Source organism: Ruditapes philippinarum, unplaced genomic scaffold (genome assembly GCF_026571515.1).
Source record: "Ruditapes philippinarum isolate M1 unplaced genomic scaffold, ASM2657151v2 ctg3817_1_1_1_1, whole genome shotgun sequence".
Taxonomy (NCBI): Eukaryota; Metazoa; Mollusca; class Bivalvia; order Venerida; family Veneridae; genus Ruditapes; species Ruditapes philippinarum.
Genome location: NW_026862407.1, coordinates 37,621 through 109,709, shown reverse-complemented (window position 1 = coordinate 109,709; position 72,089 = coordinate 37,621). Strand labels below are relative to the sequence as shown.

General features: G+C 30.9%; 2 protein-coding genes and 1 long non-coding RNA gene across 3 annotated transcripts; 1 reads left to right on the top strand and 2 right to left on the bottom strand.

Annotated features, from left to right (window-relative positions):
* Positions 1-13,325: 13,325 nt before the first annotated feature.
* On the top strand, positions 13,326-15,308 carry LOC132719005 (uncharacterized). The gene is made up of 2 exons (XR_009624158.1): positions 13,326-14,095; positions 14,259-15,308. It is a non-coding gene; the product is annotated as an uncharacterized LOC132719005 (long non-coding RNA).
* Positions 15,309-41,980: 26,672 nt separating this feature from the next.
* Positions 41,981-50,349, bottom strand: LOC132719004 (neuropeptide receptor 15-like). The gene is made up of 2 exons (XM_060702738.1): positions 49,811-50,349; positions 41,981-43,229 (listed from the first exon to the last, which is right to left on the bottom strand). Exons 1-2 carry the CDS (start codon positions 50,218-50,220, stop codon positions 42,497-42,499), a joined length of 1,143 nt encoding a protein of 380 aa, XP_060558721.1. The 5' UTR covers positions 50,221-50,349; the 3' UTR covers positions 41,981-42,496.
* Positions 50,350-56,402: 6,053 nt separating this feature from the next.
* LOC132719006 (histone-lysine N-methyltransferase SETMAR-like) lies at positions 56,403-59,312 on the bottom strand. The gene is made up of 2 exons (XM_060702739.1): positions 58,337-59,312; positions 56,403-56,461 (listed from the first exon to the last, which is right to left on the bottom strand). The coding sequence occupies exons 1-2, from the start codon at positions 59,310-59,312 to the stop codon at positions 56,403-56,405; spliced, it is 1,035 nt and encodes a 344-aa protein (XP_060558722.1).
* Positions 59,313-72,089: the final 12,777 nt, after the last annotated feature.

The window sequence follows — 72,089 nt, the reverse complement described above, 5'->3', positions numbered from 1 at the left end:
TTTTTCCGAATACAAAATTAAAGTATATTTGTTTCTTTTATGTGTAGACAGGAGTTCACAAGTGTTCGTTTGGCTTTAATTATCTTTATTCTAAAACTTTATATGTAAAGGCTAATTCATAATAACGAAAAACGTTTCGATTTTCATTACTGAATCTTATTTATCATTTAAAAGTACTTTAATTTTTTTTTTAAATCAAACAATATTGTCGCCTAATTGTTTGATTCTTAGTATCCCTTCGTGCATTATTTCAGGCAGAAACGGGCACCAGAATAGAACCACCGACATCTCATAAGCTATCTGGATAGTTTTCACAAATAATAACGAAAATCGTCGAGAAGCAAGTGATTTGAAATAGAGAAAATAAGAATCCCTAAAGAAAGCCCAACACGGCATAATTGGTTTAAACAATAAGTTAGCAAATAGTTTTTATTTTATTTTATGGAAAAAAAAGAAAAAAAGGGGGAATAATAAAATCGGTATAGAATTAGTTAGAAAGGGAAAGGGAGGGGGAGAGAAAGAGAGAAAGAGATAGAGAGAGACAGAGAGAGCTTGAGGTTGCTTACGGTATTGGATTGTGTGGGCCTCTTTATGAGAATCTCTTTGTCTGTTGTATATAATAGTGAACATATTCAAAGACAAATTTGTTAATTTGTGGGTTGTCACTATCACCATATAAGACAAGAGAAAGTGTAGGGGTTGCATTTTCAAGTGCATTGATATTGTCAATTAGCTGTGTTCTTTGTGTTTCAAATAGTAAACATTTAAAAAAGTAGTGATATGTAGTTTCGATTTCACCACATGTGCAAACTTAAGGGGACTATTTATGATGTTTTTTGAGAATAGGTGCTCGTTTAATGAACTGCAGTGATTTCTAAGGCGTGTGTGGTGGATTTGTAATTTTCTATCTCCATAGTAAAAATGAACTGGAACCTTCTTTATATCCTCTTAACAATTTTTAAATCCAAACTTCACAAGGATATAACACGGCATAATTGAAGTCAACGACCTTAACAGCTTGGTCACGGACGCTTCAACACTTTGAGAGTTTGATTTATTAATAATAAAATGCCAGCAATGTATAAACTGTATATTACTTTTATTTATATATGCAAATACTTAAATGTAGAAGACAAATTCGGTATGTCATTTGTCATTTCCAGTAAAGAACTTGTTTGTCTCCTAGACAGAAAGTCATAATTAAAAAAGAGACAGGTCTCCAGTATGTTTCGGGTAATTTTTAAGGTGCTAAACATATGTGTATTATCTCAAAATGTCATATAATGTTGAAAAGTTAAGCTTGAAAGAATTATCTATGAATTGTATTGGTAATTAGAAATTTCTCTTTACGATTAGTGTCAATTAATGACTTGTCAGTCAAACGTAATGAAAAACAAATTACTTACATGAGGTTTCAAATAAGAAAAACAGCACAAAGAACGTTATATTTGAGTTATATAATTTGAAAAAAGAGTTTCATCAGGTAAGAGGAAACATAGATCTCTTAAGAATACCTTTGTGCATTTGTGCAATCAAAAGAAGGAAGTATCAGAAATTTTAAAGGACGTAATAATATCTAGTTAAAGATTAAAATTTAAAAGAAAAAAAAAAACACGAAAAACTAGAAATGTGTCTATAGGACACGGATGCCCCAAAACTACACTGATTTGTCAATCTTATGACTCTTGGTCAAATATTTTTGGCTACATATGCCACAAGTTGAAAACTAAAAATTTTACTACGTAAAGGGCAAGAACTTTACAAATACTGAATAAATCCACAAGCAAACCCCAAGATGCATAAGTTCACGTGCTGTCCAACATTCTTGTAAACTTTTAGGCCTACATGTCGAATACTTTTTGAGCTATGCATAAACAAAATTGAAAATAAATTTTTTTGACTAAGTCAAGGGCAATAACTCTTACAAAAATGAAAAAAAATCCATATGCGAAACCCCAGGTGCATAGCCTCACAGTGATGTTGATCATTATTCCTGTAAAGTTGGTAAATTCTAACTCATGCACTCAAGGAACAAATCACTTAACATAGTGGAACGGTTTACTAAATTAAGGGCAATAACTCTAGAAAGACTGGATAAATTCACAAGAGAAACCCCAGGTGCACAACTACACATGCTGACCAACATTCAAATCAAGTTTTATGCTTTTTTGAGCTACGTACGACACAAATTGAAAATTGCAAAAAAAAAAAAAAAACAGCAACAAAAATCATAGCAATATCATTATCTATAAGCATATACAGTATTGATGCCATGGGATTTATTCATGCTCGTATGATCTTTACGAGATATATCACAAGTACTTACTATCACAATAATAGCAAAAAACGACAGGAACACCCGATTTCCCTTGTGAAACATCCATTAATGTAATTGAATCATTTTAAGTGTACTTAGAACTTATTTTTCAGCGATCTTCTATCATAGTATAGGTTTTAAATTGTTTCAATAAATATTATTCAATCTTTGTTATGATAATGTCAATAGATAAATCTTTAAACATACTTTATATTTATATTAAAAACAGAACACTTGAATCCTATATTATGACCATATGGCGGTTTTGACGGGATTATTTTCCATTTGCGAGCACTACACTGTTTTAAGCACAGTATGTTACGCCGTTTATGTAACCTTTATGATCTTAATAACACGATCCGAAGGTAAGTTTGGGTACATAACTATATCAATATCAAATTTGATTCAATTCTTATTAATAAAAGTCGTAATTACTTTTAATTACAAAACCTCATTATAAATATTTAAATACAAACTTAAGACATTTCAAATTTTTATACATTTCATTTGTGTGACATTCTGAACAATAAAGTTATTGTCCATCGATGTCTATATATTTTACATAGTACACATACAAATATGTATCATCTTGATACAAATATAGTACCATGTTAAAAGTATTTTTCATCAGCATGTACTCTATTAACCAATCAGATCATAACATCTCCCCATGTTTAAACAATATTATAACACCAAAATCGATATCTTTGTGTGAATATTCTGAGGCAATAAACTTTTCAATTAACCCTATATGGAAAGTTCCACGACAATAATGAAGAAATATGACAATTGGATTAAGACATTAATTTAGATAATTTGCAACGCTTTTAAAACAATGATACAAAGCAGAAAGAGTTCTCCATAACTCCGAACGTTATAAATCGTATTCCAGGGATTGAAAAAGACTTGTAAAAAGCAAATACCACTGTGAAAACACTTATAAACCTAAGTTGAAGCCCAAGCCAAGATTTTCCATATTAATAGAAGAGGAAGGAGCAAAATCCCAAAGATAAAGTGATGTTTGCAGTTAATTAAAATTAACTTTTGAAAACACAAACTTTTTTAAACAGAATAAAATCTAAGTTGATTGGCATAGTATCACTTATACAATGTTCATTCAAATGGAGCAAACAATGGCGGCATGGCTGAGTAGTTAACGCGTCGGACTAGTCATATAATGACCGGAAGCCGCTTTAGTTGAAACCCCGCCAGTGGCACGTCGTTATTTCCTTCAGCAAGACACGTTTCACTCATTGCACATTACTAGTCGGTTTAGGAATGAATTCAAAAGTGTGTCTATAAGCTTTCAGTTTCCTTCAAAATAGAACTTTTTAAAAATAAATTTTGTATAAACCAATAAGAAAGTATTGTTCATAAATTATATTAAAATAATAAGACCTTGAAGTAGTAATTCAAAGTCACTTCTGATCTCAGTCATAAGCCAAACAAGTATAATCAGCTGAACCGCATTCTAAGACTGAATATATATATTTTTTTTATTTATTTATTATATTATTATATATCAAATGCAAGCGTCAATTCCTATCCAAAAAACTATTTCATTTCAAGAACTGATCTTGTTAAGTAGTTTATTTGTTCCTTTTTAATTTGAACGCGTGTTTAATTAAATCAGCGTAAATTAAATCAATTGCGATACTTCTTACAGCTGAAATATTCTAATTAGAAAAGTAAACCAGTCTTAAAGTGTGTGTTAATTTCTCATTTGCGCTCGTAAACATCAGTGTTAATTTAGACTAATTTAAAGGTCCAAAACAAGTATTATTCAATTACAGGTGCTGTACTGTGATTTATGTATTTGTAAATTTTTTAAAACTAACCAATTTGTCCTAATACTTAAGTTCTTTGCGGCTATAAAGTTAACTAAATTAGACAAATTTGCATTGATTCGCCTTTCACGTGCTTATTTTTTTTCTTTACGAAAGATAATTTATCTAATTTAAAATGCATTTATAAAGTAATTACTGGAAAATGATTATTTGCGTAAAGTATGAATAATATATGTAGCAACTATGGCATTGAATTGTATCTTTTATAAAGGGTAACAAGTAAGCTTTGAATTTATGAAGTTTATAACATTTAGATGTTTGAAAACATGTGCATTGTAATTTAAGAAGCTTTATGAAACTGTTGTTGTTGTTTTTTGTCTATATGAAACATTGAAAACATTACCATTGTTGCAACATCGATTATTTTGCACAAGCTTCAAAAAGTTTAACTCAATAACACTGTTTCCTTTGGATAGCACACTCTTTATAACATTTGATGTAGTAATTAACAGTAGAAAGCAACTGAAAGGTTCTCTTCTGGTATCTATTGTAATAAGCGGGTAAAGATAATGATTAACTAAGCAAGTGTAAAACAATAGCTCAATTTGACTTCAAAGAACAATAACGCACTTATTTAATCACAAAGTACATGTACTCCTTATAATCGTCTGGACAAATAACTCGGCAGCTGCATGAAATACAAAAAAAAACAAAAAACAAAAAACAATATAAATTTTATATTGACTATAAATGATCAATTGTCGAAGAAGGTGGAAGTGTATTACTGAATTTCATGTGTATCTATTGCTAAAAATAACTTTCTGTCGGAAGTCAATTGAATTCCTAATAAATGATAAAGCTACTCGTTTGTATGTTTTAATGCTCACGCCCGTGTTCCGTGCGGCGGCCTTAAAACTTATCTGTCCATGTACATGAAATCAATGTCCATATATTTGTATCAATTTTTGGGATTGTTTGACGTCTTTGTTCCCATCCTTCATGCCCTGTCTCGGTTTCACGTTACAGGTTTTCATTTTTTGTTTGTCGCCCTACTTTGAAATTTGTTTTCATGTTTTAATACAACATGATTAGTTATATAATACTCGTATGGTATTTGTTTTGTAATACATGTAAGTGGGTATACATCTGGGGTGTCCACGCAAAACAATAACACACGTATTCAATCTAAATGAAAATTGAACGGTAACTTGCACTTTCCAGTACCGTCCATGAACAGGCTCAATCTAACCAAGCCTGCAACATTTTCAATTTTGTTGTGTTGGACTTTCTTTAGGGATTCTGTTTTTCTCTATTTTATTTTATGATAATAATTTAATAAATTAAGGCGAATAAATTACTCAGCCGCATGCATCAACAACAGCAGTTGTCTATTAGACAGTTCGCTAGCCTTTCCTCGGTGCTTGACATTATAAAAAGGGGCATAAATTTGCACAAAGGTAATTCAAAGTTATAGGAGCCGTGTCGATCATGTTGGATAATCACAGAGAACAAGTTCGTGAAGTTTTAGCCCATTCCATTCAGTAGTTTAAAGAAACCAACTTGCAAGCAAAATAAAAAAGTGAGATACCGACGCTGACCCCGGGATGAGTAGAATTTATTATAGTTTTTCCCGCTTTTCGAATTATAATACTCAAAACAATTCCTATAAGAACGTTCTCTAAAGTGCGTTTTTTGTCACACTACAAATCGCCGGAACAAAAAACGACCAAGCCACGCGGAGCGGAAAACTTACGGAAATATTAATTGGATTAGGGCTTGGGCCTTATATTGTGCAAAGAAAACCCTCTAAACTTGTAAATAATCAAATTTGTATTTTTTCAAATATTTATACATCAAAATAACAGGTCGTCGATGGCCTTCGTCACAGTAAAGCAAATAATTTGGCATTAACAGTATCAAATTAACATCTTTCAAGGAATTCTTTTTGTTATGATTCAAAACATTGAAACGCGTCGTGTATTTCCCCCAGTGAGCAAAATCTGATCAAGTCGTTGATTACTATTCTTGTCACGAAAAGTCCATGCATGGTGTTGCAGTAAACCGATTTATCATCTGCTTCACAATAATAAGGGTAATTTAACAGTCATAAATTATGCTAAAAAACAAAGATAATGATGAATTGTGAGTATCAAACGGATTCATATAAATGCTCTTTTTATATGCCAATGTAAGGTTTGGTGCAGTGAATTTATTTGACATTCTGTCTCGGGAAAAGTGTCACCAGACTTTGTTGTAATTACTTTTTTCTCGTTGAAATACTGATCGATATCAGTTATATATTTCTGTTTCAACCATTTAACCTTCATTCTACGCAAGTAATTTGAACATAAGAGGTTTTGTGAAGCCTCTTTCCTTTGAATGAGATAATTCATATGAACTATTCTTCGACCACCTGCGTTTTCAGCAATTCGTAGTTATTTACTCATTTTGGTTTAATATTCAAGTATTTTTGTTTGTTATACGTGAAAAAATCGGTTATTTAATTTTCCTAACAATGTCCCCTTAGAAGACTGCATTGATTTGGTACTACAATTTCTTCAGTGACATTTAATTTCCTTACTAAATGGCAGATCTTTGGGATTCAGACGTTAGAACATTAAAAATGTTTAAAATAAAAAAAGATAAGTCAAAATCGTATATTAAACTTTAATTAATTGAAATTTTAATCCCATTTATGTTTGCATAAGTTTTTGAAAAGGGAATATAATTGATTGTAAACGGCATTCACTACTTGGACTTTTTTGTATAACTAGAAAAACAATTATGTCTTACAGTAGGAATCCAATTCAATTTATATTAAATTATATAAATTATATATTCAAATTAAAAACAATTGGGGAGTCTTTACAGGTTTTTCTGTTTAAAATTTCATTTTTACCTTTAAAGCATCTGAATACTTTAAACTGCAAATGACAGTATTTTCAATCCCCTCTGTGTCTTGAATACAATTACAGTTCTAGAACTCGAATAGTGAAAATGAATCTTATGCCAACTCTTAAAATATAATTATTCAATTAATCTAGATGTATGATTCTTATAAAGAAATCAAATTTTGAAGAAGATTATTTGTATCATTTTGTTAAATATTTGCTAAACGGATGGTCGATGGAATATCTAATAAATGAAAATAACTTGTAACTTTTAAGTCAAATGTCTTTCATTGTCGTCTGCGAAATAAAGTTTTAACTTAAAACGAAACAATTATACCAAATAACTATGCATATCTTTTTTATTAAAAACAAAAATACAACAAAATATTATTTTCTAATCTTTGAATAGAGCAATGAATATTTATGTTTAAAGTAGAGGATGTCGTATTTATCGCAAAATTGTAATATATTAATGAGTTTAAACGTAACCGAACATTGTTTCACAGATAAAAAACCCCATACTCTTTAGACAATTGATACTTAGCGAAGTTAAACACACAAGAAATAAAAAAAATGGATCACCTTAAAAGTACTTTCTCATCTTTTAAAGAATGTAATCTCTTGTAAAACCCAGTGGACAAACTCAAGTTGTTGATAACTATTCTTGTCACGAAATTTACATGCATAGTGTTGCAGCAAACCGATTTATCATCACAATAATTTGAAGTATTTGAAGAAAAACAACGAAAACAAATTGCTGATTCAATTGTATAAAACGGATTAAAGTGTGTGCCCTTTGTATAAGTAAATTACTTTAGTATATCCAGTTATTTAAGGCTGGGTCAATGAATTGTTTTGACATTCTGTCACGTGAAAAATTGTCACCAGACTTTGGCGTAATTACTTAATAGTTTCTCGTTAAAATATTGATCGATATCAATTATATATTTCTGTTTCAACCATTTAGCTTGCAGACTACGCTGAATTAATGATCACAGTCCATAAGCTGGCACTAACAAATTGCGTCTTTTCCCCTCCTTTCGTGATATGTTCCTTAACATTTTGTAGGGTGTTTAAAAATCAGAAAAGTCGATGTAAACAACAAAAGTACATTTAACATAAGAGTTGTTTATAAAGCTTGATTATTCAAATTTTATCTGAAATGATTAAGATAATTCATATGAACCATTCTTTCTAGCAATACGCAAATATATACTCGTTTTGGTTTAATATTCGAGTATTTTGTTTGTTATACGTGATAAGTTCGGTTACAAATGTGACCACTAAAGTGTTAACGAACAAATGTGGACGGACGACGGACATTCAACGATCGTTAAAGCTCACCCTGAGCAAGTTCAGGTGAGCTAAAAAAGCAATAGTAAAATTCTTACATTAAACTTTTATAAATTGAAAATTGAAAAAAGCTTTTGATATTTGAAGATAATTTATTTTAGACGGCTTTGCCTACTTGGTCTCGTTTATGTATCTAGATAAAAATTACATGATAAAGTAGGAGTTTCCAAAATTCAATTAATATGCTTGTTTAAAAACAATTCGGCAGAATATACAGATTTGTCTGTTAAACAATCAATTCTAGCCTAATGGCATTGAATTCTTTAAGCTGCAAATCCCCTCTGTGTCTGGAATACAATGACAATTCTAGAACTCGAATAGTGAAAATGATTCTTAATGCCAAATCTTAAAATACATTCAATTAATTACGTTTATCATCAAGGAATGACATTTTGAAGTATATTATTTGTATCATTTGGCTGATTTCATATGGACATTTATGTTGTCTCTTCATTCCGTAAATTCGGGGTGTCTACAATAATTAAATATTATTATGAACGACGTCATGAAATGTACCAAATTAAAATACATACACATTTACAACAATGTTTATAAATGTACGCTATTGTTTAAACGTTTGGTCTAAATTGTACTTTAAACGTACGAGATAACCTTGAAATAACACGCTGAAAGTATTTCTCTGTGGCGTGGAAATATGAGTTCAATTATGCAACCGTGTCATGTTACAGAAGTTTAATTGAAACATGTTTTTATATTGCTTGTTGTTCCTTTTTGTTGTTTTGATAAATTAGATACTGTTCAGATAATCAATTGTGTACATCTCCCATGTGAATAATCTCTGCATCCGTGTTAAACATCAATCAATTTGAATAGTTATACCCTGCCTTAAAACATCACGAATATGTTTCAGGTTTCAAAGTTATCGTGTACTTAAATGCGTTGTTAGGCACGCGCGTTTCATAAAGATAATTGTATATTTGTTATGTATTTCATCGATGTGTAATAAAAACTATACTTTTCAAGATTTTGGTTATTTTTTTATAAACTTTTATTATTTTAAGTATACAAAATTGTGTCACTCGGTGCCAAATTATATAACTGTAACCTTACCTAAATAATTAATAATTGATCAAATAGTTTAACTGTTTTTTATATCGGCATACGTTCTCTTCTAGATATGAACATATTTAAAATAGTATATTTTGATAAAAAATTATCAGTTATTATCTTAATTGAAAAGGTAATGCGATAGAGCAAATTCTATGAATAATATATTGAGATGTAATTACGTTTTTCTGCGGTACAATATTAGTTATAAAAATGTTGATTTATTTTGTCATAGTCATAGATAAAATTTCCCCATATAATTAACACAATTGATAATAAGCGAAGTCAAACACACAAGAAATAAAATAAATGGATCACCTAAAATGTACTATCCCATCTTTCAAGGAATGTATTTGTTATTACTCATGCTCTTGTAAAACCCAGTTGGCAAAATCTGATCAAATGGTGTCACGAAATTTCCATGCATAGTGTTGCAGCAAACCCATTTGTCACCATAATATTTGAAACAGTTTGACAGAAACAATTATTACAACTAATTGACATATCGTGAGTATAAAACGGATTCAAATAAATGTCCTTTGTATATTAAGTAAAAGTACTTTGGTATATCCGGTTATTTAAGGGTAGTGCAGTGAATTTATTTGACATTCTGTCGCTTGTAACGTGTCATCAGACTTTGGTGTAATTACTTTTTTCTCATTTATTGATATCAATTATATATTTCTGTCTCAACCAGATAGCCTGCAGACTACGCTGAAGTAATGATCACAATCCATAAATAGGCACAAATAATTGCGTTTTTTTGTCCTTTTATTGTGATATGTTTCTCATAATTTTATAATTTCCTCTTACTTGTAAAAATGCTCTTGTTCTTTGTTCGTTACTTTATTATATATCTATTAATGCTTTACAAACTAGTTCCAACATTAGTTTCCGCTGCATTATCTTATGAAATATATATAGCATCAACATTTATAGGACCATGATTGCCTTCTGGTATTGAAGCAAAATTATTCAAACATAATAAACAGATTAGCTTAAGGAGATTAAATAGGAACTTTTACTTTTAGCCAAGCTTGTTATGTGAAACCTAATGGAGATTACTTTAAAGAATGAGTTTTTCTTATGCGAGTTGTTTGGGAGTGGGACATTTCTCACTATTCGTTGTCTTTCATTAACAGACTAAATGTATGATGTCATTCGTCTTGTCGTTCCATTTTGATTTTAATTTTAGATAGTTTTAATTATGATATCATAAACGATACCGATGTAGCAGTGGTATTCACACAGAAATATAAGCTTATTATAAGGATAATATCAAAAGAATAATTATAGTTATTATGGTAAGGTCGAGAAAAGGCAAAGTCTCATTAATGTAGTTGGCTCAAGAATCTAAAAGTACTCAGTCAGTTAATTTATTGTTTCCGAGTAATGATTGTTAATCTCCCTTAAATATTTTACAAACTTTTTTCATTTGAATGGCAATCAAATTGGGACACACAGTCCTTAAATAAAAGTCTCGATTTATCAACATCTATATCACTTTTAAACCGTCACAATCAATTATTTCTTTTCTGGAATAGATAGAAGCATTCTTAAAATTTAATCTCAAAAAACGTTGCAAACGTCTTTGATTTTTTTTGCTAAGAACTTTGACTACTGTGACCAGTTTATGTAATTATATACAATTACGTCATACAGTAGGAATTCCCACAATATAATTAATATGCTTGTAAAAGTACAGTTGGATGGGGGTGGAGGTGCAATACAGATTTGTCTGGTCTTTTGATAGTCGTTTACTTCAAACTGCAAATGCCATTATTTTCAATCATCTCTGTTGTTAGAATACAATTTGGCATTCGTAGGAATAGAATGGTGAAAAACTGTCTAAGTGTCAAATCTTAACATATATCAAATTAATTTAACTTTTATGATTCTTATCAAGAAATTAAATGTTGAAGAAGGTTATTTGTATTATATTGCTTAATTCATATGGATATTAACACATTTTCATTTCGCAGGAATTTTTATATATCATCATCAGCGTTGCATGAAATCCACAACATTTAAATGCTTAACAATTATATATACAAATCAACATTATGTAGTCTTTTTATAAAATTTGTCATTTGTTTTAAATTGTACTTTAAATGTACGAGTTTACCGTAAAATAACACGCCGAAAACAAATAATTCGTAATGGCGTGGTAAGAATTTTTTTTTCAATTATGTGCACCGTGTTGTGTTGCAGGAAATTCAATGACAAACAGATTTTGCTTTATTTGATGTCTCTTTATGTTGTTTTTGATGAACTAGATATTGTTGTTTAGATAATCAATTTTGTACTTCTCCCACGAGAATAATCTCTTCCAATTTTTTGCTTAACATCTATCAATTTGAATAATGAAAATACGCCTTAAAACATCACGGATATGTTTTAAGTTTCAAGGTTATCGTGTTCTTTAAAGTAATTTTCAGGTAATCGCGTATTGTTTGTTGTATCATAGTTTGGGGAACTTTCTGTTGAAAATGTGTCCGAGTTAAATCGTATACATATACATGCACCGTGCGTTAACTGGAATGCAGGACTATTGGTTACCCGCACTCCAGAGTATGCCCATTGATTGGCTCATTTTTGCTGGGGTTTTACTAATTGTGACGGCAGAGAAAGGGATAGCGACAGAAATATCATATTTAGATGCTCGTTCATTGGTTACTTTTCTCCGAGGTTACATATTGTGATAACAGGGAATGTGTTTTTATGTTTGACTATGATACAAAAGAGAAAGAACATCAAAACAATCGGCAATCTGATTAATACTCGGGTGGGGGGTAACGCCCCCTCGTTCAAATCAGATAGCCTCGTGTATTGATGCTCTTTCTATTACAATGTATGTTTTTGTTATGTATTAAATTGCTGGGTATTTAAAGAAGTTCTTCTCTGCATTTGTGATAATTTATAAATACTTTTTAATAAACTAATCTGACGTACAATATTGTTATATGACTGACTGTACAAATAAACATATTTTAAAGCCAACTAAAGACATTTTCTTTTTGGATTAATCTAAAGTCACACCAACACTCTATGTTTTCTGGGTTTTAACGCCTGCTGAAACAGTCACGTGTTTTCATCATATTTCGACATTCGATCCACTTAACTGACTTTTTTTAAGTCACACAAACACTCAATGTTTCCTGGACTTTAACGCCTGCTTAAACAGTCACGTGTTTTCATCAAATTAGACATTCGATCCAATTAACTGGCTTTTCTGGATAACTAACCAGTAGTTAGTTAGTTAGTTAGTTAATCATCCTACATGATGTCTGTATCATCGTTGAGAGAGAAATGATCATTAAACTAAAAGTCCCAGATCAACTGTCAGGGAGAAATTACGCCTCGGCCGAGAATCTAACCAGCAACCACTTGTTTACTTAACAACGCTGTAATGGCATATCTTCTAGCAACAATCTTATGGTCATACCTTCTTGATTCACTGATAACAGAAGACATCAGCAACTATTTCGAGCATTATTTCAGGCGCTAGTTGGCACCTGAACAGTACTATTCAAATATATCAATGACCTCATAGTATACATGTCATATTACGCATCAATTTCTCTTACTATATTAGTAACACGGCAGACCTTTGAACATTTGTAATATTTTGCATAAAACATCCGAAATTCAACCTTATTTGTAAATATATGATTCCATATTAACTACAGTTTATATTAGCATGATTAATACGTAACTTAAGTCCTCATATTTTCCGAATTGTTGCTATCCTTGATTATTTTTTCAATCAGCAATTATAACTTATAAATGCCGGTTCGATTAAAGGTATTACCATTCTAATGCATTACTTCCGCTTTGAAGGGTATTCAAATAGGCTAGAACTACTGTTAACTACATTGAAAATGAGGGCCGTGGGTTCAATCTCCTGGGCAGCGTCTTACTAACATTGCGTAAGTTTTTCGTAAGTATTTTCGTAACTTTACGCTTACGTTTAAACTTACGTAAATCGTTAGTGTGTTTCACAAAACGTTCGTAAGTTTTTTCTTAAACTTACGTTAAAACAGTGCGTAACTCTTCAAAGAAGGTTTTCAGAATTAGTCGATAAGGAGGCGTTTTAGTAATATTTATAATGACCGCAAACATTTTTGAAAAAGGCTAAACTGGTATTTCGTAGTCATCTACGACACTAGTAACTACAGACACTCATGAATGTTGCTGAGCAATTCTTATTTTTAAGTTCATATTGTGCCACACACAGGGGTTTCTCCCGATTTTAAATTAATGCATTTATAGAGTAGAAAGGAAAACCCCATATGATCCATCATGGAAGATATTGAAAGGGTTTTTGTTTGTTCTGAGAAGTGAAAAAACTGTTATGTCCGCAAGTAAAAATGTGGATTTTTTAAAATATTTTTATATGAAATATTTAGCTTATTCACATAACCCACATTTATAAAAAAATATTTTTGTTTCTATTTATTTATTTATTTATTTTATGTCTATAAAGTAAAGAAAACCCTTTGATTTTTAGCTCGACTATTCGAAGAATATGAGAGATATTGTAGTCGCCCCGGCGTCGGCGTCGGCGTCAGCGTCGGCGTCGGCGTCTGCGTTGGTTAAAGTTTTTTGTAAAGTCAAATATCTCAATTATTACTTGAGATATTCAATTGAAACTTACAATACTTATTTATAGTAACAAGGTACATCAGAATGACAAGTTGGATAACTCTGCCTACAATATTGACAGAATTATGCCCCTTTTTAACTTAGAAATTTTGGTTAAAGTTTTTTGTAAAGTCAAATATCTCAATTATTGCTTGAGATATTCAATTGAAACTTACAATACTTATTTATAGTAACAAGGTACATCAGATTGACAAGTTGGATAACTCTGCCTACAATATTGACAGAATTATGCCCCTTTTTAACTTAGAAATTTTGGTTAAAGTTTTTTGTAAAGTCAAATATCTCAATTATTGCTTGAGATATTCAATTGAAACTTACAATACTTATTTATAGTAACAAGGTACATCAGATTGACAAGTTGGATAACTCTGCCTACAATATTGACAGAAAATGTAAAGTTTTGCTTGTAAGCTGTTATCTCAATAACTACTGAAGGGTTTGTGCCTTTTTTGGGACAATTTTATGCATTCATAATAATAAAGCAGTGATTTACTTGATAAAACATCTTAATAACAAGCCTTTGTACCTTTTCTGTCAAATTTATGTATTCATAGGTAATTAGTATTATTATACTCAATAAAACACCCTTGTGACATTACCTTCCGAATAGTCAAGCCAATACTGTATAATTAGACTCTCTCTAAGGCCTATAACATGAATTTATAAAAAAAAATTAGCCCTTTTGTGAACTTAAAAAATTTAACATTATCAAGGCTCTTTTACTATCAAGCACTTAGAATAGTCGAGCGTGCTGTCCTACCGACATCTCTTGTTAAAGATTTTACGCTAAAACATGCGTAAAAAGATGACACAAAAACGCTACATGCAAACAAAAGATATTCACGATTTTATCTTATGGACGTAATGCTATCTGAATATTTGCAAATAAAAAACAACTGCAACAGATATTTTTATGTACATTTGCGAATCATACTATTTAATGAACATATATATAGAGGGTATTCAAGTTTTAACTATAAATTCAGGATTTATTTTCATCGATTTGTATGAAAATAAATATTTCATGGGCGACGGTATCTACGAGTGATATATGCTATTTTTATACCAAAAGATGAAAATAAATCCTGTATTTATATTAAAAACATGAATTTTCTGTTTATTATATACATTTTTTACATTTAAAAAGACTTTCCCTAAAATTTTGTATTTTGGCTGAATTAAACCCATCAAGACACCTGTGAAAATATGGAAAATTTGTTTCACTTCTGAAATCAATAAAAATACGAAAATATGTTTCACAGCAGTGAACATACGGAAAATGAAAATCATCAACATTTCTCAATACATGTTTTTCATTTAAAAGTCTATAATGAAAGACTTTACTGAGTTTCAGTCAATATTATATGTCATTTATAAAATTCTCAATACATTTTGATGTAAATCAGCATCAAAAGCTCGTGAAAGTAAAATAATATAAAACACTTAATAACTGATTTATAATAAAATGAACTTGGGGTCGAGGTCAACGACGATTAAGGGCGGTATGGAATAAAAGTTTATTTTTAGAGAAGAAGATAAAAGACTTTAAGCTGATAGGACGATTTCCATATTCGTATATGTTTTTTGCTTAATATAATTAAAGTCCGTAAAGCTACATTATCCTTTCCTTACTTAGACTTTACTTTTCTAGAGCCGCGTTCACCATTAAAATATATTACCAATCACATCCGTCTCTAAAATTCTCGCTTTCCTGCTCTACAATTATTCATAGATGATGTCAGTCTTACTTACGTAAGTTTTAAGTCAACAAATTTTAAGCGTAACTTTACGTAAAAACTTTCGAAATTCTTACCTACGCAAATTTTTAGTAAAACGCTTTTACGTAAAAAATCAGACGTAAGTTATAACTTACGAATATCTTAGGCGTAAGTACGTTAGTAAAACGCTGCCCAGAAGAGTAAACTTTTTTTCTTTCCTTTTTTCTTTTGAAATTATTTATGTATCTCTCATGTCCCTTTTGGAAAGAAAAGGATGTTTAATTTTGATTTTTGTAATGTATATAGGTATTAATTGGCTAAATTATGCTAAATCTAGTAATAAATATGGTACCTGATATTTTCAAAGTGTAATAAAATCAAAACTAGACAGTCAAAGTATTTCATATTATGGAAACTTTGAAAACAGCCACTCATTTGGGTAAATTTTAAGGTATTTTTAATATTATTAGGTTCCCTTATGGTCAGACACATGGATAAATGGGGGGGGGGGGTAGGGAACATTTTATACAGATCTCATAAATTTTAAGTAGAAACCATAATTTTGCTTAAGGTGGATTATTAGCTAAATGGTATTATTTGTTTCTTACCAAACGTTAATGGCAAAACATTTTTCATTAGAATTTTATTGCAGATTATTTAAAGGTTCCTCATTTCTAAAAAAGGGCCCTCGTAACATTTTAGCTTGAGTTCAGAAAAGTTACAATAACATGATTTTCGTACGGTAAACTTTGTTTAAATTTTGCATACAGATGAACTTTAAGGTATATATCTGACCTATGATGTCAATTTTTAGGTTCCTTATAGTGCCCATTAGGGTGAAAATACCTTAAAACTCAACCCATGGTAAATCAAATATTTGTTTCTGGAAAATCCCAGAGTTTTCCAACCTTCGCCTTTCGTGCAGTAGTTCTTAACAAATTTGAACGATTTTGTTTCTTTAAGATAAATCATAAAATAAAAGCTATTATTTACATATTCAATTTAATTAACAATTGTTAGTTTTGCCGTTTCTTCATTTTCTTTATATGTAATTCTAACATTTTAGTTTATGATTGTTTTTTTGTTCGGCATTTTAGAATTTTGCTTTCAAATTTCATATTAAATTTTTTAATGCATTTCAAATGAAGCAGCCTTTCAAAATTACCTTTGGCGGCTAAAAACTAATAAAAAGGGATATATGAGAATATGTGTAATTTATTGCAAATATTCCTAAATTATGAAAAGAAAAAAAGAAAAAAAAGATATTAAAACATCGTGAGCAGGTGCACTTCTTATATTCTCAAATGTTGAACAATATAAAACTCCAGTTTCGCCAAGATCTTTTATATTGAACAAGATTTTGTTTTAGTTTTTTTTATTTCGTGTTTTTTAAATATACGTCGGATAGAATCTCTGTAACATCGTCTAAAAGGTTATTTGAATAGTAGTATCATTATTATTATTATTATTTTTATTATTATCATTATTATTATTGTTATTTATTATTATTTCATTACATACTTTTCGGTGGTTTATTGAAATATATGTTTGAAACAGTGAAATTATCAATTTGATAAATTCACTGTTTTGAATTTAAGCCCATTACGTTGTTTCAGTGAAGTACCAGCGTGCACAGTACTGGAAACCAACTTAATAACGTGACGTCGTAATTATTGGCGCGTTATTCACTTAGTATTAGGTAAAAATGTCCTTTTTAACGTTTGATTGCATATAATTAAAAGAAAATTTGTTTAGTTTAAGGTAAGATCGAGATATATTTCACCTCGTGAACACCAAAAGTTCACATTTCACTCGCGGCTGCGCCACTCGTGAAATATATCTTTTGGTGCTCACTCGGTGAAATATATTCCGATCTTACACTGTACTTAACAAATATCCTCTATATTATTATTATTTTTTATTATTATTATTATGTCGTCGTCATTATTATTATTATTATTATTTGAAAAAAACATCAAGTTTTTACAAGGGATACAAGTGATTTAAAAGCAATAAGTTATAGAACATTATAAATGATATACCTTGTTTTTTTGTTTGTTGAGGTGGGGTTTTCTTTTGTTTGTTTGTTTGTTGTTGTTGTTTTTGTTGTTTTGTGTGTGTGTGTGTGTGCTTTAATTCATTTGCAACGGAAATATAACTGTCAACATCTAACTAGTATTCGTTACAGTTGTATATCGAGGTTACCTTGTCGAACATTCACAAATGGGAGTCCGGCAACCGAGCCATTTTTACAATGTAGCTATGTATAAGAGTAAGAAAGTTAAAACAAAATACAGAGACCCCTATTTGAACACTAAAGAATCATTTTCAAAATCACTAGACACTGAGTTTAAATCAACGCAATACCTCAAGTGGTTAAAACATCAGCCTACTAGCAATTATCTAAGGTTTTTGTATTTGTGCTTTCGAATCCCGTTACTGGCAAGCCATTGATAGCTTGAGCAAAAACACTTACATGTATTACTCAATGCTTTGTAATTGGTGACAGGAAGCAGTGTATGCCTTTTAGTTTTTAGCTTTAATAACAATAAAAAAACAATCTGTATAAATTTAGTAAAAAGGTTGAAGTTTGAAACTTTACACAGGTAAGTGATGTATCGCTTTCCGTCAATAGAACTGGCCCGTACATTTGTTGCACGGGTACTTTTTGTCTGCCTGGCCAGCTTTTCTGTTTTGAAAATGTTTGTTTTTTCTTCAAAGGTTTGTGTCTAAAACTGTTAGAATCTGAGTATTTGTACATGCAAGACACAAAACAAGCAATATTGTGAAAAATGCCACCGGATGTCTTTAATTCAAATTTTTACATTTTTCACGTTAAACATTAGTCGGTGCTAATGGGCGTGGACGGTAGTTTGCACTTGACATTATTGTCCATGAACAGGCTCAAACAAACAATGCCTGTAACATTTTCAATTTGGCCGTTTTGGGCTTTCTGTAGGGATTCTTGTTTTATCTACTTTAAATAAGTAATGGTCAGGTCAAATGAAACTGATTGATGTTGCGCTGTAGGTATGTCGAAAGCTGAGTACGTCATACTATGTTGCCAGGCTACCTAATTTGTCTTTGTGAACGAACTTGAACTGCGTTTTTGACAGCTAGAACTATTCCTTGCCTTATATGAATTAATACTCAAACGTAACTTAATTGAATGCAACGTTCAGCCTTTTGTACTGTCCTCCAGCAACGCCATTGTACAGCACAGTCTGCGAGGTGTACACGACATAAACATTTTACGATGCAGGATTGGGCTTTTTCTTAATGTGCAACTTCGACTGTCGTTCTGGAGTAAACCGTGTTGTTTGCGAACGTTACCATGGTAGTTGTTTTATTTAATGACAGACATCTCCTCAAAAGAAAGCCGTTGAGGTAACCTGACCTGTCACGTGCTCTAGTGAGAATATTGAATGTTGTTCTCCTCGAAATTTTCAGTTCTCTTTTTGGCTCAATGAAAGATCATTGCCAACTAAGCATCGATTACAAATGACGGACATAATGGTATTGATTACAGAAATGTTACAAGAACGTCTAATAGTATGAAAATTGATCACTCCGCTCTCGAAGACGCTGCTTATTTACGAACAATGCAAATATACCTGCTGTTAACCTTCTACCTCATATAGGCTTGTTTTTACGGCATTTCAGCCTCAACTAGTGAAAAAAATGACCTATTTAGGCCCTAAACCCTGTTTTTCGATTGAGAAATGTTATTCAAAAAGTAATCACTTTTCCGGCACCGCAGTCCTATCAAAATGTGTCCCCTTCTGTTTTGGGGTTTGAGGAAAATTTTTGATTTGTGAGGGGCTAAAAAAGGACTCGGGTCAATCTTAAGTAACGTGTAACCAACGCTGAAAAGCCTTTAACTCTATCTTAATCCATTGAGAAGTTGCGGCAAAAAAATAGTTTTGATGGAAAACAAACAACGCAAAATTGTGATTTTCAGCTATTTTGAGACGTCCCCCGTTGCCATGGTAACAGGAAATTTAAGATTGAGCATGCTGTTACAAAGGCTATGGTCCAGTCAACAATTGTGCCAAGTTTGATTAGTATTTAAGCATTTTTATAGTTTCGTAGCAGTTTGAAGGAGGCTTTTCAATGAAAACAGTCATTTTTTGCAATATAATCATGCGGTAAAACGTTCGATTAAAGAGAAAACCATTTTCCTTTTTACTTTGGAAATTTCTTATGTATCTTATAGAATATTTTACTTTTGCACTGTTTCTTTTTTCATATAGTATACAGTGTAGTATGTTTTGTGCATAAGCGCATATCCTGTTTCATTGTTTTATAAGACAGTGTTATAATTTATAAAAAGGCATTTAATCAGAAATGAAACACATCGCAACATAGATACCGTTAAATCAGATATTTTATCCGAATCTAAGATTTCGTAAATTTTTGGATTCGTGAAAGTATCTGATTGTACTGAAATATGCATATTATCTTCACTTTAAAATACTGCACGATACCTGCTCAACTGGGCCGTCATACAACTATTCAAAGTGATGTGTAGTGTGTTATTATCAGATTCAAATAGGTAGTTCCAATGCAAAGCAATAAATTGAATTGAATTTCTTAATATACATAAAAAAATCCATATTAAAAGCATTTCACACGTCGCGGTATCAACATTCAATACACTCATTTTCCTATATCTGTTCATTTTCAGTTCATATATATATAATTAGCTCATCATTCAAATGAAAGTCCGCCTTTGTAACAAATATCAGTTAAAATATCTGTCCCAAAACCAAAGTGTCGCGATGAAAGTCATTGAAAGGCATGGACATAACTTTGGACTTAACGACATTTGATAGCCAATGTATTTGTCACAGCACACAAAAGCCGACACATTGACCTCTTTAGTCCACAAAAGTTCCCTTCTTCGTGGGTGATACTTCTTTACATGTTTAACTTCGTGTGTAAGAAGTTTTACTTTGGAACAGATTTGGTCACGCTCAGTAGGAAAGGATAGACATCTTGTTATCGTTCCCACTTGCAAAATTACCTTCATATTAGGAGACAGAATTATAGCTCTTGCATTGCCAGTGTCTCGAGAAGCCGTATATTCGACGACTGTGTTGTTAACTGCCAAATTCAAAACCAACGGTAGTTTTGTCTCGACCGACATAAAATATGACAAAATATTGTCAATCTTGCATCGGGTTGTTGGAGTAAAGGCAAATAAAAAATACATCTCCTGCAAAAACATACTAGAACTGTCCTTTCCGACAAATATGTAAACGAAACACAATCCACATTTTTTGAAACCGAGTATCTCTTGAATGCTGATGTAATGGTTTTGGAGGTCATTTTCACCCAAGTCTGTTTCTTTAATATTTTGTGTTGGTACCAATTTAAGTAAAAGTTCAAATCCCTTATCATTGTCAAGAAACGGTACACATTTGCCATTAAAGGGAATCAAACCCTGAAAGCAAAACAAAGGCCGACATTTACCCTGAAAATAAAACACAACAGATTGTTACAATTAAGTTTTAATGTAATGTCGACAAAACCGCAGTTGCAAATGAGATGCTGATTCTAATTCTCTGTAATGTCTCATACACAATTAAATAATAAATTGTTAACATCGTCTATTGTCGTATACATACATGTAATGATATATTCAATTTGTTACAGTAATGCTGATTATGTTTGTTTGTTTGTTTTGGGTTTTTACGTCACATCGGCGCAGTATAGGTCATATCGCGACGTTCCAGCTTTACTGGTGGAGGAAGACCTGAGGTGCCCTTCCGTGCATTATTTCAGGCAGAATGGTAATGCTGATTAAATCGTTGATATACTGACAGAAGTTATGTATAAAACATTTTATGATTCCTTACAGCCATTTAAGGATAAAGTAACGTTTTCATAACGCAAATGAATTTTAACAATTTAACTTAAGGACCGAATGGTCTAATAATATTAATTTTTTAACACTTACAAAGAAAGTATCGAGTATTTCGCCTTTTCCACATCGCTTTGATTTCCTTTCGGAAATATCTTGACTGAACAGTTTGTTTAAATTGAGCAGGGCATACATTGAAGAGTACGAATGTCTTCCTAATCTGTTCAGGCAGAAAGTAGAAGGACCTTGTGAAAGATTATTGCATAGATAGCAATATAAGTTGTGATACACCTTGCCCATTTCATCGAATATAAAGTAACCGGCGTCTGGAAGGAGGAAAAGTATAAAAGGTTTAGAAAGGTTCTAAAGACTGTTTACTTAAGTTATGTGTTTCAATAAATTCAACAAAAAATAGCCCGGTGGTTAATGTGTATGCCTAATAGAAAAAGAAAATTCAGAAAAGTTCAAATAAGTTTTAGGCCAAATAAATTATGATTATAAATAGTGTAAGCATTTAACAATCTCAAAAAAAGTATAATAAAAAACACATCCTGTATGTTTTACCACGCGTTTTTATTAAAAGTGAATGTTCCTCGTTAGATTATATATACATCAGTTATGACAATTCAAGTTTTTATATAGAAAAGAAAAGTTGATCGTTACCTGTTTGGTTAAGACAGAAGCTGTTTAGTTCGTTATCAATGGTTTCCAATTTCCCCGTCACGTTACACTGTTTAATATTTTTAGAGTCTTCAAAGCACATAACTTTCCAAAACTTGATGTTTGTCGGCGGGATAAAAAGTAAAATGCAGTTTGACAGTATTTTTGAAGATATTGTATCAATGTCTAGCGTCTCTGATTCTAAAACTTTACGACAACTTGAAGATGAACCTTTGTGAACAGAAACACCCCAAGCCAAAGTCATTTGTTCACCATGACAGTAACCGCAGTATTTATTCTTATAAACTATATTGCCATCACGAGAAGAAACGGGTCTTATTTCTGGTATTGATTTAGGCCTAACATTTTCACATTTTACTTTGATATTAGTATCCTTATAATATTTTGGACAATTTGTTCTCGTGTAGTATGAGATTAAGTTTATTAACACATTGGTACCATTTGGTTTATATGCAGAAGGTAAGCATTTCTGTGTAATATTATTATCCATAGTTGTAGGTTCCTCTTTGTCCTGGCAGCATGTTCCCTTCTCTATACAAATATCATCACATTCACATGGTCTACAACAAAACTCCCATTCAGACGCATGCATGGTCATGTTTCTGGAACATGTCTGTTCAAATCCACAAAATCTTACTTCTAGTTTTGTAGCGTCGTGATACGATGGCCATGGTATTAAAAGTATTAATATCAGAATACAACGGCTTTCATTTATGAAAAACATCACTGCGGAAAACTGCAATCGTCGTCTTGCAAAGATTGACCGGTAATTATATAAGGATTACAATATCACGTGCTAAATAAGGGTGGTACTTAATTTGTTGCTAGGCAACAAATTAAAATACGTATTTTTAAAAAAGCACCATCTGTCCTATTGTATGGTCTAGTATTGTTTAGAAGTTGGGAAAAAATATGTGTCTTTTCCGACGATAAATTTTAAGAAATGCCTTTTTTGAATTTTTTTTAGCTACAACCGTTTTATGGAAAGCAGTCTACTTATGTGATTTTTATCTATTTATGTGTTTTGCAAATTATTATAACGACTTACAACACTGTAAAAAAGAAGTGCTTTAAATAATCAAAGTATATATTTTTTTATTTGAATGGGTTTGATGAGTTAAAAACTTTATCAGAACTTTAAAAGAGTCAGGTTTCTTTTTGTGTTGACTTTCCAATATATTGTTACACAATCCAAAACGTCTTTCCTGATTTGGCGCCATACGGCCTATACTGTGTTTGTGCGCAACAAACAAAGTAAATGACAATCAAAACGGAAAAAAACTTTTCACACAATAATATTTATATTATTCTTTTTGTGTTAGAATGTATTGAACAAAAGTTTGACCCTCAATAGTGCGCACATTTTTTATCGTTTTTATTTATTTGTTTATTTATTTATTTTAAGTTAAAGAATGGCGCATTTAAATAACGCCAAACACTGCAAAAATGCTACAGGTAGGAATGCAATGAGGAACATTTAAATTTTTGCCTCCTTCCCGCCTTTTTCTAGCGCTATATTATCTTAATTAATACCCTTATCTTTATGTTGACCGTATTATTAATTGTCGTTTTAATATCCTTGTTTGTGTCTAAAATTTCCTATGTTGAATTATTTATAATAACATCCCGTCCGTTCAAGGCCTGTGTTCTTGGCCTGCCGTTCTCCTTATTAAGCTTTGTTTCCATATTTCATGCAGCAAAATACATGATGTTTGCAAAATATATAACTCTGTCATTCATTGCTTTAACAGTCTCTAGGTAATTGACCTATTTTGTTCATATTTGAGAGGAACATCGCTTGGGTGATCCCTAACCTTTTGATTGTGTTAGGGGATGCAAAGTCAAAGACATCAGTACGCAATATATATATTACAATTAATGCTCATATAATCGTCTTGAATGACCGATGTCATTGTTGGTAGTTAGTAGTTAGATTCCATGGATAGTGTTCTTATTTGCGGTGAAGTTTAGGGTCAAATGGTATATGCATATTTAATTAACTTGAATAGTTTAATCTTTTTTAAATAGTTACGATATGTCGATATACTTTTTTACAAAGTTATACAAAGTTGTTTCTTCAACAAGCCCCCTATTTAAAGCGAATTGTAAAATTCTTGCTAATTGAAAATGTTGTAGTTATTAAGAGGAAGCATACTTGTTTATCAAACACAAACTCTTTTTTTCACTTTTAATATGTTTAAGTCTTTAATTATGCTAACGATGGTACCAGGAAACGCGCGCTGTACCTTGCACTAACCATTACTGCCAATAAGCAAGGTCAATGAAATCATTGTATGGATTCTTTCTTTAACTCTATTTTATCATTTTCAGAAGAAATTAATTAAAAAAAAATATTATTTCATTATAAACTAAAGCAATTCTTAATGTACAACGCAATCAATCAAAAGAGAGATTTTTCTTGCTTCAATCGTCTATTTATTCATTTTTTAAGTCTGTACACTAAAAATGATAGTGATGAGTGATTTAATGCCTAGACATTTATAATTCAACGTATTAGTTGTTTTTGCTGAGCTGATTTCTTGTATAATATTCTCAATATAAAGAATCTTTCTTTTTTTCTAATAAGCGTTATTCTTGAAAAATGTTAGCAGGTGCCTTGCTTAAATGCTCAGATGTTGAACAATATATTTTCTATTCTTGTATTGAACAAAATAAAACGAACTGCATACGTGTATTCAATATTTTTATTTCATAAAAAAACTTTAGATTGAAAATCTTGATAGTGAAAACACTCGAGGGCGATGTAAAAAGTTACAAATCGCTGAGTTTGTTTTATCGATTAAATGGGATATCATTAAATGTGCAAAATTGTAAACAGACCTCGATTTCATAGTCCTGGGATGAAAGACCCCGAAGAAATCAGAAAACAGAGATAAACAGAATCTCTAAAGAAAGTCCAACACGACAAAATGGACAATGTTGCAGGCTTTGTTTAATTGAGTCCGTTCATGGACGGTAGTGGTTAAGTCTTATACACAACTCTGAGTCTAGCTAATATGTCAAGATATATATATATATAATTATATTCGAGCGTTTCGTTTCCTATTCATTTCTTTATTTGTTAAAAGTGTTAAGGTTTGTGCAAACAAATGTGTGCAAAGTACTAGTTTTTTGTTAAAAGTTTCGAATTTTCTGCAAACAAATGTGTACAAAGTACTAGGAGAGCGTTCGTACGTATACGCAACTTATTTTAAAGGACGGTGTATCGCGAGGTTCAGATTGTGTAGCATTTTCGAGACGGGACAAAGTTTGGTTAAACGTTTAAACCAGTTGTAGCTAGTTTAAGCAGGAAGGGAAGTTAAACTTACTTTGTTAACATCCCTAAAGAAAGTCCAAAAAGACAAAATTGAAATACTGCAAAACCATTACATTTCATTACATCTTGATTTATTTTACCTTTTCTTAAAACCTAGTTTGTTTTCAAATTTGATTTTCGTTAACTATTTTGACTCATCTGGAGGTATGCTGCTTAAAATTCCCGACCAAGGTTTATCAGGGAGGTAATTGCTGCAGGTAGGTTTCCCTTGAGTTTCCAACTGTATTCAACTAAGGAGAGATTTAAGGAGGTCCACTCCTAATACAATACCTCCACTTTGAAGTGTATTCAAATAGGTTCAACTGCTTTGATACTGAAGGGCGTGGGTTCAAACCCCACAATGGGAAACATTTTTTTTCTTTCTTTTTTCTTTTTTACATTATTTATATATCTCTCTGATCCCTTATGGAAGGAAATAGTGTTTGCTTTTAATTATATGATTATTGTAGGTATTTTTTTGCTAAATTATGCCAAATTTAATAGCAAATATGATACCAGATATTTTCAAAGTTTTATAAAATAAAAAAACTAAGTAAAAGTATATTATATTTTGAAAGATAAACAAATACTTTTTTGAGAAAATTTAGGCAAACTTTGATAACAGACCCTCATTGTTATAAATTTTAGGGATATTTTGAATAAGGCTTCTTTATAGGGAAATGGTCAAATAAGTGTTTAAAGCGGTTGGGGTAGGGTAACATTTTTATACATATATTAAAAGAAATATTTTGTTCAGAAACAATCATTTTGCTCGTGTAATTTGTTACCTGACTTAACAATGAGTTAAAGGAAAACATTTTTCATAATGATGATATTATAGATTATAAAGAGTTTTCTCATTTCTGAACAAGAGGGCCATGATGGCCCTGAGGTCGCTCACCTGTATATAGCCCCCCCAACCCCCACCCCCCCCCAACGTTGCAGAGCCAATTTAACCCAAGGGCTTTTATTTGCACAAACTTGGTAGACACCCATAAGAAGATGTTTCATGCTAAACATTTAAGCTCTAGCTCATTGGGCTTTTTAAAAAAATATTTTTTTTAAAGTTTTACTATACACATATAGTTAAAAACAATGACACCCCTGGGGCCGGGCCAGTTTTGACCCCAGGGCTTTTATTTGAACAAACTTTGTAGACACTTACTAGAAGATTTTTCATGCTTAATATCTAAACTCTAGCTATTTGGGTTTTTTCAAAGAAGATTTAAAGTTTTTGCTAAACACATATAAAGAAAATCAATGACCCCCGGGGCGGGGCCAATTTTGACCCCTGTGCTTGTATTTGAACAAACTTGGTAGACACCTATTAGAACATGTTTGATGCTCAATATCTTAGCCATAGCTCTTTGAGTTCTTTAAAAGAAGATTTTTTAAGTTTTTACTATATGCATATAGGGAAAATCAATGACCCCCCGGGGCGGGGCCAATTTTCAGCCCAGGGCTTTTATTTGAACAAACTTGGTAGACACCCATTAGAACATGTTTCATGCTAAATATCTTAGCTCTAGCTCTTTGGGTTCTTTAAAAGAAGATTTTTTAAGTTTTTACTATATGCATATAGGGGAAATCAATGACCCCCCGGGGCGGGGCCAATTTTGACCCCAGGGCTTTTATTTGAACAAACTTGGTAGACACACACTAGAAGATGTTTCATGCCAAATATCTAAGCTCTAGCTCTTTGAGTTCTTTAAAAGAAGATTTTTTAAGTTTTTACTATATGCATATAGGGAAAATCAATGACCCCCGGGGCGGGGCCAATTTTTACCCCAGGGCTTTTATTTGAACAAACTTGGTAGACACCCATTAGAACATGTTTCATGCTAAATATCTTAGCTCTAGCTCTTTTGGTTTTTTAAAAGAAGATTTTTAAAGTTTTTACTATATGTATATAGGGAAAATCAATGACCCCCCGGGGGCGGGGCCAATTTTGACCCCAGGGCTTTTATTTGAACAAACTTGGTAGACACTCACTAGAAGAAGTTTCATGCCAAATATCTAAGCTCTAGCTCTTTGAGTTCTTTAAAAGAAGATTTTTTAAGTTTTTACTATATGCATATAGCGAAAATCAATGACCCCCCGGGGCGGGGCCAATTTTGACCCCAGGGCTTTTATTTGAACAAACTTGGTAGACACTCACTAGAAGATGTTTCATGCCAAATATCTAAGCTCTAGCTCTTTGAGTTCTTTAAAAGAAGATTTTTTAAGTTTTTACTATATGCATATAGCGAAAATCAATGACCCCCGGGGCGGGGCCAATTTTCACCCCAGGGCTTTTATTTGAACAAACTTGGTAGACACCCATTAGGACATGTTTCATGCTAAATATCTTAGCTCTAGCTCTTTGGGTTCTTTAAAAGAAGATTTTTTTAGTTTTTACTATATGCATATAGGGAAAATCAATGACCCCCCGGGGCGGGGCCAATTTTGACCCCAGGGCTTTTATTTGAACAAACTTGGTAGACACTCACTAGAAGATGTTTCATGCCAAATATCTAAGCTCTAGCTCTTATGGTTTTTTAAAAGAAGATATTTAAAGTTTTTTCTTTCGGTTGCCATGGCAACCAGAGTTTTGCATGGAATTAAATTCTTTGAACAATTTTTAAAGGTGACCACCAAAGGAACATTCCTGTGAAGTTTGGATGAAATTGGCTTAGTGGTTTATGAGGAGATGTCATTTAAAGTAAAAGTTTACGGACGGACGGACGGACGACGGACGGACGGACGCCGGACGAAAAGCGATCACAAAAGCTCACCCTGTCACTTTGTGACAGGTGAGCTAAAAAAGCCCTTCATTCATTTATTTTCTTTTTTCTTTTTCTTTTCTTTCTTATATTCAAGTTTGTCAGTTTTTGAACTATTTTTATAATCAAATTCTATTTCTCAAATGATATTATATTGATTGCTGAAATATGCATTTTTTAAAATTCTAATTACCAAAGAATCTATGCACATATTTTTACTACCAAACAGACAATGTGGAAGGGCCAATTATTTAATGTTTTTAAAACTTTTGGCCGGAACCTTTTGCTTTTTATAAATAACTATAATATCCATATAATAACTGTGAATTTATTCGTTACTGTTTTGTCGTTTGTTTGCATTTTTCACTGTATCTGTTTTTGTATAAAATGAAAAAGGAACAAAATATGATTAAACTAAACTTTAAAAAGCCCTACTTATAGCAAAGTTTTAGTTAGAAAAATCAGTTACTCATAAATCACACGGTAAAATTTATTAAAAATTTTGCATACTGTTGACTTTTAAGGCATTAAACTGTCTTACAGTTCCTTAAAGTGCCCATTAGGAGTGGTCTTCCTAAGAAAAGTATATGTACAATCATATTTTTACCAATGAAACCATTCCTAAATGAAGCTAAATAATTATAAATGTATCAGTCTAGATATGCTTTAAAATATATAATAAAGAAAATGTTTAATACCTTCTTATAATTCAAAGACAATTTATTTTAACTTCGGTTAGGAGTTTGTAATTTAAATAAAAATGTGACCATATTGTTGGTACACATAGCCATGTTATCACAATGCAACTGATGCATACGCAGTATGGACATTTATGCATTACTTACTTGAAATGACTGTTTTCTTTCTACCTATGCATATAAATAATTGTATTTCAAAATAATTAAGAGTATAAGTTAATACATCTAGAATATTTTACAATAAAAACGATTCGAAATGACAATACTCTTGTTTTTGTATTTCTTACTCTTGTAAGTTTATCAATTTTTCACACACATTATATCTAATTAAAGAATAGCAATTCTCCATTTTATTGACAAAGGTCAATTTTTTCTTTTAAAGATCCTGTTACTCAAATTTTATGGTTTTATATAATAAAAATAAATGCTCAAATGAAGATTTATCTATATTGTAAGTTTCGAAAAGCATTATTTGTAAAGATATTACCGAATTTACACTTCATGTTAATAAAGGGGGTTTATTAGAAATTTATTTTGCATAAAGTCTAAATCAAATGTTTCAAAAAGAAAGATATTTAATGATTAAATAAAATATGAACAAATATTTGCAGTACATATTTTACATATTCTTCGATGTTTGAAAATTGCTTTAGAAGCATAATGATATACAAATAAAAAATTTCACTTAAGTGTGGTCACACCTTGATTACAACATACAGGATTTTTAAATGACGTTAATTTGTATAGTGTAGTAGAATTATCGCACTTCTTTCTGTTTACCACTATAATAGTGTTCGTTTAAACAACATTATCGGATAAACAATGATTGCTTACCGATGTGTATTTTACACAGATGAATTAGGACGATTTAGTATAATTGATACCTCTGAATTCCCATAAATGCAATTTAAAAGGTTTAGAGAAACAAATTTTCAAAAGATAACGCTTATGAAAATAAAAACACTTTGAAACATGGTGGGCAAGATGTGACAGTGCTGGTACAGTATGCGAGAGGACAATGGTTAAGTATGTATTATATTATTAGATGTTCAATTCTTTTTCTTATCAATGGTGTTATGCTTTTAACACATTGTTAGTTTCTTAATCATATCACACTGCACTTATTTTTTTAATGCTAAATCTTTTTCTTTCTTTTTTTCTGAAATATGAACAAATTTTCTGCACAAACATTTATTTGCTGTGAAACAATTTATTCAATGAATGGTATGTGTTTTATTCCTAAACATTGCAAATTGTTAGTTTTGTGTGAAATTGTTATTTTAGAAACATGGTATCTCCAAATAATTTCAAATCCTTCGTAAGATTGGTCTGTAAGATATGAGGTTTAGACATGCTTTACATGAAAATATCGATTGTTGATAATGCAAAACTATTGTAAGTCTAAATTTGTCCTAAAGATACATAATATTGCATAACTCTTCCTGACGTTGTTTTCATTTCAGGAAATCCCAAAGCCTTATCAGCCTTATAGGTATACATTTGTGTATATGTTTTCTCTATGTTTTCGTCTACTATAAAGTTGGAAAATATCAATGTCATCAAAGAGCTTTATCGAAAAAAAAGAGGCATAATCTGTGTAGTTCTTCAAGCAAATATTGTTGGAAATTCATCTATCCTGATGACGTCATATATGACAACCGAATGATTGAAACAAACAAAAATGATACAAACACGTATTATATTGAACAACACTAATTTCTGCTGCTTTTTACGCAATTAAACAAGCATTTTCTTTAACTGAATTAATTAAAACTCGGAATTGTTTATTAAATAATTATTTTTTACATATTTGTTTTTTAATAAATGTACTTGACAAACTAGATGTCAAATAGTATTTAATCTTATTTAATAAGTAATAAAAAGCAACGGTAAGCATACCTTTAACAGTCCGGTGTTGCAGTTATTCATATCGGCATATTATTTCTAACATATCTAAATGTTTAAACATTGATTGAAAATTATAAGCTAACATCTTAATTGAAAATGTGATAGAACAATATTACTTTGAATAATATATTGGAGTATAATTACGTTTCTCTGTGATGCATTTTATTACAAAAGTGCTCATGTAATCATTCACATGATTGTCTTACATGTTTTAGACAATGTCTTATCAAGTTTTTAACGGACTGAGTGTGTTTATTTATCATTGGCAAATTTCAGATAAGTTTCGTTTGAAAAGAAAATAGAGTAACAGAGATTCCTTAAAAACGAAAAGTATTAAAAGCATGTATACATGTATATATGTATTGCCCAATAGGGCCTACAATAAAAGCATTTTAAAGGCCAATTTTGCTTCAGACATGCTATCAATTTTATTTCTCAAAAAGTTTATATTTTTTGGTATCTTGTTATAATTTTTTTCTTCAAAATTATACTAAATTTCTATATACATTAACTATCTTGTGCTTTTGTTCTATCACCAATTGGTATAATTATAGTGAAAAATATTTTTATATGCAAGTCAAAATACTAATTTGTTTACATTTGTGACACATACTGCACGTTCAGCGCTACTTGCTCCAGTACGTATACAATCATGTAACATACTCTTAATTTATTAGTGAATCATTATTAAACACATGTTTGACATTTCTAAAGAATTAAAAAAAATATGGATTTCTAATAAAGACACGTGTTCTTATCACTGTCGAGTATAAAATTAAAGCTCTTATATAACTTCCGTGAATATTTTAAACTCAAGTAGATCTTTTTTCGCTTTGTAGAATTATATAACCTTGCTCTGTGTCAGGAGAGAATAATGATGCAAATGGCACATTTTAAGAGGGACGAACAAATATCTAGAAACAATTCACGACAACAGGGAGAAATAACGCAATTTGAGTGTGTCTGTTCATGGATTGTGAGTATTTATTCAACATTGACTGTAGGCTGCAAGATTAAAAACAGAATTATGTAACTGATATCGTAAGACCAGAAAGAAGATTATACCACAGTCTGCGACAGAATGCCAAATAAAATCACTGCACCAAATCTTATTGTTTGATACAATGTACTGATACGGCTTTTTAATGTAGATACAGTTGATAATAAATGTAACAGTTTCGAACTTCAATACATTTAACTTTATGTTATCTATATAAGCAGGGAAATAACGTCAGAACGTTTTTAATTATCACAGTGTACACCGTCTATGTCCCTTTGCGTTTTGAAGATAAAGCAATAAAACATTTTGGCTTGCACATTACGCCTCGTCAAATATAAGTTAATTTAAATCAAATATGTACCAAGTGTAAAATTTCAAAGGTCTTACTTAGAGCACATTTACTATAACAGCAAATGATATGTTTTTGTTTGTTCGGTATCTGCTTACTCGTTTATCTGAATCTATGTGCATGCACGATGTTGATATTTAGTTGTCATTTAAACAGCCCCGACACATTTTAATTCATTAAGGAAATACATTTTCAAGTGTTTTCTTGTAAATCAAGCATCAACAAAACACGTTAAAATGTCATGCGTTGAGTTTGTGTACGAATTGACTTTTGGAACTAAATATATTGCAATGAATGAACATAATGTACACTTGTAAAATGAAGTGTGAATCTTTATTAAGCGGTGTTGGTGGTGTTGGTAGTTTACCATCCGGATCACAGCCAGCAGTAAGCCATTTTGAATTCACCTGAGTTCGAACATCGCATTGTTTCTCGGCAGGTAGTCAAGACGTTAACCAGTACTTGTTGCCATTACTAACATAAGGAACTGACGAATTAGAGAAAAAACAGACTCCTATAGAAAGCCCAACACGGCAAAATTGAAAATGTTGCAGGCTCTGTTCGATTGAGTCTGTTCATGGACGGTAGTGGTAATTGCAAACTACCGTTCACGCCCGATAGCACCAGCTTAAGCTGAATTACACATTTAACAAGAACTGGTACAGGAGAGAGTTTCATATAAGATCAAAGCTTTCTACTCAATCCTGAATGTAATTTATATATTTAATTTTGTCTATAAATATTGATGAAGAAATAAATATAATTTAAACCAACAAGAGCTGGTAAATATTTTTTGAATTATGAAACATCCGCAGATGTGTTTGTTCTATATATAGACTTCTGTACATGCCAGAGCAGAGGTACAATGCACAATGTTAATTGCCGTAGAAAGTACGATTCATATTCCAACTGTCAATCTATTGAGCTTACCTGACGGTTGCTAATGTGTTAAGTTGCAATTCCCTTTGAATTAACTGTTTAAAGTTGAATTACATGTACCAATGAGTATAACACTTTATAAACAGAGAAACCGAACAGATGCTCGCCTTGCAGTCCTAATTTAAAATAATGTAATATGTTAAAGAAAAGACTGGATTTATCTGAAAGCGTAAAGTAATCAGAAATAGTGAAAAGTAATGTCAAGGTTAACTTAAGAAATGCAATAAACATTTTTAAATAATATTATAAATGAAAAATTGATAACACCCTAATGCAATAAAAATCAGGTGCTTTAGATATATTGTAAAGTTTCGAGAGAGAAAAAAGGAGTTGAAACCAAACTTATTCAGCTTGAAAACCATTACATTAATTTTGAAACGATAATTATAGAGATAAATATACCTCCCGAATTTACAAACAAATCACAAATTGAAAAAAATGACCATAACACTTTTCATATATTGTAAGACTTAGAAATGTTTCTTATTTGCATCTCGCAACAAGACATTCTAACAGTCAAGTGTTTTTCTTTACATCAAATCTATGGTATACACATGTAATATCCTTCCAACAAAAAATGCGTTTATTTTAATTCGGTATACACACAATTAGTTACCAAGTATTTTCATTAGTTTTTTCTGTCACATCATTCAAATCATTGTCATAATAAATCGGTTTGCTGCAATCCCCTGCATGGAAGTTTCGTGACATAAATAATAATCAACAACTTGATCAGATCGTGTCCACTGGGTAAACAGATGGCGTTTTACAAGTGCATAAATGATTACAAATTCATTTCGTGAAGGATGTGAAACCATGTTTAAGGTGATCCATTTAGGACATTTCCCTTGTGTATGACATGGCTAATTATCAATCATTTTACAAAAGACTAATATGCCTTTGTCGGTTTGACAAAGATATCCTTTACTTGTGAAATGTATAAAGGTATAATTGCTAAATGAAGTTAACAAAGTTTTAGTGTGAAGAGTTTGAATTTTGAAAATTAATAAATCTAAAATACATGGTTGCAAGAATTATGTTGACGTTATATTTCCTTACGGGCGAATGGCGCATGCATAAAATCATTGCTAAAAGATAATATATCCTACAAAAAAGCAGCATATTTTGTTCTGTGTAAAGCTGACAGTATTCATGTTAAAAAACAGACATTTTGTGTTGTTGTTGTTGTTGTTTTTCATTTGTTTATATAGTTATTATTTTTTATTTACTTTTTATAATCTATCATAAGATGCGTTTACCTTTTTTTTCAAATATTAGGCAAAAAAAGTTCAGAAATATACATTTCAGCCGTTCAAAAGAAAACTAAATCGGCCATTAAAGTTACCTTGATATTTTGATCGGGTTGTACGTCACACCGACACAGAATTGGTCATATGGCGACGTTCCAGCTTTACTGGTGTGGTGGAGAAAGACCTAAGGTGCCCTTCCGTGCATTATTTCAGGCACGAAATGACACCTGAATAGAACCACCGACGTTCCGTAAGCTAGCTGGATAGCTTCCTCACATAAAATAATACAATTCTAACCCACAGCGGTGAGGGGCAAGTGCTTTGAAGTCAACGACCTTAACCGCTCGGCCACGGACGCCCCATCTTTTTCTCTTGTTGCTTTTGGCAATAAGTACTCTTTTAGTGAATAAGTATTTTGTATGGAAGTCAAAATACTACTTTGTTTACATTTTGCTAATTTTCATTACCCATCTTCTCATATTTATCATTTACTTCCGTCATCTAACATTCTCTTAATCAATTATTTCATCATCATACAATCCATGTTTGCCCTTTCTTAAGAAGTAAATAAGTTATTTGTTTCTGAGGCATAATGAGCCTTTAAAGTTTGGTTTTGAAGTAACTTATGTTCTATTCAATTCAATTTAGGTCATATTTCGATGTTCGTGCTTTACTGTGGGTGAAGGACAATTGATCTGCCAATAGAATAGACGGTTTTGATTTGCAATAGCTACATGCTTACATTTAATTAAATATACCTCTACCGACCAGGTCAATAAGGAAAACTAAATGATGAAAAATATATGTCGCAATAGCATCTATCCAAAATATAATTTCATTTTAGGAATTCCATTTCCGGGATTGTCATGTTCCATTCAATTAATGTTATTATCAATGTTTTTGCTTAAGTGTGGGTGAAGGACAATAAATCTGCCAATAGAACATAAAGTTTTGCTTTGCAAAAACTATACATTGAACTCAACATACCTCTATCGCCCTGTTTAATGATTGATCATTTACAGTCGATATAATTATTGTAATTGTATTGATGCAGTTGTTGATTTATTTGTCTAGGCGATCATAAGGACTATTTAGAGAGTAAATAAGTGCATTCCTGATCTGTGGGGACATATTAAGCTATTGTTTTACGCTTGAATACTTTATCATTCATTTATAACCGCTTATTACAATAAATGCCGCAAGTGAACTTTTCACCGGACAACTACTGTTGAATGGTATCTTAATTTAAATGTCACATTCAGTGTTCTGTTCAAACTAAAACCTTGTATTGAATAGGACGTTTTACAAATCTAGTTTACAAATCTAGTTTTCGGAAATTGACTCAATTTCTACTGCACATGACTGATTTGAATTCGAAAATGTATAAACTATGATCAAGCTTATATTTAAGAAATGCAATTTCTGATGTCATTCAGTATTCTTTCTGAGTTAAACTATAGTTTGCACAGTTTAAGACGTTTTGTTTGTTTGTTTGGGTTTTACGTCATACTGACACAGTATAGGACATATGACGACGTTTTACTGGTGGAGGAATACCTCAGGTGCCTTTCCGTGCATTATGTCAAGCATGAACGGGCACCTGAGTAGAACCACCGACGTCCCGTAAGCTAGCTGGATAGCTTTCTCACATGAAAGAATCCAGAAGTCCCCGTCGGGATTCGAACCCACAGCGGTGAGGGGCAAGTGGTTTGAAATGCGACATTAACCACTCGGCCACGGACGCCCAAGTTTAAGACATTACATATCTTCTCTGTGTGTACTAAAACAATTTTTATTTTACATTTCAAAAGAGACTGTATAGCGAGTATTAGCATTTTCAAAATTAATATCAAATTCTAGCATCATATTTCTTGTACGACAATAACAAGCACAGATTATTTATTGTTTTTCTTTAGAACTGCTAACAAACGAAATGAAAAGATCTAGAAATATTTGTAAGCAAAATAAATTGTATTTTCAGACGTAAATTTAATGAAAATTTAATTTTGTATTTTTACATAAAAATACTGTTATTTATGGTCACGTGGGTTTCGACATTATTATACTTATATATGGCTATAGTGGTGATCCAGTCGCAATAACCATTTTATGTCGCATGTACATTTACGTCTTTCTATTTTGTGATATTTTGTGTTGATGTTATAATAAAAACATATATAATTTGCATATGATAAAATACGATTGCTTTGTATTAATTGCATAAATCTCTTGTTTCATTACACAAAAAAGGAGATTTATTATTAAAAGCTGACAAACAAAAATGTTATGACGCTCCATGGTATTATCCTATTTAGCCACATAGGTAGATTGCTGATTTGCTTAATAATGAAATTTGTCGACACTAGTCTTATTGATGCATTTGTTTTCTACATTTCAATATCAGAACGTATTATAAAGATGGTTCATTGATTTAAGAAGCAATTCAGAGAAAGAGGATGGCTAATAAATGAAAACTTAATATGAAATTATGAAAATCTCATTTATTATGGTTATGTCTTTTGTCTAAAATCTCATTAAGTCACAAATAAGGAAGATTAGATTTTCGTATTCTTTGTAACCCAAGTTTGAATCATCTTGAAATTTCTAAACAATCGAAATTTACGAGATAATAGAAATACCAATATTATTGGAATTCTTAGAAATTACTTGTTCTAACGTGCTTAGAATAATTTTTAGATAAAGTATAAATGAATCAATTACGAAACTAATTTACAAACATATAATTAATGAAAGAAATTTAAACAAACAAACAAACAGAGTCGATATTCGACGGGAAATATTTATGCAGAAATTTAATATGTATGTTGATTTAAACATAAATAAAACTGGATTGCAGTACAAACGTGTTTTACATATCGCTAATCAAAAAATGTAAGTGAGTCATGTCATTTTACTAGAACAGTTTAACTTCAGTCTATGACTATCGTTTTACCTGGGGGCGTTCGTGGTAGTTGTTTTTAAATCGCTTTTTTTTGCTGGTTCGAATCCCGACAGGATCTTTACGCAAAAAAGCCTTGTATTTAGTTTACAGAACGTCGGTGCTTTTACTCAGTTTGGTGCCTGAATTAAATAAATGCACGAAGAATCATCTGAGGGTTTTCTCCATAAAACCTAAAAATAAGTAAATCAAGCAATTGTAATTTAACCCAACATTTTGCCTTAACAGGCGCTGCCTCTACAGTTTTAACAGGACACGATATACTGTATGACTACCAATTGTCCCGTGTTACGAATGACAGTCAATAAAGGATATTGATGATCAAAACAAAATATGTAATAACGTCAAAAAGAGTGGCGCCAAATGACTTTAACTGTCTATTTTTAGAAACCAATCGTTAATGATATTACGATTTCTAGAGTACTAGTCGACTAATCAAAAATAATATTACATTAACAGAAACATTATGTGTTATTTATAGATTCAGACACAGTTTTATTCTGTGAAAATACATTGATAAACTAAAAACGTTTCGTGAACCTTTACCAGCTTTAAAATGGTCGCGGGTGCCTAAAATATAAATACAACTTCTACCCTTTCTGTCTACTTACGTAGGGCTTTTTTGTCGTGGAAAAGGAATCTGACAACTTAAAAAAGTTACCAAATGATACATTTTATTTAGGTCATTTAATAAAACAGTTATTGTATGAAGATTTCCGTGAATATCCAAGTATATGGGTATTCACCTCATCGTCATACAAAAATTTAATACAATCATTATAGCAGCATGCAATATATCGTGTTTCGCCAGAAATTGTCATTTAATATTATTATATAATAGTGAAATAAAACATTATTTACACTTTCTTGACAGTAATTTTGTACAATAAAAATCAGAGAAATTAAAAAAAGTTGCAATTGCAATAAAATAAAATTAAAAAACTCATTGTTTCCTGCTATTCACAAAAAATAGGATAGAATAGTTTAACACTTTCCCAGTTTGCATATAAAAGCTCTATTTTGTTTCGATTTAGATTTGTAAAACAATAACATAAAAATAATAATAAATTTCTAAACCAAACCTTTTTATGTGAATATATTAATTTAGTACAAAGTGAATTTTAAACTTAAAGTGAAAAAAGACAACACAAATTTCAATATCAATACATGTTTTGCTTTATTAGCTTAAAGTGTGTAAGAATATATATCTGCTGCAAAAATATTGTTTCATTTAAAAAAGAATACTTCAAAAATAAGGGTATGAAATAAATATACATGTACTAGTATATTTCTTCTAATGCCGAATGGCGCATGCACAAAATCATTGCTAACCGGTTAAAAAAACATCTTAAAATAGCAGCATACAATTTTGTTTCCATTATTTTATTCTGTTTACGAACAGTATTCATGTCTGTTAAATAACTGAGATATTTTATGATAAAACTTTTTCAAGAAACGATAATTAGATTAGAAAAACAATATAATGTGTACTGTAAAAAGATTTATAAAAAAACATTCTTAAGATATAGGTTATATCCTTTAAGATACAGAAGAAACGCTTAAAAATATTTGATGACTTTTCAAACATTACAAAGGAAACAGCTTACATAAATCAAATGAAATGTTATGATGTTTTACAAAACATAGCATTCCGAACGCAGTGACCCGATGTATATTAAGTTTATATATTGCCTGATATATTACAGTCAATAACTTCAAAGGAACAATTTCGCTGTCTCATCTTGATCAAGTGCTTAATTCCATCTCGACAATCAAGTTTGTGTTCTTACAAATGTTGAATTGATAAACAGATTATAAAAAAACAAAGCTTAAACCAGAAAATATAACAACACTGAAGTGAAGTACGGGGCAACTTTTAACAGCTGCCACACGGCACTTGACACCTGCTGTTGTGAAGTATAAAATTCTGGAAACAAAGTGATCCCTCGGAAGCATTAATCACATCAAAATTACGTAAGAATTGCAGACTCGGTTTGATTGAGTCTGTACATGAGGGATAATGAATAAGTGCAACATCCCTCACGCCCCCTAGCACCGGCTTGCGCGATACTCAATTGTAAAAGAGCGGTACTCAATTCTCAACACTCAAAAACTGTTCGCTTCATAAAAAAAAATTTCCGGTGCCACTGCCATAAAAATTCAGTGCAACATTGTTCGCATTATTAAAAAATACCTTTCGTTGCCACTTTCATGAAACAAACAGACAGACACTTTACAAAGACAGCATTGATTCCACATTGATATAAAAAGAAATAATGGTATTATTAACTCGAAATCGTTTAAGGTCAGTAAGAAATCGAATGCTTGAAATTGAACATACATTGCACAAGAATGATAGTAGTAAAGCGTACACTACTCCAATATATTTTATTATTAAGAATGACGTTGTTTTGTTTCAATCAAGTGATACCGCTATTTTTAAGTGGAAAGAAAATATGTAATAACATTATATAAGTCAGAAACACAATAAGATAATTTATTTCAATCTGAAATTTCAAAAAAATATATATATTTGTATCAACAGAAACTATGGGAGCTGTATTTATAGCAAAAGACGTTTTTATTCTTTTTAAAAGGATCGATCGTTTAGTTTTAAAATGTCTTGAAAAACAGGGCTTTTGTGTTCCAAAATAATTTATTTTTGTTCTTAAAGGAATGTGCATACTTAATTTCATTTCTGTAAATAGATTTTGCTGTCTCCATCTGTTATGGCCAACAAAAACTTCTTAAAGATATTCTAATTCATTTTTCATCTTTTTTCGTTACTCGGATGATTAAATGGATTTGAACTAGCCCTTTTTATTTAGTTACCTTAAGTGAATGCATTTTTCTTCGTCGAATAAGGAAAGTTTCAATGATCTGAGCAAAGCTGTGATTCTATTTTAGTGTATGACAAAACAAATGCCATTAATTGTGTAGGTTAGATTGTCTTTTGGACTACAGCTTCAAGTATTTCAATTCATCATGAAATGAAAAAAAACTCTTTTTATTCATTCAAAACTATTTTATGTTTGTTGGGTTTTACACAGCACAAACAAATTAGAGCAATCTCCTACGCAGTGATCTCCCCTTATCAGTACAAAGATCTCTGCCACCACAAACATTTTTATCAATATTTTGACATTTTATAGTTTTAGCTTTTGAATTTATTTTTCATCATTTTTTTTATACTTTTGATATATTTTTGATAAACATAACGAACGTAGGTACGAAAAATAGAAATAAAACAGAAAGAGAAAAATTACGTTAGATTTTTGATGAAACGGTCGATATTTACATTTGAATTTGAATTTCGACGTTACGTCATGTGACTTTCATCAACATGTGACTTCTGCGAAGGCAGAGATTAAAATCTGCAAAAGGAAGTAATCACTGTTAGGAGTTTGAAATAAGAGGTGATACAGCGACTTACCAGCTTCACCGTAGATGCCTCTCTGTGCATTATTTCAGACAGAACTTGAGTAGAACTACGGAAACAGAATAAGTGAATTTGTTTTAATCTTAAATTTTAGAATTAAAACATTTGCATTAGGAGAAACCATAAGAGGACACACAATTAAGACTTAATCTACTAATTTTAAATAGCGTAAACAACGCTTGTGTGTTTCAAAATAGTTCGTTACTTTTGTTTTCAAATGTTATTCAAATACTCGGTGTAATTGGGGTAATATATTAGTTTGTTTTGATTGGCAAAATGCATTGATATAGTTGTAACTTCTTGGAATCTATACACTTATTATGTTGAAATGGCTGTAAAGATTAAGCCTGTAAAGATTAAGCCAATCCTATTTCATTTACACGTAATCATGTAATCGCATGAAACTTATTACAAATTAAATTAAAATGAATTATATAAGACAGCTATCTGGCAGATAATGTAAGAATAATATGGCGAACTATGTTCAAGCAATGAGAAAGAATATTAATAACCCTAATCATTTGAACATAACGAATGTTGTGAGCAAATCATTTTATTTATTTTCCCAATTATTTACCATAAATGTACGATTGATCAACTCAAAACGTGCACATTGTATGTATCTTTTGAAATAGAAGTTAATAAGCGTCTTAATGTCATAAAGTGATCTTCTTCATAAAAGCGTTGAAAAAGTTAGTAAATAAATCCTATATACTAGTACATTCAAATTTAATAGATATTAGAAATAAATGCATAAATATATTGGAATAAAATTACAGAGATGTTCTGCCGCCGTGGTTTGTTTGCCTATTCAATTGTTACAGATAATAATATTTGTTTATTAAATGTAGATAAAGTATTTTGTTTTCTAGATTAAATGCAAATATATTGACAAAATATTGTATGCAGCTCTTCACTCACGTTTTGTTTCTTCGAGCAATGGGCAATTAAATCTATATATATATATATATTACGAAATAACCAAATGTTTAGTAAAAACAACAAACGCATATAAAAGCCGTAACTATATATATTATGCAATCATGGTCAAAACAATATAATGCTATTTAGCGATAATTATTTTTTAAGCTCATATGCAAATCAACTGCTTTTTTTTACATCATGACGCCAATTCATGATTACATTTTTATCTTGCCATGTACGGAATTACTACAATTACATTTCCAAGCATGAGTACTAATTCACTTTCTTTTGACATTTCCGCCCAATACAAGTTCTTTTGTATTTCAGCTAAATACATTATTCATTTTAGAACTGACCTACTTAATGACAAGCCGCCTATATCTAATACGTATGATATTGCGTCCTATTTCTTTTAAGTTGAATAATGTCATTATATAAGGGTATGTTGATGGCATAGACAGTCGGCTTTCCTACGCGTTAAAGACATGTTATAGGAGATGAAATGCGTCTTGTATTCTGTTCAGTTACTTCCACTCTCTTTTACGTATTTTAGAAGTGAGCTACGTTTGAAGTAATAGCAATGTGGTCCGTTACAGAAATACCCATTCATCTGGCATGGTTCTGTCCTCTTGTAGATTTTCTATAAAGCAAGGTATATTCCGTGGCAGCGGTTGAAGAATGTAACATCAAAGTGTCACTATTTTGTTGTGAGTTATCGGATACACTGCATGTAAATATTGTTTTAAACTTTCGGCGGTACTTATCACTGAATACACAATAAATAATAGGATTTCCTGCCGAATTAAGATACGCAAGAACAGTTACGCCTACCAGAAACCCCCAGTTTTGATGAAAAGGGGTTGGGGACACAGTGTTATATATAAGAAGTACTTGATGCGGTGAGTAACTAATAAAATAAAGCAGAACGCTTACAACAAGCATTTTGATAACGCCTCGTCGAGTACGGATGGTTTCGGAACATTTTTGAGGCGTCCCGGGGCTATGTCGCACATTTTGTCCGTGTAACTCTTTAATTCCAATAAACAGATGTTTCCCAATTATTACATAGCAGACGATTTGAACGACAAGAGGAACAAAGTAGAACAACATTGCCTCGGTATACTTAAACGCTAAAAACATCCTCATATGATCTGCAGGGAACACTAGAACACAGAACTGTATATCTGTCTCAGTGTTATTGAAACTGGTCACGATATTGAACAACATTGTCGGTACGGACAATACTATTGCTAAAAGCCAAACCATAACGATCACGTAAAGTGTTCGTCGGCGGGTACATACAATATGTGCTTTGATAGGAAACACAATAGCGATGAACCTGAAAATAGACAAAAACACCATCTGATGATAAAAGAAGATAATAAGATTAGATATAAATTTTATGTAGAAATTTTCTTTAACTAAAAAAATTATAAATGTTACAAAACAACAATTTTTCACCAAAATTAGGTGAAAGACCAGATGTTAACATGGAAAAACTAGATCTTGGGTGATTCCTAAGTTTTTTATCATTTTTTGTTAACCCTTTACCTCATATATACGCTAAACACTTTCGACCCCCCCCCCCTTTTTTTAGGCCTGAAATAGTCCTATGAGGGCCCTAAACACATGTTTTCGTTTGAGAAATGTTGCTAAAAAAAGTGAGCACTTTTTCGACGCCGCCCCCCATCCAAAACAAAATTTTGGACTTGTGAGAGGCTAAAAATAACCCCAGGTCAATCATAAGGTAACGTGTAACCAACGCTGAAAAGCCTTTGACTCTATCTCAATCCCTTGAGAAGTTGCAGCACTTTATATTTACAAATAAATTTTGATGGAAAAAAATCGAGGCAAAATAGTGATTTTTGGCAATTTTGAGATGTCCCCTCGTTGCCATGGTAACAGGCAATTTAAGACTGAGCATGTCGTTACAAAGACAATGGTCCAGTCAACATTTGTGCCAAGTTTGATTAGTATTGAAGCATTTTTCATAGTTTCACAGCAGTTTGAACTTGTATCAGGAGGCTTTTCAGTGAAAACGACCATTTTTCACAATATGCTCATGAGGGAAAGGGTTAAGGTTCTAGTATATTGAGACGAAAAATGAAGAAGAAATAAAGGAAACACTTCGAAAAAAATCAATGAACAATTTATGTTCTGTCCAAAAATATCAAATTATGTACATATAATGGCATAATTCAATTTAAATGCCCTTTTTTAAGCTGATCCGAAATGTCTTGTGAAAGGTTAAAGCGGTCGTAAGCTTTCATTTTCTGTTGGAAAACAATTATGTCTTGTTTCAATCTAGGTATGTCAGTAATTTTATCTTTGAAAAATGCATCATATCGGAACGGTAGATTTCAGGTATCGAGGGTTTTTATCTTGTGTTCATTTTCCACCTTAGTTCTTTTAATGAAACGATTTATCTACAAATAACATAATTATATAACCTTTAGAAAAGCTGAAAGCCGCTTTAACTATTCAAAAGAAATTTAGTTAAAACATAAAGTGTTACCTATGATACGATATAAGTTTTTGAATTTCAGAATATTGATAGTAAACTTTTTCATTGTAATGAATAGTAAGGCAAGTTCTTTAAGAATATACTAAACAATACAATAATCAATGTTGATCAATAAACAATTTATAATATCCGAACAGTATCTGTGACTTTATTATAGGTTTATTGAAAATGTTTCCAGCATATATACATTCCACCCTGCTACACATTTATTTATCGAATTTCTATATTTTTCTTTTGGAAATATTTATATAATTAACACTTAAATTTTCATAAAGAATTTATAACATCAGCTCTACGAGCGCATATGCTTTTTACTTAATGACATGTTATTTGGGAGACTATTAACGTAAAAGGCACATTCACTATTATCAGACAATAATGATGTAAATAAGCAGTTATAAATCAATGATTAAATATGTAAGCGTAAAAACAATAGCTCGAAATGTCCCCAAACAGCAATATAGCACTAGTTCAATCACGGATTAGTCCTTATATAGCTTAGATGCATTGAATATTCAATCTCATTTATACAATTACAATAATTAAGATGATTAGAAATAATAAATCTCTACCGAATGCGATAGTTAAGATTTCAAATCGCCAATTTAACTTAATAATATAAAGAACAGTAAAATTAGGCGTTATTGGGATTCTAAAACTGACATCATTTGATTCAATTAAAAAAATACTTGGAGGCATATTACTAAAGTGGTTTGCTTCAAAAACACCTTAAAATGTAGTACCACACTTGGGACATTACAAATACATAAATATGAACATATAGTTTGTATGAATAAGCGGATTTCCTGTAAAGCGTATTTTTCATTGCATCAAAACATTGAATTGTTTTAATTTATTAAAAAGAAAAAAAAGAAACAGCAGGCAAAAGTATGCTACAAAGTGATAAATGAACAACTTAAACGAGACACCATTTCTTGTTTATCAAGAGATGGTTCATGATTTTGTTTATATTGATGTATCGTTAACACGGCAACTGTTGACCCAACGGGACCTAATCTTATCACAAGGTCTGATAAATCCGCAAATGGACATTTTCGTCACGACAACTGTATGCACAATATTGCAGCAAAACGATTAATCTTCTTTTTGGTTTATACAGAATGTATTTTAGTTCGATTGTGTTAGAGTTAGAAGCAAGCTACAAGCTTATAGACACATTTTCAAATCCGGTCCTGGAACCAACCAGTGCTGAGCAATGAGTGTTAAGTTTCTTGCTCAAAGTAACAACGGCTTGCCCCTGACGGGGTTTCAACCCATGCGGCTAGCGATCATTAGATTAATAGTCCGACGTGTTCACCACTCGGCCATGTCGCCACAAATCTCTTACACAAATAACAAAACAAAATAGATATATAAAACGTTAATTAATCAGGATCGTAATTATCGGCAGTTTTGACAAAGGCTGAATTTTAAGAATTTGGATAATACACTTTGATACAATCCGTACAACCTCTGTAGAGCAAAACTCTATTGCAGACAACGATTTTGGTAGCTGCTTAGAGATTTACTCTAGAAAGTATTTTTGTGTGAAGTTTTGGAAACGAAACAACATATATTTACTGTAAATTAATTTCATACAAATATTTCAAAAGATGTAGCTTTATACATTTGAGCCGCGACACGACAAAACCAACATAATGGGTTTGCCACCAGCATGGATCCAGACCAGTCTGCGCATCCGCTCAGTCTGATCAGGATCCATGCTGTTTGCTTACAAACTCTATAACAAGTAGAGAAACTGATAGCGAACAGCATGGATCCTGATCAGACCGCGCGGATGCGCAGGCTGGTCTGGATCCGTGCTGGTCGCAAACACACTATATTGGTTTTGTCATGACACGGCTCATTTTAACATCATTTAAAACCTACATCTGACCTCAAAAGGAGATTTTCCTATTATCTTTATTTCGTGCGAAATTTATAAATATGTTTGACATTTGCATTTCAAGACACATCTTTCGATACATTAATGTTTTGTTTTGTTGTTTCTTTGTTTTTTTTTAATGTTTTTTTTTGTTTTTTTTTTTTGGGGGGGGGGGGCTTAAAGTCGCACCAACAATGTGTTAAAGTCGTATCAGTTTTACTGCTGGATGAATACATCGGATGTCCGTCACTCCTTGCATTATTTCAGGCACAAACGGGCACTTGAGTAGAAACACCTACTTGGATAGGTTCTTAACATAAAAGGTGACATCAATGATTTGTATTGTATACTGTATCGTATAAACTTTAGCATGAGATTTAATATTAATTGTGCAATTATTGTAAAAATAAAAGATCATAATATTCCCCAAAACATTTATTACTCAAAAGTGAATTGGTCTAAAATGGAAGGTCTGTTATACAATCAATGAAAAATCAACTTTGATACTATTTAGTATTAGGCAAACAACAAACCACAATTTAATTATACAAGGAAGTTATTGGCAAGTGCACGTTAGATACATGATTGGATATTACATATATTTAAATAGCAGATAATGTTCTTTAACAAAATATCATTATTCATCATGTAAATCGTCATTAAACATCACTTAAAACTGTATCGACTTGTTTTAGCAACATTTCATATGAATATCCAAATGCCATATTTTATTTTATAAGCATTGATAAAACATTTTGTATGCTCATTTTCTTAGAAATAAGATAAAGGCATTATAAAAACGATAGCAATTTATAAATTGACCAAACCCGAGTGAAAAGAGATTCACAAGAGAAATCTGTTAAGTAAATTACTTAAACTTCAAACGAGAACTGTACGTTGCCATTGAAGTTTTATAATTTATTCACAAGACAGCAATTTACCCCATGGCAAAAGCCGTTATTATTTGTTCAGCCAGAGAAATCCTTTTACTTAAACAGGTTTGGCAAATAAAAAATATGAAAAAACAATGACAATAAAAAAATGAGAATACATATCAACAATGCAAGGCGACGTGTACAGAATGCAGCCCCCCACACACAATCCAGCTACACAAACAGGGCACGCAAAAGACACCGAACTAAAAATGTGGAGAGGACACAAGAGTGTTGAAAGGAGGAAAGGATATGTAATAAGTAAAATGATCCAAAAAAGCCGACATTAGATTATTTCAAACGTAAAAAGAAGAATGCTTGTAATAAGTCACATGCTTTTACCTCAGTTGTGACATTGTAGAGGCTAATGTGAGCAGAATTTGATGCAATAGCAAATTTAAAATTATACTGATATAAACAGTTTAAAATAACGTAATGGAATTTTAAATAAACATACACATTACTGACAGATGTCAAAAACTAAAAAAAAAAACCTATAAAAACAAGTTCCGCCTTTATGTTCTCAACTTTTTAGAATAATGTTGCGTTGTTTGTGTATTTGTAAAAAGAAAAAGGTAATTTCATACTCAAAAAAACCTTGCCATTATAATTTTCTTTGACATATACGCAAGTGTTTAGAATTTAATAATATTTGCCTTAGCGATGTAGAAATTTTGAGTCTCCAACATGTAGCCAGCCATTTTACCTATTTTGACGGTTCGGTTGTTATCGCACATGACATTTGCTATAAGTGAATCAATCTGTTCCGTGTTTTCTTATGACTGTGAAGTAGTTTTGGGAATGTTGGTTCATAAATGTCTGTTTTTCAGAGTGGCGGCGTGGCCGAGTGGAGAACGCGTCGAAATAGTAATATAAGAATTGCTGACTTTGTGGTTTCAAACCCTGTCAGGGGCAAGCCGTTGTTTCCTTGAACAAGAAACTTTACATTTATTGCTTAGTACTGGTTTGTTCCAGGAACGAACTTAAGAGTGTTTCAATAAGCTTATAGCTTCCAACACAATCGAACTATAATAAATTTGTATAAACTAAACTAAATGTCTGTTTTATTAATTAAAGAAAACATTGTAACTTTATATCAATTACTCATTAAAATTAAATTTATAAATTTTGATATCCTCAACTTTTTGGATAATTATTATGCTGAAATGTTTGTTACCGTAAATGTATATATGTTCATTTTATTATTGTATAATATATTTGTTACTGTAGATGTATGTATATTGATATAATTGTTAAACTATAGTTTTTAAAAGCTATTTTTAATATAAAAAAGTCTTTCAATTCTATTGACATAATTATGACAAATCAATTACTGATAATGTACATTTTACTATAACCGGTTTTGGTGAAATATATATAAAAATTGATCCATCAATAAGTTTTAATAATATAATTTTCTTAAAAATACATCTTGTTCATCCAACGATCTAAGAAGATTTTTCGTTCAAGATATTTAAGTGTTCTTTAGTCTACGTACTATTTGATAAAAACGTTGTTACTTAAGTTTGAAAAATCATTTAGTGGTAATTTTTGGCAATTTATTCACCAAATCACTTTATATTCTCAAATAGATGTCATTAAAATGGAAACATTATATCTACAAATATTCCAAATAATAGACAAATTGGTATACTTTTGCAATGTATTAACTTTAAAACAGATGAACAAGTTCTTGTTTGAACAAACAAGAACACAACATTAACACTGCTATAACTATCATTTATTCAAACGTTAACAATGTCAGTTGCTTTGCATTTAATTTAGTTAGTTATAAAATCGTAAAGCTATATAAACTTTGAACATAAAAGAGCAAAACAAATATACTACATTTTTCTGTGACAAAAATAAATATCTTGTATCCAAATTTCGTAGAAGAACTTAAGTTTCTAAATCCACCAATGCCGTTGATGTTTTTGCACCTTCCTTCTACCAATCGGTTATAAAGAGTTAATAGCAAAATATTCATAGACATGAAAAAAACTTCTGTAATAAGATAACGACGTATTAATTTCCGAGGAAGCAAAAAGGATTTACAATACCCTGACATTCAATATGTCATTTGCGTCAGGAGCTTACATTGTATACAGACAAAAAAGATTAAATTACCAGATGGTGCTCAGCAAAGTAGGCGATACAAAACAAAGCGTTTTCCCTTATTTGGTCACTTGGAGAAAATGAGTAAATAAAAAATAGAGAAATATAATTAAAAAAAAATAATATTTTTAAAAAGCATAAATATACTTTAATGGTCGTGGGCGAAAAGAAATTGAATATTGTATACAAAAATAGATGTCGTAACAAATTATCATAATCAAGAAGTTAGAAATGTATTCGAAGTTTTTAAAGTCATGTAAAATACCCTTGTAGATAAGAATTCTGACTAAAATCCCATTTTCTTACTTGCCACTTAGATAAAAATCGTTACAAGTATTTATAAATCAAAAACAATTTTAATTATTAACTTTTTTCTGTTTGTAAATGCATTCAGTTTTTTGATAAATCTATATAATCTAAAGGAGATTTTGTACTTATGAAAATATATAAAGATATATACATACCTTTCAACACATAATGCCAGTAAGGTCATAACAGAAGAGTATAGAGCGCAAACTAAGACTGATCTTTGCACTTTGCACATCATTGGGCCTAGAAGCCAGCCCTTATTAATCATAAACTGAACAATTTCTGGTATACCAAACAACAATATTAGAAGATCGGCCACGGCAAGATTTACAATTAACATATTTGTCATAGATAGTCTCATTTTTGCATCGCTAAAAACGATATATACTAAAAGTATATTTCCAGTGATTCCGACAATGCCTATAACAAAGAACATTGTAGAAAAACTGGCAATTTCAGCAGTGGTCACATTTTCCGGTCCCGGCATTGGTCCCATGCTTTCAAATCCGGTATCATTAAGAATATCAGATGTTGTGTTTTCCATTTTATCCTGTAGATACGACATGAAAACCCAAATATGATTATAACAACATTTGTAAGTACTATTTAAAACGCAATTATTTGTATTTAATTGTAATTGTCCCAGACAAAAACCAAAAGATTTGTATTTGTAATTATTTCTAGATTTTGGCAAGTGAGCGAAAAAAAATGGTTTAACACTAAGACGGATGAAAGCCTGTATTCACATATTGTTATTGTTTTCCTAAATAAACACCATATTTATCCAAACTCCTCATTACTATTATATTTACCGAGCGGCATTAAAATGATTCTCCATAATCACGTTCTCATTTTATATCTACTTGAATTCCTTTTATAATTATATTTGACACGCTTCTATAGTCAGCATTCTGTTAATAAAATATTTATCTTAACATCCCAGGAAAAATAAGCAACGTCTTTATTACTAATACCTAAGTTGAAATATAAACGTTGAATTAAGACATCGATAAATTCTATTCATCCTATTAGCTTAAGGATTTCTCCTTATTTGTCAAATAGCATCATTCGGAGGACTTATGTAGCATTCAAGCTTCTGCTTTATCCAATACTGTAGTTGCCCGCCTATCACATACTTTATAGTGTCGTCGGGATTTCCCAAGCTGTTAAAAGCGGTGCGCTTTAATAACGCTAACACGCACATGTCATTTCCCCTTCCATTATACACGGGCCACGGTTTACGGAAATCACATTTGGCGGATTACAAGATGACGATGGAACGCCTGGTGAAATCAATCTAGACACAACCTCTCATGATTATTGATGTATATTCCATTAAAAAACACACTGATATGTACAATATCACTTTATTTTTTTATACATTGAATTACACACAATAAAAAACGAAGGGAATTGAAGAGAAACGGTTGTCAGAATTCAATTAAACAACTAAGTTAAATATTTTGATAAGATTTTTTTTTCTTTCCTGGAAGTGACAATTTAATATCAACTATTTTACCCACTTTTTTGCTACAGTAACTGTAGAACAGATGTAATAAACTGTGTTCTTGACCTTTTCATATTTGTTTCCCTTTTTTTGCACATTTTGAACAACGTGTTAAGTTTTGGAAATACATATCAATTCAAAGTGTATTGTTTAAGAATAATGCACGGTTCGAGTTCAAATGCGTAGGAATATAATAACGAAGGCCGTTTATTACAAAGCCTTTGTATTATAATGCTAGAAGAATCTAACATGCTAATAAAAACGAGAATTGATAAAAATATTGTTATACTACATTGAGCGTGAAGGTAATTTTTCTAACGTTAAATGACGTGTAAGCACGTAATTTGTCGTGATTTATAGTAAGCGACTATTACAGCAAACATTGTTTTAAATTGATCAAATATGCGACTTTCACTTCAGCCAAATAAGTATTCAATACATACTGTAAGCAGAGTTTTTATATGTGTGTGTTAATATTTCTACAACGAATAAAGAGCAGCTACTTTAAGTAAATTAAACAAAATATACCGTCACTTCCGTAAATACTCGCTGATAACGCGTTGTGGAGCCGATAACAGAGAAACGCGTGTTTTATATCGCATTTAAATTTTACTTTACTTCAATGTGCTATTTTCTATTGTAATTAGTAATTTATGGCTTTCAAAATTCGATTTGAGTTCACTTATCTAATACCCAATGTAGTCACAACACCAATACTTTCACATTACTAAGATGGGTAATTCAATGAATGATTATTAGTGAAAATACGACGTGGTATTGTCTGACAAATTATCCACGATAAGAACCGAGAAATGAAAAATTATGTCTCTGGGGAATCAGTATCTCTTACTTTTTGTCTACTCATTTTTACGCAAACAGAGCAAAGAAAAGACGAAATATCGAGATCCTTATCTCCTGATTTTACGACAATACTTTCCGAACGCAAAATAGCGGGAATGGAACATGAAATGGAACTGCTTGAATAAAAGGTTTTTTTTTCATTCATTCATTCATTCATTCATTCATTCATTCATTCATTCATTCATTCATTCATTCATTCATTCATTCATTCATCCATCCATCCATCCATCCATCCATTCATCAATCTTTATTTATTAATTTTGTTTTTATTCAATTTTTGTCTTATTACTATATTAATTTTATGTTTTTGGTAGTTGGTAGTTTGATCATCAAAACAGAGGCTGGGTGCTATTTAACATATTAATTCGCAAATGAATATATATTTTAGCTTGTTCTGTCACGTTAATGAAAGTGGGAAATATATATCTAAACATTAATTTAAAACACTTATTTGAATATGCCTTAGCTTTCGGCCTTTCGGCATTCTTCCGTAGCATTTATTATACATACACATACATTGTATAATCAGAGAAAACAAGGGAAGAAACATAGCGTCACTGAGCAACGCCCGCCGTGGAGTTAGGTGCCGTGTGTCGTCTGCTGTCGTTTTGATGCGAAAAGAAATAACCACTCAAGCCTACGGCCTTCGTGGTCAATTCATACGCATCAAAACTCCAAACTGGTGTTAAATAGCCGATAAACACCGCTAAGACCGATGTTATTTCTGAAGTATTTACTCCATATGGTCTATATGTTCTTAACTTATTTTTCCACAAATTTTCTATTGTCTTCCGGTATTGGTCAGTCCCGAATAGTTTTCTAGCCCCATAATCGAAAAATCACTGACTGTGTGCCCGTATAAAAATGCGCCGCTACAGGATCGTTGTACGTTGGTCCGTATTCTTGATAAGTTGAGAAGATGTTTTTAATTATATTTATAATAGAAATATTAGAAATTTTATCTAAAAATGTTTACATAGATTTTCATTGAATTGTTAAGGAATGTTCATTAAACAAGGAACGGATATTAATAAATTGATAAGTATTGTAATTTTTAATTTGTTAGGATAGTAAAGTCATTCACATTGTTAGTTTTAGTTAATATTTTTTTTGTTGTTGTGTGTGTTGTTGTTTTTTTTCTTTGGTGTTTTTGTTTTTCAAATTTATTGCAATACAAGATATCAGACTTTACCCTCCGGAAAATATGACGGATCTCACGTTATCTAATCTAATCAGCCGACATAGCGATCGATCTTTGAGGACAAATTGTAGAAGGTCTCTATTATTTCTGTTACAGGTTTGGGCAAAATTAATTATGCTTTGCAGAATATTTTGATGAGAATTATCAAATCTATATATTTATTTTAAAACTAAATAGCTTGGTACACTTTATATGCTACCAATTAAACATAATAAATAAGGCTTGAAGAGAAAATTTCAAAAGCACGTAATTAACTTAAAATGAATCAGCGTTACTTTTATGTGCTTGCTATTACAATTATCAAACGCTATTTTTATTTATTCAGTAAATGCCAGCGACGTTATACATGTAGAATAAACAGTAGAGGAAAGCTAGCAACTCTTAAATCTTTAAATATCCGGATGTGCAGCTGCAACTGCATTTGTTTTAAGAGATCTCCTGTGGGGATATTTGTCTTGTAGGAGAGAGACAACCACTAATCTTAGAAAAAACGTTCTAAAGAATGGCAAATTCAATAAATACAGTTGTTTTAGATGACTGACATTTGAATATCTTCATAACGTAGCTTAACATTATTTTAAGACGATTTGAAATGTAGGAAATTTATAATTACAGTTTAGGCATACACTAGTGAAAGTTTAAACAAATATTGCACCAGCCGTTTTGCTTGGAATACCCCATAAAGTATATTTCTATTACTTTGTACACAAATATGTACACAGACGATTATTTTCAAAACGATTTTTAAATCTCTTTATTGTCTCGTATTATGCATCTACGTTTTACACTTACATCTTCTTCAATATAATGAAAACGTTTAACACTTATAACTTCTTCTATATAATAAATAGTGGTATTGCTGCTTTCACGGATATTTATTTACACCCTCCTGCACACTTGATATTCATATAACCAGAAACAGATGATTTCTAATTGGATTAATGTGAGAAATCAAATAGTCTCCGTGTAGATCACGAGACCCACAAACAGACCCACTGGCTTAACTGTTCATGCAAATGTCTAGACATTCAATTAATATGAACCCATTGGCAAAGACCAGAGCTTATCATATCAGTTAATGTTATTTAATGTTAGTTTTTGAATTGGTGAGCCATGTGTTAAACATAAAAGAACCTCACAGCCATATTGCAGTGTGCCTATTAAAAGTATTACACAAATATGCGTCATTCTGTTGTAAATAATTAAATCATCAAACCTTCCTAATTGAACATATGGTCATTTCTGCCAATTGAAAAAGACAAAAGAAATCTTGCATCAATTGGATTTTTTGTAAACTTATGTAGCAGTTCTTATTAGTTTATTAGAATATATCTCTTTTAATTAGACAAACAAGATTGTTACGTACATTTTTCTGTTAATGTTACAAAATCTAGTTCTGACGTGTTAGTTTATTTTTTTTGTCTACAATACCTAAAAGCATTTATGAGATTAAGTAAAACGTGTCAATACATAAATGTCTGCTTTTTTCTCTCTCTATTTTAATCTTTGAGTTAATATATTTTATGCAATAATTATGTCAATAAAAATAAGAAGTCTACATTTGCTTGCAGAATAATAATAGGTCGGACATGGTCATGGCATTAAGTAATTTATAAATATCTAAAGGATTCTATTACATTAATCAAATGGTATGCTAATACATGGATTTGTTTTCTAGGTTGTTAAGTTCGAGAATGAGTGACACATATTTCGCTAAATTTGGCTGAATTTTTATGCAGAATATAAAATTAAGTACAATTATGAATATATATATTGATTGATATAAATCATCAAAAGGTATAAGTACCTCAGAAAACATTGTTATTTCAACAAGAGCTGTCCGTAAGACTGCATGTGCTTGTCAGTAAGAATCGGGACCTTACTCTGTAAAAAAGAAATTTAAAGTTATCGGACATGTGTTCATCATGTCACATAATGACAAAAACAAGGGTGTAAAAATTCCATCATCTCCTTCTGTAGTTTTTGAAATACCAACTTGCACGCACAGACTTAACAAAAGTGTGTCGGCGAAGCCGACCCCGACGCCGGGGTGAGTACAATAGCTAAGATATTCTTGGTAAAGCCGATCTTAAACACAATTATAATTTCTTTCTTATGGAATATAAAGCGTGTATTAATTCAAATCTACTTCACGTTTTCAGAAATATAAGAATAATGTTGCAAAGGAGACATAAGGTTAGAAATATGAAAAACCATTTACATTATTTGTCAAATTTATTTTAGATTATGTTCCAAAGGCGTCTTCAGGAGACTGAGTTTTATTTCTTTTTAGTTTCTAGATATTAAGCCTGAACGAATATAAATAACCTTTTAAATGCCCGAAAAAGAAAACGGCCGTGATAAATAAACACATGATGTTGCTAGATTAAATAATTCACTTTGATTTGGAATTACCCTTTATCTTCCACACCTTCTCGTCAAGATTACTCGAGTTTCGTATTTTGTGAGATAACAGGAAAATGTCATTACTTATACATGTATTTGCAATAAAAATAAGTAAGTAAGTACGTTACGAGTCTACACATTCGGTTACCCAATCTTTCACGTGGGCCTCAAAATGGATTCAACGCCTATTTCAAAACAACATTTGCATTCATGTTTTAGAAAATGTTAGATTAGGGGTGTCTTGTTTTCTTTGCTTTCATGGTATAATAATTTTTTTTTCGGAAGATAAGAACGTAGACATCATTTTCGTGGAATTATAATGAGATAAAATACATGTTATTATGAGTTGCATTAACTCAATATTTTCTTGCCCTCAAAATTGTTCAAAAGTAACAGAAAGATTTATTAGCAAAGATGTGCACTATGACTTTCATTGCAAATGATTTATTACTTTATAAACATGTTATAAAAGATGACAAAAGTATTTTGTATCATTTTCTGAAAAAACGAATGCTTTGTTTTTAATATAGCATGTTAGATTATTGATACCTTGCCAACGAAAGCGAGAATGACATAAAATCACAAAGAATTCAAATAACCTGCCTTGACTTTGGTGGACTACAGGACACATTCAAGCATTCCCTAAACATCTTTAAATATTCCCCCTAAATAATAGTAAACAAAAGACACAAAAATAACTGTTTTGTTTTTAAACATTTGTACGAGTAAATTCCATGATGAATACATTTTTTACGATATGTTCCTTTGATTCTCATCTTAACTCTTTGAAGTGTGTAGCGCATGCTTGTAAATTAACGTTACCTTTTAATTCTATATAATAAATAATATTGAAATAATTATATTAATAAACCAAGTAAAAGTATGACATCAAAGAGAATAGACATAATATATAATGCTTCCGACATATCCCAAAGACATTACTCTTATTTTAATTCCTTAGACCATATGAAATCAGGAAAAATGTAAGAGCAATAGGTCTGTCGACGTAAATTAAAACCAGGGCTGGTGTGTCTTATGGAGGTAACATTTTGTCTGATACATTGCAGACATGATTCATAAAAATGATAGATTATAACACTAACGATGTTATAAGTGAATGGTCGTCAATAAACCAAAACCGATATGAGCTTGTATCTCTTTTGACGTCAAAATTGTATCTTTTCATAAACAAATCAATGGACTTAGATTATTGAAAAATTTGAATTGCTGTATATAGCAATCTTATTCAAAATCTAATCTAAACCTAATTATAAAACTTATCAGTACAACTTGCGTTTACGTTGTTCCAATAACTATAACATGTAATAGAAAGAGCATCGAAATCCGAGGCTATCTGGTTTGTACGAGGGAGCGTAGTCCCAGAGTATTAATCAGATTGCCGGGTGTTTGATGTTCTTTCTCTTTTGTATCATAGTCACACATTCCCTGTTGTCCATGGAAAAGTAACCAATGAATCAGCATCTTAATATGATATGTCTATCGCTTTCCCTTTCTCGTCCGTCACAATAAGTGAACCCCAGGAAAAATAAGCCAATCAAGGGGCATGCTCTGTTGTGAGGGAAACTAATATCTGCACTCCAGTTACCGCACTGTGCATGTTTAACTCTGTCACATTTTCCCAAGAAAGGTCCCAAAACTATGATCATTCAAAAAGTGGATATAATATGTATATCTTGCAATTCGCTTAGAGTGACAAAACGTAATACATTGTACATGTACCAGCAATTAAATGACGATGAAAATTAAATTCATCTGTTTAAATATTATTGCTACAGTATACATTTTTAGATAATAATATTTGTTTAATTGATTTATAAGAGTAAATTTCCGTTAACCGATCTTTACTTAGAATCATGAAATTATCAAATTACGTTTTTACTACAATACAATTAAATTATTATTTCAATTCAAAATATTTATTTCAATAAAATACAAAATTACATGTTACTTATTTTAAGATAAAATAATATTTCAATCCGTAGAAATATTTTCAACAACAAAAATGGAATAAAGTGGTACAAAGAGTATTTATTATATCAGTAAACTAGTTTGAATAAAATACAATAAAAATACAAAACAGCAATATAAACATACCAGCTTTGTATAACACAACAATAAATAATTAAGTATTGGTAGAGTCCTTACTTATATTTGATTAATTATTATTTTACTTTATTTTTTATTATTATATAATACATTTACTTGAATGTATAAATTGCAGGGGTTGTATTCCATGAAAGTCACTCTTCCTTATTTTTCTCAAATACAATGCTTTTTATAGTAACTCATTAAGTTATTGTAAATAAAGGATGATACAGAAAACAAACATGTTCTGCATATTTATCAAATGTCTGGCATTATTTGAAAAAGATTACTCCTACGACTTGTAGCATAATGTCCACTACGAAACAGTTATATCAAAAGGTTCATTATTTAATGGACCAGCTACTCTGTTTCTGGGCATACATTTACACATCAGTTTTGCATTTGTAGCTAGTTTAAATTATGTGATACGAGGAGTATTCAATAATTAGTGTCGGGGCTATAGTAAAATGAAAACTTTTAAAGCAACTACCATTTTTATTTTTTTTAAACCTTTAAAGTAATCTCCTTTGAACAGTATACAAAGTTTCAAACGTTTGATCCAATTTTGAAATGCTTTTTTATAGTCTTCTTGAGGTATACCCCTACACAACTGATGTAATGCTGAACCAAGTCCATTTCTGGTGCTGTAACGGCGACCATGAAGGTGTTTCTTTAATCTTGGAAACAGGAAGAAATCCCAGGGTGCCAAATCTGGCGAGTATGGTGGGTGATTAAGCACAGTTACACGTTTGCTCTCCAAGAATTTCTTAACAATGTCTGCCTTGTGTGGAGTAGCGTTGTCATGGAGTAGATACAAACCTCTCATACCAGTATTTGGACGACGTTTGCGATAATATTTGTCAACTTTGTTTAACACTATTCGTTTGTAAAACTTTGCAGTAACGATACGACCTTTTGGAATAGGAACTTGTGTCACTACACCATGTATACCAAAGAACATGGCATACATAACCTTCTTTGTGCTAGTCATTCTTTTAGCTACACAGGGCCTACGGGTATGTTTGCTGGCCCATATCTTATTATTTACCTTCCGTGTGGGCTCAAAAAAGTGTAACCAGCTTTCGTCTCCAGTTACAATGTTAGAAAATTTACGATCGTTATAGTTGGGAAACATCTTCAATAATTTCTTGGCACATTTTACACGCTCTTGCTTTTGCTTTTCAGTTAATAAATGTGGTATCCATCTGGCTGCAATCTTCTTAACTTTGAGGTGCTTCTTTAGAATCGTAAATGTACTTCCCGTTGAAATGCCAGTATACTTAGCTATTTCAGAAACTGTATATCGAGCTTCTTTGTTTATGAGTTCTTGCACTTTTTTAATGTTGTTTTTGGTGACCACTATGTGTTTTCTTCCCCTACCACTAGCATCGTTTAGTGACTCCGTTCCACTTTTAAACTTAACAATCCATCTCTGAACTGTTCTTTCACTAACCACAGATGGTCCATAAATACGACAAAGTTCTTTATGAATGGCTGCACCACTTAACCCAAATGTCATACGCGCTTTGATGTAAGCTCGAATTTCAACATTATTTACTGAATCTTTTCCAGCCATTTTTTATACGCAGTTGATCGAATATTCAACTTTCAACACTAAATTTCTTACATAGTGTGTAAATTAGGATACATGTATGATACACCGTTGGAAAGATAAAGAGTTGAAGCGTGACATAATGTAACTTTGCACGTGATTCACGAAATATACTTAGAGAAAAATGAGGCCCGTCACTAAATATTGAATGCTCCTCGTATGTTATGTTGTATTGCAAAATTCGATATGTTTAAACCATTTCGCGTAGATTTAGAAATTGAAAGAATTTGTGACTGCATCTCATACATGTACCATAAAGAAGCTCCTGATTAAAGACAGTATGTCTGTTCGATAACTTCTTCAATAAAGAGTATAGTTATTCTAATTATCAACGTATTAAAAATGTTCATACACCTTTCGAGCCTTTTCAGTGTATTATTTTGCCAAAATTTACTTAGTGATTACAGTATAACTCGCTTTAAATGCTCGTTCCAAAAGCCTGGAATACGGGAGAAACCTTATACGCTAATATATAAGAATATGAGCTTTGCAAACATAAACTTTGTGATATTTGGATCCGTTGGTTTATTTACTAAACCCACTTAAAAAAAATGCTGTCGGACAATGTGTTAGTTTAAAATAACGACAAAAAGATTGATGTTTTTCACAAAATATGTTTTATCTCGCCTGAATTTCATTTTCGGGATCATTATCATATGCTTAAGGTGAGATAAATATTCTATAATAATTGTATATCGGTACTATCATAACACTTTTGCTCACGTGTACATGTTTTGACCATTGACCTTAGTTATATTTTTTATATATTTTTATTCAACTCTCTACATATTTTATCTGGCACCTAAAATGCTTGCCACTTTGGTCAAATATTGTTAAAGCGAGAACTATCTATACTACATTTAAATGCAAATGGCTTAGTTCCTCATGAAAAATGTTTGTACTGACTTTCATTACATCAGAGTTGATAAAGATTGCTTGTCATTTGTATTTAGCACGTTGTTGTTCAATTGAATATAAAACAGGACAAGAAATGTAAAATAATCTCAATAGGCTTGTACTGATTGTTACACGACCGTCAATCAGTACAAGTAATGAACACAAAAATCTTGATGAGAAATAAAATGAAAACCGCAAATCAATTTCATTGACTTAAATATAATAGGAAGCAGCTTCATTCTTCTATAAGAATCTACTTCTCAACCTATTTTTTCTCCGCAACGAGTCATTCAAATATGATTAAAGCTACACATTCCAGTTGAAAATAATATTTTCATACTATTATTGTCATTTCACAATTGTAATGTCAATCCTACGTGAGTGGATTATTACATTTATTACACAGACAGAACAAAAATGCATGTTCGAAATTTGACCATTCCTAACAATATATGTAATGTATAAGACCATACTAGATGTTTTTTTAGATTAAACAGAAACAATCTTTTGATAGAAAAAAGCCCCAAACCCCGAGCAGGGCCTTTAGAGGAATCGTGACGTTTGACTTGCGTCATAGGCATTGGTGCTATCAAAATATACAAAGCGAGTTACAAGAAAAAAGAAACATTAACAAATACTTACTCATATTATCAGTGATCCCATTTATTGCACAAAGCATTTTTTTGTGCTCAACTCAATATTACAATATATCAAATGCCAAATTGTACTAATTGGTAAACATAACAGATGTCACTGCCCCTAATTTATCGACATTGTGACATTGTGTAATTAACGTATTTAAAGCTTTTGTCTAAATCTGAGTTACATGTACTTTCATCTACTTCAAAACTTTATTTGCTATAATAGATAAGAAACGCTACTTCCATTTTTATGTTAATGCCAACGAATTTATAATCAAACAGTTACTGTAGAAGAAATGTAGCAACTTATAAACATTCAACCATCCAATGTGCAGTTGCAAATGCACTTGTTCTAAGAGATCCCCTGTGGCGATATTTCAATTGTCTTGTAAGAGAGAGACAACCACTAATCTTAGAAAAAAAGCGTTCTAAACATTTGCAAAAAATCAATGTTCTGAAGGTTATTACGAAGAAGCTTTATAACTGCCATTTCAATGTTTTGATTTCTTAAGTTAACAATATTTTTAGATGATTTGCTTGGTAGGAAAGGTATAATTACAGTGCAAGCATTCATCCGTGAAAGTTAGACAAAACAAATATTGCACCAGCTGTTTTGACATTAATAACGTAAAAGTATATTATTAATATAGTTTACACAAAAACTATTATTTTCAACATGATTTTTAAATGTTTTTATTGTCTGGTATTATTATTTCCGCTTCTATGTTTTACACTTCAAACGTCTTCTATATAATAATAAATGTTTCTTTTTTGACGAATATTTATGTACACTCTCTTTAAAACGCTATTAACCAGAAACAGATGATTTCTAATTGGATTAATGTTAGAAATCAAATAGTCTTCGTGTAGTATAATAGACCAACAAACAGATCCAATGCCTAACTTTTAATTCAAGTGTCTAGACATTCAATTAATATGAACCCATTGGCAAAGACCAGAGCTTATCATATCAGTTAATGTTATTTAATGTCAATTTTTGAATGAGTTAGCCATGTGTCAGATATAAAAGAGCCTCACAGACATATTGCATTGTTCCTATTAAATGTATTACACAAATATGCGTCATTCTGTTGGAAATAATAAAATCATCAAACCTTTTTAATTGAACATATGGTCATTTATACCTTTCCATTGTATCTGCCAATTAAAAAAAACATGCACCAAATTGTGGATTTTTTTTTTTGAAAAATTATGTAGCAGTTCTTATTAGTTTATTAGATTTATATCTCTTTCAATTTGACAAGCAAGATTGACGAATAGGATTGAATAATAATAGGGTATTAAGTAATTTATAAATATTTAAGATGATCTTACATTTATTCAAATGGTATGCTAATGCATGACTTTGTTTTCTAGGTTGTAAAGTACGAGAATGAGTGACACATATTTCGGTAAAATTGGTCGAAATTTAATGCAGAATGTACAATTAAGTACATTGTACAATTATGTACAATTATGAATATTCATTGATTGATAAAACATGGGTTTAAACATTCAATCATCCCCTTCTGTAGTTTTTGAAATACCAACTTGCACGCAAAAACTTAACAAAAGTGTGACGGCGAAGCGGACCCCGACACCGGAGTGAGTACAATAGCTGAAATAATCTTAGAAAAGTCGATCTTAAACACAATTATAATGTCTTATGGAATTTAAAGCGTACTTCACGTATTCAGAAATATAAGAATGATGATGCAAAGGAGACATTAAGGTTAGAAATAAGAAAAATCATTTAAATTATCTGTCACGCTTAGTTCAGATTATGCTCCAAAAAGGCGTATTCGAGAGACCGAGTTTTATTTCTTTTCACTCATTATATATTCATCCTGAACGAATATAAATAGCCTTCAATTTTTATTTGCCCGAAATAGAAAACGGTCGTGGTAAATAAACAGAATGATGTTGCTTCATAGAAGAGTTTTTCACTGATTTAGAATTACCCTTTTTATCTTCCGGACATTCTTTTTAAGATGACTCGAGTTTCGTATTTTTTTAGATAACAGGAAAGCCGTCATTACTTATTCTTAATAAAATGAATTCAACGCCTACTTTACATCAGCATTAGTATTCATGTTTTAGAAAAGGTTAGGTTTGGATGATTTGTTTCCTTTACTTTCATGGTATAATTTGAAACCTTTTCCATTTTCGGAAGATAAGGACGTAGACATCATTTCCATGGAACTACTATTATCTAAGATTAGATAAGTTAATTATGAACTGCATTAACTCAATATTTTGTTGGCGTCAAAATTGTTCAAAATGAACTAAAATATTTATAAGCAAATGCGTGCACTTTGGCTTTCATTGCTAATGATTTATTACTTTATAAACATGTTATGAAAGATAACGTAAGGATATTATATCATATTCTGAATAAATGAATATGTTGCTTTTAGAGTTACGTGTTAAATTATTGATATTCAGAGAAAGCGAGAATGACATGTAGTTAGACAGTCTTGATTTGAGCCTACAAATATCTGGAAAAATGTGACCCCTCGGAAACATTAACAACAGCAAAATTACATGAAAACTGCAGGCTTGGTTTATTCAAGTCTGAACATAAGGGATAACGAAAAAGTGCAAAATCCCTCAAGCCCCTAGCATCACATTCCCCTAAAATATATAGTCAACAAAAGATACAAAAACTGTTTTGTTCTGAAATATTTGTACAAGTAAATTCCTTTATGAATACAGATTTCTGGATCTTTTTTTATCCTTTTGATGCTCATCTTAACTCTTTGAAGTGTGTAGTACATGCTTGTAAATTAACGATACCTTTTAAATCTACACAATAAATTATATTGAAATAATAATATTAATAATCCAAGTCAAATAATGACATCAAAGAGACTACTTATTACATATATAACGCTTACGTCATATGCCAAAGAAATTACTTCTTAGATCTCATTTTACCTGGAAAAAACCTGAGGGCAATAGGTTTAATGACGTAAATTGAACCAGGACTATTCTCTCACTCACTTAATCGTGAGTAATATATATAATTCGGTTCTTTAATAATTATTAATTAACAATCTAACAATCTGCAGAGTAAAAGGTTTCCATCTAAATTCCTACTGATGTATCATTGACAGAATGTTTATTGCATAAAATTGATATTTCATTATAATAATTGTACCTTTTATGTCGGCATGGTCGAGTTGTTAATGTGTCGGACCATACTCGTATAATAATGTAATGATCGCTAGCCGCTTGGGTTCAAATCCTGTCAGTGGCAAGTCGTTGTTTCCTTGAGCAAGAAACTTTACAGTCATTGCTTAGTACTGAGTTGTTCAAGGAATTGATTCGAAAGTGTGTATATAACCTTCCTACACAATCGAACTAAATAAATTCTGTTTAAACAAATAAATGTATCTGATCACTGCCAATATTAAAGCAGTGCACTTAGCATGCATGACATCTATCAATACAGAATACAAATCAAAAGAAACATTTTACAAAGAATTTCCTAAATAGAATCAGATTTTTTTATAACTTATTTAACAGACCTGGCGAGATATATGTAAAAGAAAGTCGTAACTAATCTAAATATGCTATCAATTGTATTACATAATTATAGGCTTCTGGTGTGGCTTATGGAGATAACCTATTATTTGATACATTGTTGGTATGTGATTTGGTTTTCATTCACAACAAACGTGAGCTTTTAATGCTAAGAATAATATACGTGAGCGGTCGTCAATAATACAAAAGGGAGTAACCTGTATCTTTTCAGACGTCAGAAAACAATCTTTTCGTAAACAAACTAGTGGGCTTAATATTTTGGCATATTTGAGGGAATCTGTATAGTATTGTAATTTAAAAAGTTATGTAAATCAATTATATAATTTGCCAATCCCACTTGCGTTAACGCTGTTACAATCACTGTTTCATGATGTAGATTTGTCTTTAGATTGTTATGGAATAATAATACTGAATAATATCATTAAAATGTCTGTTGAAATAAAAAAACTCTTAAATTAACCAATTTCAAATCTGTATTTCTTATACACTTCTATAATTGAGAAAGTGTACATTTCCGTTAACCGATGTTTACTTCAATCATTATTAAGATTATCCTAATTCAAAGTAACTTTATACAGAAATTTTTATCTCGTTAAAGATACATTTTATATGTTAAACTCTACTTAAATGCTTGTAATAAGACATCTTTGTCGGCAGATTATTTGACAACTAGATCGTAAATTGAATGATTTCCTTTTCAATTATGGAATGGAGAGAGTTGCATTTGTTTTACTAAATAAATGTTATGCGTAACAGCATAACAGCCTTACGATAAATTTATTGTGATTTTTACCTCCCACTTTTTTCATTTGGTAATAAATGCACATACCATGTTTGTTATTATGTAACATTTATCATTTGTGTCATTTAATAAATGTCCTATTTCTTTCAGGGATTAGTTTCTTCGCCAGGGCAAAATATAGATCCAATTATAGGATGAGAAAGTAATTATTCTGGTTCTATCAATAGAATATCAATCTATCAATCCCACATAAGAAACAATATTACATTGTATTCCTCTGCAAAAGCGATGCAAACATTTGTTATAACATACCAGCATTGTTATATCATAACCTAAGATGCATGGCTATTGATAAAGTATTTAACTGTTTCTCTTACTTCTGTAAGATGAGGAATGTATTCGCTCTTCCTTATTTCATTTTTAAGAATTTATTTGTATAGTAACCAGACATTTTCCATAGTTGCGTTTCGCTGTAGTGATATTTAATCAAGTTGAAATATGAAAAGATAAAAGAAACAAATATGCACCGCATATTAATGAAAAACGTCTAGCATTATTTGGAACTGATTGCTCGATAATTAGTCGCGCTTTCGACTGGTAGCATAATGCATTCGTGATTCAGCAAAGGTTAGGTGATTAGGGATGGCTTGTTTCCTTTGCTTCAATGGTCTATAATTCGAACATTTTCTATTTTCGGAAGATAAGAACGTAAACATCATTTTCAGGGAATAACAATGAGATTAGATGAGATTAGGTTATTGTGAACTGCATAAGGTCAATTATTTTGTTGTCGTAGCCGAAAAGAACAAATATAACTGAGAGATTTATCAGTTAACATGTGCACTTTAGCTTTCATTACAAATAATTATTCCTTTTCAAACACGTTATGAAATATAACAAATGATGTTGTTTTCTAAACAAATGAATGTGTTATTTTAGAACTTAATGTAAAAATTGTGATACATCTTGAAAACGAAGGTGTGTATAACATGAACTTATCATGAATTCAATTAACCGGTCTTAATTTATAGGTGTTTAATTTGGTTTACAAGATATAGCAAAGCATTCATTAACAATTGCCTTGTTCAAACCCTGTCATAGGCAAGCCGTTGTTTCCGTGAGCAAGAATATTTACATGTATTGCTTAGTACTGGTTGGTTGCGGGAATGGATTCGATAGTGTTTAATACGCTTATAGCTTCTACCACAATCGAACTATAATAAATTTGTATAAACTAAACTATTCAAATTCTTTAAATTATACACTTTGTTTATTCTTTTAAATAAACGTTTGTACGGGTAAAATTCTTTTATGACTACAGATTTCAGGAACTATTTATTACTAAGATGCTTATTAAGCTCTTTGAAGTGTGCAGGGCATACTCGTATCTTAACTTTTAAATCGGCACAATAAATATTATTGAAAATAATATTACTTATAATCTAATCTTAATAATAAAATTAAACGAAATTGTTGCAAATATTTAATATTTACGGTCCATGATTCCTTTTTTTTTTAAATTCTTTAGATATTATTTAACCACGTAAAATGTAATTTGGTTTGATGACGTAATTTATGACCAGGACTATATTCAATTACTTATTCGTAAATAGTGCACATATTTCAACACTTTAATGTGTCATATATTATCATATAAAAAACTCTTTAATTTATTGATGTATAATTGACAGTATATATTATATCTTATGAAATGTTGTATAAAATGTATCAACAGTTACAGTAAAATTATATTATTTCCATATTCTTTTGGCCGATTCTCGGAAGAATTATTGCATAGTTTACTCACATGCATATCGTTCGTCATCAAAATTAACTGTTCAGAAACAAAATATTATGCTGCCTTTTTAAGAAAAGCAATGATGTCTTGCATGTTCCATTGCTTTTAAGACAATTTATTAATAATTTCTTTCATCCAGCATGGTCAGGTCATAATTGTCATGATCAGATAATGGTAAGAATAATTTGAGTGAAGGTACGTAAATACTTATTATTTAAGTATATTTTCTGACGTTAGAAATTGTGACTTTAAGCAAACAAATTAGTAGACTTAGATTAACGACAAATTCGAAAGATTTTATATACATGTATAGATATCAAATTTGAAATCAATCAAAAACCTTAATAAGTCTTGATAACTATTTTGATTGTAATAAGGTTAGATAAAAAAACTCCCGCAATTCCTTTATTTTCATGTACATTGATGAAACTGTTTCTGATATTGGTGCTTTAAAATATTTCTAATTAGTAACAGTGTGAAATAATATGGCAATTCACCTTTAGTAACTTATCTGTTAACTTTTAGTATTTTGTCAACTATTTATATTCAATTATGACTTCAAAACATATTACCACTTCTGTCAAGGGAGACAAATATTGTTAACCCTTGGGAACTATCTGTCTGAATACAAATGACATAGTATGACAAGAAAACATTTAAACTCACTTCGATTCACTAAAAATGATACAAATACTATATGTCCAATGTCATTTGTATTCAACAAGTTCTTGTTCAATAGAATATGTAATAGGACAAGCAATGTCAAATCATCTCATGAGGTTTGCACCTATTGTAGCAAGGCTGTAAATCAGAACTAGCAATGAATACAAAAAAATCTTGATAGAGAACAATAAAAGAGAAATCCGCCAATGAACTTTAATGAGATCAATATAAAAGGGAACGGTTTCATCCTCTTATAGAGATCTTTATCATACTGCATGTTTGTAACGTCGCTTTTCATTGGATAATCGTGACGTTTATATATAGTTTGATATGCACAGCCGCTGTCAATTTATGAAGAAATGTCACCTTTTTACTATCGGCTCGGGCTATATTACCAAACAACCGTTAATATAAAGCAATATAACCTGCAAAAGCCAATATACTTAATAGCGTATCAACCTATGATTCCTCTGTAACTATTTTATTTTCAAAGAAGTTTTTTTTAAATATACTTGAAGCGCTCCTCACGCATGGTTGAAATTATACTATAGTACTTTGTATGTTTATCTTAATGCAATGCTTTCTTAACTTTATTAATCACAGACAAAACTGGGTTGCATGTTTGAAGTTTTGACCATTCTTAACAAACTATATGTATTAGACCATTTGATATAATTTTGCCAGACTAAAAATCATTCTGATGCCAATATTGACATTGAAAAACTTGTAAAGTAATTGAATAGTTTATAAGATTAATATCTTTTCAAAAACTCTAAAACTAAATCAAATGTTTTTAAGATAAATATCTTTATGCATTTGTGCTTGTGATACAATGATACAATGATTTGAATTTTTGTGTTTAAAGAACCCATTTGAGAACAAATTCAATAACGCAAAACTTTGAATCAAAATATATATGTTCAAATGTTACAAGTACACATAATTTTTTTAAGCAAGCCATGTTATAAAGTATTTTATAAGTCAAAATATTAACATATTATTTTATAAATATCTTTATTTTAATAAAACTATTTTTCTTATTTTTTTCGTTCGTCTCTGGGGTAGTTGATTGATTACAATGTTGTTGTTATTCTGTTGTTTTTTGTTGTTTTTTGTTGTTGTTTTTTTTGCAATAATACATTTTTTAGTTATTTCTTTGTGTTTTTTTTTTTCTTTGTTTAAAATTTATATTCCGGTCTCTTACTTGATCTATAGCTCAACGCTCTTGATAAATGAAAAGGGAAGAATTGTTGTAAGATTATGACCTTTTCTTTGATTTGATTTGTATGAACATTGAATTATGTTGAAATGTCTATATTCGGGAAATAAATATTATGTTTAAACTATTCAAGTCAACGTTAACTGTCTAAAAATATTTGATTGTATATATAATTGTGTTCTCCAATTTTGTTAACAATTTGTCATGGCAAAAAATTCACACCTTGATTAATCATTGATAGTTTTTCATTTTTAGCTCGACTATACGAAGTGTATGGAGAACTGTCCTACTCGCCCCGGCGTCGGTGTCGGCGTCCGCGTCCACGTCCAGATTTCAGATTAAAGTTTTGGTGCAGTAAAATATTTTTCACTATAATTTTGTCATTTCTTAAGGTATCAACTTCAAACTTCAGATATATGTTCCTTCTCATCAACCACATCTTATGTGACAAGGTTCATAACTCTAGCACCAACATTTTCAGATTTATCTCCCCTTGAACTTAGAATTTTCCTTAATAAATACATTTTTTACTGTAACTTCTTTACTTCTTAGGGGATCAACCTCGTACTTCAAATATATGTACCTTATCATCATCCCCATCTTATGTGACAAGATTCATAACTCTAGCACCAATATTTTCAGATTAATCTCCCCTTGAACTTAGAATTTACAATAAAAAATACTATTTTTACAGTAACTTCTTTATTTCTTAAGGGATCAACCTCATACTTCAAATATATATACCTAATCATCATTCCCATCTTATGTGACAAGGTTCATAACTGTAGCACCAATATTTTCAGATTTATCTCCCCTTGAACTTAGAATAATCCTTAAAAAATACTATTTTTTACCGTTACTTCTTTATTTCTTAAGGGATCAACCTCAAACTTAAAATATATGTACCTTACCATCATCCACATGTAATGTGACAAGGTTCATAACTCTAGCACCAATATTGCAAGTTATCTCCCCATAAACTTAGATTTTTATAACAAAAAAAATGTTATTTTTTTCTATAACTTTGTTAGTTTTAAAGGTATCTAACTCAATCTTCATATACTTATTCCGTATCATCTATTACATTTTATGTGACAATGTGCATAACTCTTGAAGCAATATTCTCTTTGAGCTTAAGATTTTCTTTAAGACATATTATAACTTCTTTACTTTTTAAGGTATCTACTTTAAACTTCAAATATATATTTCTTATCATTATACACATGTTGTGTGACAAGGTTCATAACTCTAGCGTGACTATTTCTAGAATTATTCCCCTTGATGTTAGAATTTACGTTAACAAATGTTATTTATTTACTATAACTTAATACATAATAACTATTATACATAATTGATTTTTCTTTCATAGTTTTGTCTTCCTTACTGCGTCCAGTATTTTATTAGTCGAGCTTCGCCGTCTCCTGTGACAGCTCTTGTTACTTTATACAAGCAATTTGCAACGCTTGGAGTAAATTTTTCTGCCCGTTGGGAGCAGAAATTATGCATTAAAATGTCTTTTTAAAACAACTTTTACAGATTGAAGATAAATGAAGAACACAACTTAGAATAACAATGAACTTTTCTTTAGGAAAGGCGAATAAGAGAATATGTATCATTCATTCTGACTATCTTGGGTTATGCATAAAGCGTTTAATTTATTATTTGAAAGTTGCGAGATGATGCGCTAAAATCTTTGTAGGAAAGAATATTTATATATCCGACAATCTAATGCTTTATTTCACATTTTTATGCTATAAATAATCTTGAAAAGATGTTAAAAATACTACTACGGTTCCAATCGCGTCTTTAATAAAGCACACAAAGGCACCTGGGGTTTTCTTTTGAAAGTCGCCATATCCAAATATTAAACAAGCAAGCAAATTATAAAAAAGTAACAACTAACTTAGACCATTTCTACTAAAAGTATTTTTGTTCTTTCGTAAGTGCGATTAAACTGTGTCAGATATTTACTAAGAGATGTTCAATCAACGTTGTATTCTTATCTCATTTATGAAAATTCATTACAAACCTATCTATGTTCATTATTTATTGCCAACTTAAGAAGTTATTCTGATTATTTGATCGAATCAAAATGCTTTGAACATATTGAAAACTTGAAATGATCAAATCTGGATTACATCTATTTAAGTGCTATTACTAAAATCACCTATAATAGCAAACGTTACAATTTAGAATAACTATACCAAAGAAATTATTTCTCAGTGCTTGACAATAATAAATAGGACATAACTATCTAAGGGTAATACATTGTTTTTGACATGTGCCTATCATGTTAGGTATCACAGAGAACAAGTGACTGTGTGAAATTTCAACATATTCCCTTCAGTAGTTTTAGAGATAACAACATGCTACCAAACAATAAACAAAAACATGACGGTGACGCCGTCCCTGGTGTGAGTAAAATACCTCAGTCGAGCTAAATATAGATAAAACAACCTTTATGAAATATCAAATAAAATCAGGACCTCTCTTTAATTTCAATAAAGCACAGGAGACATAGAGTTAAGCACAGCGTTGTTCAATTAAATAATTTATCACGATTATCAATATTACAATAGATTTTGGTGGCGTCTTATGAATGCTGTATATTCTTGTTTTCATATTTTCCTACAATTTATACACAATAAATAAAATAGAATATGTTAAATTTAAAATAATTGAATGAATGTCAAATATTAAAAAATAGGCTTGTTTTAAGTCGCTACCAATGGCATGAGGAAAACTATATCTATTGGCTCAGATACAGTGAACAAGAAATCTAAATGGGCGTGTTTATATATATTAATACGAGTGTCACAATATAATGTGGTTTGGATACAATCAATTCTCATTTTGTAATTAATGAAATACATGTATATTGAAAATAAAACAACCCTTTTGAATAAATTGTATAATTATGTATATGCAAAATATTGTAATAATAAACACGCATACGTGTAGGACTGTTATGGAACGCAATGTATATTACAACTGTTACAGCAATTCTTAAATGAGTAACGCAAAATAAGTATTGATATACCGGTAATAACATTTTTGCATAAAATATATAGTTCGAATGGCATCACACTAGCATGTTAAGTTAGAAAGCTATTTTCTTACCAAAATTTGACAAAATCTCAGATCTTGGTGGTCTTTGGTATGCAATTATGTAGATATGTAAGCTTTAGTTAGCAGCATTATTTTGTAAAGAAAGAGCGTTAGTATGACGTCAATG

Bases quoted from the DNA above. Each gene is read 5' to 3' on its own strand.
- LOC132719004 (XM_060702738.1), bottom strand. From the start codon at position 50,220: ATGTCGTATCTACAGGATAAAATGGAAAACACAACATCTGATATTCTT. The intron at 43,230-49,810 runs GTATGTATATAT...GTCTATTTTCAG, and splicing joins CTGGCATTATGTGTTGAAAG to GTTCATCGCTATTGTGTTTC.
- LOC132719006 (XM_060702739.1), bottom strand. From the start codon at position 59,312: ATGGCTGGAAAAGATTCAGTAAATAATGTTGAAATTCGAGCTTACATC. The intron at 56,462-58,336 runs GTATACCTCAAG...TTTATTATATAG, and splicing joins ATTACATCAGTTGTGTAGGG to AATTAAAAGGTAACGTTAAT.